At 40.1% G+C, this 60,948-nt stretch overlaps 2 protein-coding genes across 2 annotated transcripts; both read right to left on the bottom strand.

The window, feature by feature from the left end:
- Positions 1-12,518: 12,518 nt before the first annotated feature.
- desi2 (desumoylating isopeptidase 2) lies at positions 12,519-47,410 on the bottom strand. Its single transcript, XM_061911259.1, has 5 exons — positions 46,921-47,410; positions 24,779-24,851; positions 24,597-24,690; positions 20,727-20,868; positions 12,519-13,578 (listed from the first exon to the last, which is right to left on the bottom strand). Exons 1-5 carry the CDS (start codon positions 46,966-46,968, stop codon positions 13,312-13,314), a joined length of 624 nt encoding a protein of 207 aa, XP_061767243.1. The 5' UTR covers positions 46,969-47,410; the 3' UTR covers positions 12,519-13,311.
- A 1,878-nt stretch (positions 47,411-49,288) lies between these two features.
- On the bottom strand, positions 49,289-59,421 carry mtrf1l (mitochondrial translational release factor 1-like). The gene is made up of 9 exons (XM_061911260.1): positions 59,348-59,421; positions 58,393-58,828; positions 58,231-58,310; positions 54,718-54,822; positions 54,500-54,578; positions 54,255-54,418; positions 52,904-53,021; positions 50,611-50,747; positions 49,289-50,514 (listed from the first exon to the last, which is right to left on the bottom strand). The coding sequence occupies exons 2-9, from the start codon at positions 58,760-58,762 to the stop codon at positions 50,302-50,304; spliced, it is 1,266 nt and encodes a 421-aa protein (XP_061767244.1). The 5' UTR covers positions 58,763-58,828; positions 59,348-59,421; the 3' UTR covers positions 49,289-50,301.
- Positions 59,422-60,948: the final 1,527 nt, after the last annotated feature.

Raw genomic sequence — 60,948 nt, forward strand, 5'->3', positions numbered from 1 at the left:
GAAAATGTGTGGTGCATTATGAAACGTAAAATACGACAACAAGACCCCGGACTGTTGAACAACTTAAGCTCTACATAAAACAAGAATGGGAAATAATTCCACTTTCAAAGCTTCAACAATTAGTTTCCTCAGTTCCCAAACATATGAATGTTGTTAAAAGAAAAGGTGATGTAACACAGTAGTGAACATGTCATCTCCCAATTACTTTGGCACGTGCTGCTGCCATGAAATTCTAAGTTAATTATTATTTGCAAAAAAAAAAAAAAAAGTTTATGAGTTTGAACATCAAATATCTTGTCTTTGTAGTGCATTCAATTGAATATGGGTTGAAAAGGATTTGCAAAACATTGTATTCTGTTTATATTTACATCTAACACAATTTCCCAACTCATATGGAAACAGGGTTTGAACACAACAGCAGGAACCAAGACGTAAGGAAAGTTGGTTTTGCATAACAGAGCGAAACAAAACGCCAGATAATGTCTCCTAGTAGGTGCCATTTTGGGTTCTTTATACACACGCCAGGCAGGGGTTAGTGCCTGTGCCTCACAATACAAAGGTCATGGGTAGTCTGAGTTCAATCCCGGGCTCGGGATCTTTCTGTGTGGCGTTTGCATGTTCTCCCCGTGACGGCATGGGTCCGGCTTCTTCCCACTTCCAAAGACATGCACCTGGGGATAGGTTGATTGGCAACACTAAATTAGCCCTAGTGTGTTAATGTGAGTGTGAATGTTGTCTGTCTATCTGTGTTGGCCCTGCGATGAGGTGGCTATTTGTCCTGGGTGTACGCCGCCTTCCGCCCAAATGCAGCTGAGATAGGCTCCAGCACCCTCCGCAACCCCAAAAAGGGACAAGCGGCAGTAAATGGATGGATGAATATACACACACCATAATAATAACTACGTTGAAGCACAGTATGTCTGACTATGGTAGCCCTAATGTTCCCGACAATCTCTCAAGCTTACCAAAGTCGTATTAAAACAATTTCACAGATATTTGAGCGTTGTGTGTAATGTTATATATCAGGGGTCCCTAAACAATTAGACTCGAGGGGCCGCATTGGGTTGGAAAAATTTGACCATGGGCTGGGCTGTGTGTGTATGTGTGTGTGTGGTGTGTGTGTGTGTGTATATATATATATATATATATATATATATATATATATGTGTATATACACACATATATATGTGTGTGTATATATATACATATATACCTCGCGCACTAATTGACTGAAAGAGGGCGCACTTGTTCGCCCGACACTGCGGTGCAAGTGCGATGTCACGATATCGAAGGGAAAATTCATTTTTAGACAATATGATTTGCCTGAGTGGCTCGGATACCCTTAGAGTAACAATCGATAGAAAATGGGTCAGAAAGGACAGATTTAAAAAATTAATAATTACAAAATAATATAGTTTTGTTTTTTTTAAATTAAGACTTCCCGTGGGCCTGATTTTGTAGACCCCTGTTCTATATTCTCAATCAAACATCAAAGTTTTAGTCTTGCTTGCTTACCTGTACTCGCTCGTGTCATTTATTGAACAGGCGTCAACCTGCAGTCCACACGTTTTTCTGATGTGTGACTACCATCTGCTGGTCACACTTCTCATTACACCATGTACCACAACCAGAATTGATACATGTATAAAAAGGCGCTCTGTTGATTTTTAAGAAAGAATAAAGGATTTTAAGTGCGTCTCACAGTCTGAAAAAATATTATTTTGCAAGTCTGACTAGGATCATGCAGTTTTGTGTGCCTGTAGCTTCACTGCTAATAAGCCATGTTGGTTCAGCGTGAAGCCCTACTTTTCTGTACTATAATTACTTTTTACGTATATACTAATTGTGCACTTGACCCATGCAATATACACAATAAATCACATACAACAACGTAACATTAAAGAGTGGATACAAATGTTAGCAGCACTAGCATAGCCATGTTAGCTAAAGTACTAACATTATATTCATGCGAAGTTAGCCTCTGAGTTTAAAGAAAAACAAAAACAAATCAAACTTACAGTTTCCACATCTGTAGCGGACCACTTATTCTTTTCCACATGGCTGTCCTCCGTCACGTAGTGGATGTATTTTGCTGCTCAAAAATAGGTTCTAGGGACACATATTAACTGTTTAGACCAGGGGTCGGCAACCCAAAATGTTGAAAGTTGTTGTTGGATCAAAAATACAAAAACAAATCTGTCTGGAGCCGCAAAATTTTTTAATCCATATTACAAACAGATAGTGTGTCATGAGATATAAATTGAATTAAGAGGACTTAAAGTCAACTAAATGAGCTCAAATGAGGCAAAATTATGCGATATGTACATTTTTAGCTAGCCTAAATAGCATGTTAGCATCGATTAGCTTGCAGTCATGCAGTGACCAAATATATCTGATTAGCACTCCACACAAGTCAATAACATCAACAAAGCTCACCTTTGTGAATTCATGCATGATGTTAAAAGTTTGTTGGACAAAATGAGACAGAAATAGAGGTGGCATAAAATACGTCTTATAAAGTCGGAGAAAGTTATACATGTAAACAAACTACGGTGAGTTCAAGGGCCGTCAAAATTAGGACAAAACGGCGCTCACCAAATACTCGAATCAGTGAAGCATGTTTGATATAAACAGTGAGCTTTATAATAATTAGGGATATGTGTGTCATGTTTGTCCTCCTACAGAAACCATATTAAGACAAAAAATATGTTTTCCGCCCTCATCTTTTTCCATTTTTCATACATTTTTGAAAAAGCTCCAGAGTGCCACTAGGGCGGCGCTAAAGAGCCGCGGGTTGCCGACCCCCGCGTTAGACATTATAAACACATCACTTTAGGCATTGTAGCGCACCCTTAAGATCCATCCTTATTAATCTCAGCTTATTCAAAAATATACTGATTTTGAACATACTGTCTGCACAAAAAGAGATTTCCAAATTTTTTAATAACTTTTAACAACTGGTCGGCACCACTGAAGGCTCGGTGTGAATGACGGCGGTTTCATTCGACGTAAAAACACAAACATGGTTGGTTTAAAACAGTGTTTTTCAACCTTTTTTGAGCCAAGGCACATTTTTTGCATTGGAAAAATGCGGAGGCACACCACCAGCAGAAATCACTAAAAAACAAAACTCAGTTGACGGTAAAAAATCGTTGTCGCGATTGTTGGATATGACTTTAAAGCATAACCAAGCATGCATGACTATAGCTCTTGTCTCAAAGTAGGTGTACTGTCACCACCTGTCACATCACCCCCTGACTTATTTGGACTTTTTTTGCTGTTTTCCTGTGTAGTCTTTGTTCTTGTCTTGCGCTCCAATTTTTGGGGCATTTTCCTGTAGCAGTTTCATGTCTTCCTTTGAGCGATATTTCCCGCATCTACTTTGTTTTAGCCATCAAGAATATTTCAGTTGTTTTTACCCTGTGATGAGGTGGCGACTTGTCCAGGCTGCACCCCGCCTTCCACCCGATTGTAGCTGAGATAGGCTCCAGCGTCCCCCGTGACCCTGGTAGAAAATGGATCGGTTATCCTTCTTTGTGGGGACATTGTTGATTGTCATGTTCGGATGTACTTTGTGGACTTCGTCTTTGCTACACAGTAAGTCTTTGCTGTCGTCCAGCATTCTGGTTTTGTTTACTTTGTAGTTCAGTTTTAGTTTTGTTCCGCATAGCCTTCCTTAAGCTTCAATGCCTTTTCTTAGGGGCACTCACCTTTTGTTTATTTTTTTGTTTAAACATTAAATACCTTTTTTACCTGCACAGTGCTTCCTGCTGTTTCCAAAATCTACAAAGCTGCCACCTACTGATAAGGGAGAGTATTACACCATTATTCTAGACAACACCGACATTCAACAACACATCATTTGCAGACTACAATTACTGGTTTGCAAAAAACATTTTTTTTTACCCCAAATGGGTGAAATTAGATCATCTCCTACGGCACACCAGATTGTATCTCAGGGCACTTTAGTGTGCCGCGGCACAGTGGTTGAAAAACACTGGTTTAAAACATGACATTCATTCCTGTATGAAGACGAGTCGATGACCTTTTTACACTTTCTTTGGCCCCGAAGAAGTGACGTGTCGCTCAAAACGTCTTAAAAAGTGGAAAAACATGTTTGGAAGTGAAGGCAAGAAGGGTGGAAAAATTATTTTTAAATCGGCTGCTTCTGCAGTACGTATTGCTGCCAGCAGAGGGCGCCACTGCATATCTGTGCGAGTGAAATCCATCTCATGTACCAAATCTCACTAAACGAGTCTGACTTGTTTTTCATTATCATTAAACAAAACAAAAACAAAACAAAAAAATATATATATATATATATTATGAAAAAATATATATATATATTTTTTTTTTTACATGAAATACGCAAAAAAATATGAATCAAACCCAAAATAATCCATACTCTGTCCAACTTTGAACTGAAATTGATCTATTTCCAGAGCGGACACTTTTTTTTTTTTATAGTATGCGGGTTTGTTAAGGCGTCATCATCAAGAGCATTTAAATTAATTCCACATTTAGACACCAGTTTTGAGAATTTGGATATTTGTTGGGTCAAAATGCATGCAATTTTTTTTAATACATTTCTGTTAACACACTTTTTGCACTCTTTTGGTGTTGTGGTATTTCAGGCAGAAAAAAACACCCACTAACGCAGTGCTTCTCAAATAGTGGGGGGTAAGGTGTAAGGATCTTTGACTAGGGTTTTAGCCAAAGTTCTTATAACACAGAGCGCTCTTTCATATAGAGGATCTCTGACTAAAATGTTTTAAGGGGCTGAAAAACAAAAGACTCCTCTCATAAGGAGACTATAGTTTACAGTTGGTCCTAAAAACAGAGCGCTATGTCTTATAGAACAACTTTGACTAAGGTTTTTTAGTATCCCAGTGGGCTCTTGTCAAATAGAGGATCTTTGACTGGTGTTTTTTGGATCGATTATTTTTTTTAGGTACTTAAAATCACAGAGGGTTCCTGTCATGTGGAAGATCTTTGACCAGCATGTTTGCCATATATACTAAAAAAACAGGGCACTCTGTCATGTAGAGGATCTTTGACTAGTGTTTTTCCAATCCTTAAAATCACAGGGCTCCTGTCATGTAGAGGATCTTTGACTAAAATGTGTTTAGGTCCTGAAAAACAAAAAACTCCTCTCCTATGTAGGATCTTTGTCTAGTGTTTACAGTTGATCCTAAAAAGAGAGAGCTCTGTCTTAAAGAAGAACTTTGAGTAAGGGGTTTTTTTAGGTCCTTAATATCCCAGTGATCTCGTCATATAGGGGATCTTTGACTGGTGTTTTTTCGATCCTTAAAATCACAGAGGACTCAAGTCATGGAGAACTTCTTTAAATATCGTTTTTGCAGTAGGTCTTAAAAACGCAGAGTGCTCTGTCATATAGGTTATTTTTGATTTGATTTGATTTGTCGGCTGGGCAGGTGTCGGACACCTCAGTCACCTTGGACGTATCCTCGCTCATCCATGCGGACTGGACACTGGCCGAGAGTGGAGTCGGCTGTCTTGGTTGCTTTGTTGGGTCTGCTTTTGTCTCTGGCCATGCTCCCTCCACCCCAGCAGACGATGGCGTGGAACACCACAGAGGCCACCACAGTGGATATGTTTATTTTAGTTTTTATTCATAGCTGTATGTAGAAGTGTCTGCTTGTATCTGCTGCTTTAATGTCTTTAATGTCTGTCCTTTGGGTTCTTTGATGTTTGATGTTTCCCTCTTACACACATGTAAGAGGGATGTGTACTATGGCTATGAGTCTTTCATTTTTTTTTTTCCCTTGGCCTCAGTCTGCACCCCCACTCCAGGGCCTAGGCTAAGACCGATTTTTTAAATTTTATTTTAATCTTCTATTCCCCCCCCCTTGTTTACCTGTATGTCATCTTTTTTGTAAGGGGCGCTGGAAGCCGGCAGACCCGTCAGCGATCCTGTTCTGTCTCCCTGTAATGTTTGTCTGATCTTGAATGGGATTGTGCTGAAAATTGTAATTTTCCTGAAGGAACTCTCCTGACGGAATAAATAAAGTACTATCTATCTATCTATCTATCTATCTAAACGTTTTAGGTCCTTCAAATCACTGCGGGCTAGTGTCATATAGAGGATCTTTGACTAACATTTTTGCAGTAGCTTCTAAAAACAGTAGAATGCTTAGTCATATCGATGGTCTTTGTTTGACGAGTATTTTTGCCATAGGTGCTAAAAACGCAGAGCGTTCCGTCATATAGAGGTTATTTGACTAAGGTTTTTTCAGGTACTTAAAATCACAGAGGGATCCTGTCATATAGAGGATCTTTGACTGGTGTTTTTTTCGATCCTTAAAATCACAGAGGACTCAAGTCATGGAGAACTTCTTTAACTATAGCGTTTTTGCAGTAGGTCTTAAAAACGCAGAGCGCTCTGTCATATAGTTTATTTTTGATTTAACGTTTTTAGGTCCTTCAAATCACAGCGGGCTAGTGTCATATAGAGGATCTTTGACTAGCATTTTTGCAGTAGCTTCTAAAAAACAGTAGATTGCTCAGTCATATTGATGGTCTTTGACGAGTATTCATACCATAGGGGCTAAAAACGCAGAGCGCTCGGTCATACAGAGGATCTTTGACTAAGGTTTTTTCAGGTACTTAAAATCACAGAGGGATCCTGTCATGTGGAGGATCTTTGACCAGCATTTTTTCCATACATACTAAAAACACAGGGCGCTCTCTCATATAGAGAATCTTTGACTAGTGTTTTTCCAATCCTTAAAATAACAGAGGGCTCTTGCCATTTAGAGGATCTTTGACTAACGTTTTTTCAAGTACTTGAAATCACAGTGGGCTTCTGTCATGTGGAGGATCTTTGACCATAATTTTTGCCATGTATATTAAAAATGCAGGGCACTCATGTTATATAGAGGATCTTTGCTAGTGTTTTTCCAATCCTTAAAATCACAGAGGGTTCTTGTCATGTAGAGAATCTTTGACTAAAAAGGTTTTTAGGTCCTGAAAAACTCAAGACTCCTCTCATATGTAGGATTTTTGACTAGTGTTTAAAGTTGGTCCTTAAAAATGAGAGGTCTGTCTCATAGAAGAGCTTTGACTAAGATTTTTTAGGTCCTAAATATCCTAGTGGTCCTTTGTCATATAGAAAATCTTTGACTGGTGTTTTTTCGATCCTTAAAATCACAGAGGACTCTAGTCATGGAGAACTTCTTTAACTAGCGTTTTTGCAGTAAGTCTTAAAAACGCAGAGCGCTCTGTTATATAGATTATTTTTGACTTCAGGTTTTTACGTCCTTCAAATCACAGCGGGCTACGGACACATAGAGGATCTTTGACTAGAATTGTTGCACTAGCTTATAAAAAACAGTTGCATGCTCAGTCATATCGATGGTCTTTTTGCCATAGGTGCTAAAAACAAAGAGGGCTCCTGTCATGTGGAGAATCTTTGACTATCATTTTTGCCATATATACTAAAAACGCAGGGCACTCAGTTATATAGGATCTTTGACTAGTGTATTTTCAATCCTTAAAATCCCAGAGGGCTCCTGTCATATGAAGGATCTTTGGATGTCGATTTTGCAGAACATCTCTGAAAACACTAGAATGCGCAATCCTATGGAGGATCTTTGACAAGTGTTTTTGCCATAGGTCTTACAAATGCAGAACACTCTGTCATCCAGAGGATCTTTGATTAAGGTTTTTTTTTAGGACCGTAAAATCACAGAGGACTCCTGTTATATGAAGGATCTTTGACGAGTGCTTGCCATAGGTCCTAAAAACGCAGAGCGCCCTGTTTTTAGGTCCTTAAAATCACAAAGAAATGCTGTCATGTTGAGGATCTTTGACGTTTTTGCAGTATGTCTCTGAAATCACCAGATTGCTTGGCCATATAGAGGATCTATAGTGTTTGTCATAGGTCCTAAAATCGCGGAGTGCTCTGTCATATAGGGGATCTTGGACTAAGATTTTTTTAATGACCTTAAAATCACAGAGAACTTCTTGTCCATATAACATATATTTGCATAGTGTTTTTAAATTCCTTAACATTTCAGAGTGCTCCTGTCAGGGAGAGGATCTTTGATTAGGTTTTTGCAAGAGGTCGAAAAAACGCAGACCACTCTGACATCAGAGGGTCTTGGACTAAGGTTGTTTTTTTTTAGGTCCTTAAAATCACAGGACACTCCTGTTGTGTGGAGAATCTTTGACTAGTGTTTGCCATAGGTCCTAAAAACGCAGAGCGCTCCGTCTTATAGAGGATCTTTGATTAGTGTTTTTAGGTCCTTAAAATACGAGAAATGCCATCATATAGAGGATCTTTGACATTTTTGAAGTATGTCTCTGAAAACAGCAGAATGCTTGGCCATATAGAGGATCTTTGACTAGTGTTTGCCATAGGTCCTAAAAATGCAGAGAGCTCTGTCTTATAGAGGATCTTTGATTAGTGTTTTTAGGTCCTTAAAATACGAGAAATGCCGTCATATAGAGGATCTTTGACATTTTTGCAGCATGTCTCTGAAAACAGCAGAATGCTTGGCCATATAGAGGATCTTTGACTAGTGTTTGCCATAGGTCCTAAAAACGCAGAGAGCTCTGTCTTATAGAGGATCTTTGATTAGTGTTTTTAGGTCCTTAAAATACGAGAAATGCCGTCATATAGAGGATCTTTGACATTTTTGCAGCATGTCTCTGAAAACAGCAGAATGCTTGGCCATATAGAGGATCTTTGACTAGTGTTTGCCATAGGTCCTAAAAAGGCAGAGCACTCAGTCATCTGGAGAATCTCTGACTAAGATTTTTTTAGGTCCTTAAAATCACAGGGGACTCCTGTTATATGAAGTATCTTTGACTAGGTTTTTGCCAAAGGTCAAAAAAACACAGACCACTCTGTCATCAGAGGATCTTGGACTAAGGTTTTTTTTTTAGGTCCTTAAAATCACAGGAGACTCCTGTTGTGTGGAGAATCTTTGACTAGTGTTTGCCATAGGTCCTAATAACGCAGAGCGCTCTGTCTTATACAGGATCTTTGATTAATGTTTTATGTCCGTAAAATCACAGAGGAATCCTGTCATATAGAGGATCTTTGATATGTTTGCAGTATGTCTCTAAAAACTACAGAATGCTTGGCCATATAGAGGATTGTTTAGTGTTTGCCATAGGTCCAAAAAACGCAGAGCGGTTGGTCATCTAGAAGATCTTTGACTAAGATTTTTTTTAAGGACCTTAAAATCACAGATAACTTCCTTTCTTATAATAGATCTTTGCATAGTGTTTTAAAGATCTTTAAAATCAGAGAGAGCTCCTGTCATGGAAAGGATCTTTGACTAGCTTTTAGCCATAGGTTCTAAAAACACAGAGGGCTTTGCTCTATAGAGAATCTTTGTTTTTTCGATCTTTAAAAATCACATAGGACTCCTGTCATGTAGAGGATTTTGCACTGGGGTTTTACTATGGTAAACCTCCCCTCTAATAAACAATTACACAAGGTAACATCCTCGCTTACGCAAAACACAGAAAATGTAATCCATCCGAGTCAATTTTCCAACACACTCAAGGTCGTACACATTAGTTCCACTTAGTTTATATGAAAATCAGTCTTTAAAAAGGTGCACAAAAATCTAGACGTTGAACTTCCTTCATGCATTCCGCAAACATTTTTTCACATGGCATGTGTGGCGCCCCCTTTTGGTTGTACTAAAACATGTTTGCATACATGAAATACAGATATTTATTTTTTAAGGGAGTCAGTCCTACAACAGTGTCAGTGCCAAATGGGATCAAAGTGGGTGAAGTGTCCTGCCCAAGACAAAACGTGATTAAGATGGCGGAAGCTAGAATAGAACCTACAACTCTCACGTTGCTGACACGGCCGCTCTACCACCCAAGCCATGCCTATCTCAAAGCAGGGATTCTCAAACTGTGGTACAGAGTCCTCTCAAATATTGTTCACAAATCTGTCTAAAAGCGGTGTTAGTGAGCATTTCTTCTTTACTAAGATAAACAATCCCACCTCACAGGTGTGGCATATCAAGATGCTGATTAAACAGCATGATTATTGCACAGGTGTGCTTTAGGCAGCCTACAATAAAAGGCCACTCTTAACGGTGCAGTTTTATCACACAGATGTCGCAGGTTTTGAGAGAACGTGCAGTTGGCAGGCTGACTGCAGGAATGTCCACCAGAGCTGTTGCCTGTGATTTAAATTTTCATTTCTCTCCAATAAGCTGTCTCCAAAGGCGTTTTAGAGAATTTGGCAGTACATCCAACCGGCCTCACAACCGCACACCACGTGTAATTACACCAGCCACCTCCATGATCGTCTGAGACCAGCCACCCGGACAGCTGCTGCAGCAATTGGTTTGCATAACCAAAGAATATCCGCACAAACTGTGAGAACCCATCTCAGGGGAAACTCATCTGCATGCTACCGTCCTCATTGGCGTCTCTACCTGACTGCAGTTCATTGTCGTAACTGACTTGGGTGGGCAAACGCTCACGTTCGATGGCATCTGGCACAATGGAGAGGTGTTCTCTTCACGGATGCATCCCGGTTTTCACTGTTCAGGGCAGTTCGCAGACAGTGTGTGGCGTCGCGTGGGAGAGCTGTTTTGTGATGTCAACCTTGTGAATAGAGTGGCCCATGGTGGTGGTGATGGGGTTATGGTATGGGGAGGCGAATGTTATGGACAACGAATGCAAGTACATTTTATTGACAGCATTTTGAAAGCACAGAGATACCTTGACGAGATCCTGAGGCCCATTGTTGTGCCATTCACTCGAGACCATCACTTCATGTTGCAGCATGACAAGGCACAGCCCCATGTTGCAAGGATCTGTACACAATACCTGAAAGATGAAAACATCCAAGTTCTTGCATGGTCAGCATACTCACCAGACATGTCACACATCGAGCCTATTTGGGATGCCGTGGATCGGCGTATACGACAGCGTGTTCCACTTCCTGCCAATATCCAGCAACTTGGCACAGCCATTGAAGAGTGGACCAACATTCCACAGGCCACGATCAACAGCCTCATCCACACAATGCCCAGAAGATGTGTTGCATTACGCGAGTCACACCAGATACTAAATGTGTTTTTGATCCCCCAGAGCCCCGAATAAGCAAAACTGCACATTTCAGAGTGGCCTTTTATTGTGGGCTGCCTAAGGCACACCTGTGCAATAATCATGCCGTTTAATCAGCATCTTGATATGCCACACCTGTGAGGTGGGATGGATTATCTTGGTAAAGAAGAAATGCTCACTAACACAGATTTTAGTCAGATTCGTGAACAATATTTGAGAGGAATAGGTCTTTTGTGTATGTAGTAAAAGTTTTAGATATTTAGTTCAACTCAAAAGTGTTGTGTTCAAATTTTTGCTCAGTATAAAAACCGTGGTTTATTTGAAAATGTTTTTTTACGACAGCCCTTGTTCAAACTGCGTGTAATGTTACAGTGGCCACAAATAATACATCGACTAATAAAACTTCTGCCTTGTTTTTAATTATGATTTAGGCCTACTACGCTACTGTATTTTAATGTTTGTCATTACAGTGGTGCATGGAGAGCCATGTTTTTCCTGAGGTGGTATTTGGTGCAAAAAGTTTGAGAACCGCTGCTTTTAAAGTTTTGTAATCATTAGACCAGAACATCTTATATAGTGGAGTGGGCATGGATGATACAGCAGAGGATTGGGAGAATGTCATGTGGTCAGATGAAACCAAAATATAACTTTTTGGTATAAACTCAACTTGTTGTGTTTGGAGGAAGAAGAATACTGAGTTGCATCCCAAGAACACCTTAACTACTGTGAAGCATGGGGGTGGAAACATCATGCTTTGGGGCTGTTTTTCTGCTAAGGGGACATAAAGATTGATCCGTGTTAAGGAAAGAATGAATGGGGCCATGTATCGTGAAATTTTGAGCCAAAACCTCCTTCCATCAGTGAGAGCTTTGAATGGTTGACCAAATACTTATTTTCCACCATAATTTCCAAATAAATTCTTTAAAATTCCAACAATGTGAATTTCTGGATTTTTTTTTCACATTCTGTCTCTCACAGTTGAAGTGTACCTATGATGAAAATTACAGACCTCTCATCATTTTAAGTGGGAGAACTTGCACAATCGGTTGCTGACTAAATACTTTTTTTGCCCCACTGTGTGTGTGTGTGTATATATATATACATATACATATATAGGTGTGGGAAAAATCACAAGACTACTTCATCTCTACAGAACTGCTTCATGAGGGGTTCCCTCAAACATCAGGAGATTTACTGATGATTGAGGGATATAGTATACAGTATATAGTATATATACTGTATTTATTATGTGTGTGTGTGTGTGTGTGTGTGTGTGCGTGTGCTTGTGCTAGCAACTCATAGAGTGGTTTTGGACTGATAAATAAATATTATCAGGTTCTCAATTGTATAAAATTTAGGGAGGGAGTGAAAAAAGTGACGTCCCCAAGGGGGAGCATGACAAGAAATAATTGAGAAGCACTGCATTCCACCAATACAAAAAACTTGAGTGAGTGTATGAATACTTTGGGCTTTAATGTAAAGAGAAGTGGACCATATTGGACTCTAGGTTGTTTTCTTTTAATCAAAGAGTATAAAAAGTGCCAGGCTGCATTACAAAACGACTAAACAGTCAAATGAAAAAGTCTGGAAAAGACCTTTGGAGGACCTGAGTTTTGTCAACAAAAATGGAACAAAAAATAGTCAACATTAGAGAAATAGAATTTGAAAAAAAAAGATTGAATTGAAAAGTCCTGCTTTGCATGGCGGCACAAAAATATTTCCATGAAAGGAGGATTCGATTGTGCGCTCATCATCTGCTGATGTTGACAAACGTGAGAAAAAGTTGTTGCCGTGCTCAGAAAAAAAAACACACATAAAGAATGGATGCGCTCTTCCAGGCTTTACTCAAGGCCAAACAGGTGACCTGGGACTTGTGGGAGGTCCAGGTAACACACTGGGAGTAAAAAGCGTGCTCGAAGGCACCACGGAGCTCGCTACTAAGAAAGAAGTCAATTCTCCTTCAGCCGCTAAAGAATAATAAAAACTAACCTGCATGAGGTTCTGTTAGCCAAAGTCGTTAAAAAACAGGTTGATCTTGAGGTCCGGTCCCAGCCCAAAAAAACAGGACGGCATTTGGCTCGGAAAACCTGGAACACAACGTAGGAGGAAAACCTAAAAAGGCCCAGTGGGGTCAGAAGTGAGAGGAGTAGCACCATTCAACCAGTGACAACTGGTCCGATCCAAATGTGGCTGGTGATTGTTTGGATTCCAAAAGTATCGGACCTGCACGTGTCCTCGCTCCTACCGGCGTGGCTGGTGGCGGGACTGCAGCGGCATGGAGGTGGGCCCCGAGGAGGAGGAAGGCGACACGGACGCCAAGGAGGCGCTGGCGGCGGCGTCCTCGGCCTCCTCCAGATCGCCCGCGGCGTGGAGCTCCTGGCTGACGCTGGACTGCAAGGCGGCCGGGGTGAGCCACTCTTTGGGCAGGCAGCTCTGCAGGAAGGGCACGCACGAGCTGAAGTAGGCCAGGCGGTTGACCCAGCGTGGGATTTCGCGGCCGCACAGGATCTGCGCGCAAAAAAAGGAGAAGAGACGGGGTGAAATATTCCGTCCTAGAGTCAAACTCCGGTTTCTGATACTTTATTGTGATGCATTTGGACCGCCACAAATAGATTTGACGTGACACGTTTCCCCATACTTTCCAACCCTCCCGGATTTTCCGGGAGACTCCCGAAATTCAGCGCCTCTCCCGAAAACTTCCCGGAAGAAATTTTCTACCGAAAATCTCCCGAAATTCAGCTGGAACTGGAGGCCACGCCCCCTCCAGCTCAAACATGCACAGTTCAAAGCTTGATAAAGGAGGATTGCAGGCGGATCTGACGGCATTTAAAGTCATTTTTAAAAACGACTGCTAGTCCTCCTCCTTTTCGACCGGACGACCGCGAAGAATTAATGTAGGAACACTCCGGAGGCAGAAGTTCATTAAGTGGGGCAGACTCACCGGCTCTCAGCCATGTTTCCGTCACACAGAGGAAGTCAAGTCCGCCGCCCGCGGGAAGTGAAGATATCCTTCAGGATAAACGATATGTTTGTCAAAGATCTTGCGTTCACAAGACCGAACCTGGCGGGGGCCAGCACGTCCCAGGGCGCAGCTAATCCAGGTCGGGCCCGACACAGAGCTGACAGCGAGAGACGGCAGGGCAAAGCACATACTGGCGCCATCTTCTGGAAACTCGGAAGTGACGTTACTCAAATAGTGAAAGGTAAATATTGTTGTTTTTTTAGTACCCAGCAAGCACAGTACAGTTAGTAGAACAACTTAGTTTTTATTACTGTGTATTTGATAAGTGCCGTCTGAAATTCAACTATTTATTTTATTTATTTATATATATATATATATATATATATATATATATATATATATATATACATATATATATATATATAGCTAGAATTCCTGACTTTGCAAACAATAACAAAAATATTTTGTACTAATAAAGAGAAGAAAATATTGATCTAATCACTTTTGTATCATTTATATACTGATACTGTACTAAGTATTGATAGCATCGAAATCTGGATCGATCACTCTTACTTTACATTGAAGCTTTAGCGGTTAGCTTCTTGTGTCTTCTTCAATGTCAATCAATCAATCAATGTTTATTTATAAAACCCTAAATCATAGTGTCTCAAAGGGCTGCACAAGCCACGACATACTGGTTCTTCTACTCGGTGCCTTTTCCTCTAGTCCTCCAGTGAAAATGGTACTAAAAAAATCTGTTTATTTTAAGCCATGTTGGTGAGGATTAGTCCTATAGAGTTGTACATTTCCTTGTGATGTGTGATTCAATACATGTCTAGGGACGTGGTAATGATGCGATTCAAAGACGATACATTTTAAAAACAGAATGATACGATAAGATTTTATACGGTGTACAAACAATTTGGTTCTATAGATAGCATTTGTTGATCCGAACATTCTTTTTTTCACCACAAAAGAACAAAAAGCATGCATTCCTCTGCATATGTTAGGACCTTGGCACCAAGCAGTCCGACTAGATTTGTCCAAGCTAATTTTATAAGCATGAACTGATGAAAACTACTCGGATAAGAGGCCAAATGTCTTCTAAGACAAACTGAACAGTCAACTTATCAGTTAAATCCTGATGAATGAGAAATAACAATGTACTGTATAAAAGTGACCTGCTTCCAGTATTTTGAAAATGTGTAAAACACAACATATACATCACCAAAGATCAAATAAAAATAAATAAAGTAAAAAGATAACAGAATCACCTGTCAAGTATATTTATCTTCAGATACGGACCAAAAAAAACTTGCTTAATAAACATATTTTTGTTTGATGATGGTATGGGAATTATGAAATTAAATGTATAAATAACAATGAACTTGGCCTTTCAGGTGTAATGTCACCCTGTTGGCACGATGCATAAGGACATGCTGATTTTGGAAGTCCAAAATCAAGGAATCATATTACAGGCATCTCCTTCCCAGCTATTTGGGGACCCCACAGTGGCGGGGGAAGCAGAGGAAAGGTTAATAGGAGTTGAATGAAAAGTGGGTGTGCTCAAAGCTTGCAAGGGATGTTGTTATTGCCGTGTTTAGGGACGTGTGGATCCATACTGAAATATCGAAGCTGCCGATACCTGCTTTTTTTTGGTATAATATTGATCCCAAAAAAGTAGAGTCCAAAATTTTTCCACCTAGGGCTGCTTACTGAAAAGTCAAAGTATGTGGCGGCTGTATTGATATCTTTTTGTAAAAAATGCTATAAAACATGTATTACTCAGTAATGTGTTATTGGTGACTAAGTATATTATTATATTACTAATTATTAGTTAGAACCTTTCAGCTTTTTCTCATTACATACTGATTGTTTTGCTCTTTTTTCTCACATTTTTACTATAGTTAGGAAAAATATTATTAATATGATTGTGTAACTGCATAACCTATTCTGCCTGTTCGCAAATATTAATATTCAGTTACACATTTAACAGTGTTTCTTATGGTTGTTGTAATTTTTCTAATAAATTCAAAAGTTAGTGCATTTTATTTTTTTAATAAACTAACTAAACTGTGTTTATATTTTAAATACATTTTATTTTTATTTTGAGACCTTGTAATATTTTAGATCAGGGGGCGTCTAAACTTTTTCCGCCAAGGGCCGCAAACTGAAAAGTCAAGTATAGGGGGGCATTTTGTATTCAACAAATAGTTTTCCTAAAACACCAAAAAGCTGCGTTATTGTTTGTGCTATCGTGCAATATTTTGGACGCGTTCGCTCACTGCAGGTGCTGGGGTGTGACCGTCAACAGTATTTCCTTCTGTTTAGTGCCTTGAACTGGAAGTACAAGTGTCGTTCGGTCTACTAGTCGTCCATAGCGTTTCTACTTGTATGGTTTCTTCATTCATTACTCCAAGCAACATAACTTAAACAGTTGATACTTACTAAACCATCACGTTTAATAGTGGTGTTTTCATGCATAATTTTACGTGCTATCGTAATGTAATCAAGCTTGCGTTGAAAGCTAATATGCAAATACGTTTACAAGTGTCTGTGTTAGTACTATTAACTTACAATTGTATTCCATTTTTATTGTTCCTAGAGTTCACAAGTTCCTTAGTAAATTTACCAAAACATCACCATGGAGTTATTGAGTTGGTATAGCTAATTGGAGAGCTAGTGTCCGCAGCTTGTGGGTCCATGACGGTGACTTCTGTTTTGTTTGTTGTACTTGTATAGCGCTTTTCTACCTTTTTTAAGGAACTCAAAGCGCTTTGACACTATTTCCCCATTCACACACATATTCACACACTGATGGCGGGAGCTGCCATGTATGTCGCTAACCAGGACCCATCAGGAGCAAGGGTGAAGTGTCTTGCTCAAGGACACAACAGACATGACTGAAATGGTAAAAGGTGGGGATTGAACAGGAACCCTCAGGTTGCTGGAACTGCCACTCTCCCAACTGCGCCACGCCGTTCATAACATGTATTTACGTGGCTTATAGCATGGTGCAGCTAATATGTGGAAAAATATTTTTACCTTCTAAAATTTAGTGGGTGCAGCTTATATATCGGTGCGCACTATAGTTTGGAAAATACGGTATGTCTTTCTGTGCGTGCATCACTTTTGAAGGAACCTTTTAGGTGATTATAATCTTTAGCATGTAAATACAGCTGTGGTAAAGATTGTTTGAGCTCAGTTAAAAAAGATTTGACTGTTCAATTTTGGTCATTTCTAAACCAATATTCTACAACACAAATAAAAAGTTGAAACAACATGCTTTTTGATGACATCTAATCAGTGTCAGGTTGCGACGTTGATTTGACCATTGAATTTTGGTCATTTCCCGATCAATATTCGACAACACAAATACAACTTTGAAACAAAATACTTTTTGATAGCATTTATTCAATGTTTAGTTCTGACGATGATTTAACCATTGAATTTTGGTATTTTCCGAACCAATATTCTAAACACAAAAACAATGTTGAAACAACATACCTTTTGACAACGTTTAAACAATATTGTGTTCTGACATTGATTTGACCATTGAATTTTGATAATTTCCCGATCAATATTCGACAACACAAATACAACTTTGAAACAACATACTTTTTGATAACATTTATTCAATGTTGGGTTCTGACGATGATTTAACCATTGAATTTTGGTATTTTTCGAACCAATATTCTAAAAACAAAAACAACGTTGAAACTACATACCTTTTGACAACGTTTCAACAATACTGTGTTCTGACATTGATTTGACCATTGAATTTTGGTCATTTCCCGATCAATATTCTACAACACAAATACAATGTTGAAACAACATGCTTTTTGACCATGAATATTCAATGTCTTTTTCTGACGTTGTTTTGAACATTGAATTTTGGTCATTTTCCAACCAATCGTCATGTTCTGCGGTCTGGATTCTGTTTAGTTATGTTCCGTTTTGTTTTTGACTCCATTAGTTCCTGTTTTTGCGCACCCTGGTTTGTTTTAGTTTCCATGACAACCACTAGTTTCACCTGCCTCATTTGTTTGAACTTACGCACCTGTTTTTAATCATGTCACTATTTAAGCCTGTCATTTTCTGTTGGTCGTTCTGGTGTTATCACTCTTGTGTTTGCTCTGTCCATGACATAGTTCGTACTGATGTTCATAGTTCATGCTGCTTTGCTCATGTCACAGTAAGTGTTGTTTGTTTTATGGTAATAGTTTGTTAAAGTATTATTTTTGTTCCCTGCGTTAAGTTTTGTGCCTCCACTGTGAGCGCCTTTTGTTTGTAGCTTTTGAGTTAAAATTAAAATCATGTTTTTACCTTCAAACCGGTCTAGTCTGTTTGCATCACAGAAGAAAAAATCTTGCAGCAAGCTGCAACCCCCCCGTCTTGACACCAATAATCTACAACACAAATACAACGTTGAAACAACATGCTTTTTGACGACGTTTAATCAATGTTGTGTTCTGACGTTGATTTGACCATTGAATTTTGGTCATTTCCCAACAACCAACTATTGGCCCCCGACGGGCACATCTCTACTCTAAAATGTAAATGCTGGTCCCTGCTTGGCACTCAGCATTAAGGGTTCGAATTGGGGGTTAAATCCCCATAAATGATTCCCGGGCGCGGCACCGCTGCTGACCACTGCTCCCCTCACTTCCAAGGGGGTGATCAAGAGAATGGGTCATATACAGAGGACAGATTTCACTACACCTAGTGTGTTTGTGACAATCATTGGTACTTTTATTTTAACTAAATAAGACAAGAAAAAAAAGACATTTGCAGCTCGTGTGAGAATTTACATCACGGTGCTTTTAAACAGCGCAGGAAAAGAACAATGATTGCCTCACTTCTTCAAAACGACAACACAAGCGTTAGTGTGTTAGCGTGTGTGAGTGCGCACACCAGCTGGCTGTGCAAGACTGGGTTTGTATCGTTGTGTTTTAATCCGCATTTCGGCGCTGGGACTAACTCTAAGACTCCCTGCTCGTTAGTCAGAGCGGGATAAGCCGATTTAGACCACACATTCACGCTGTGATGCAAGTGTGCCCACTCAGTGTGCAGGAAAAACCCTATTCATGCATCGTTTACACACACGCACACACGCACACACACACATTCTTTGCACTGTACTGTTTATCACGTAAACAGTTTCCTCCCAAGAAAAGAAAGCACTGCTGTGAAGGCTGAGCTGGAACGCGACACTTTAACCTTCATTTAACATGAGCTCATCTCCTCATCAATAATGAAACACTTTGCGCCTTTCACCCTGCTCACCAAATGTTAACATCTGCTACTCGTGGCCAGCACTGTTAGCTGGCCACAACTAGCAGCAGCTGCTTATTGTAGGAGCCACCTAACGCATTGCAACAGAGATTTTCAAAACGGATCAATAACCCAACGCAGCGTTTCGCTGACCACATATTCAGACGCAATGTGTTTTTGAGCATAATATAATGTACAAACAAGCTGTTCACTTTATTCACACCTGCATGACAGTAAATCCTGTAAAAAACATTTCCTGTTCAGTTGATTAAGGTTTTGGGAAGGTCGTTGGAACAGATTATTTTCCTATTTCCATGACTTCCTATAGTGATTTTATATCCATGACAGTACTAGTGTTCTGGCAATGCTTACTTAATGGGAACATTGCTCTGTTTACACAGTCACCTTCAGGGGACCTCTGACGGTATGGGGACAAAAAAAAAAGGGTCCCCTAAAGGGAAACCTTTGTAAAGGGGAACATTATCACAATTTCAGAAGGGTTAAAACCAATAAAAATGTGTTTGTTTGGCATTAAATGTGGGTGGAGGGAAAGGCTGGATGCAAATATAGCTACAAATGAGGCATAATGATGCAATGTGTACATACAGCTAGCCTAAATAGCATGTTAGCATCCATTAGCAAGCCGTGACCATTGATATGTCTGATTAGCACACTCCACGTAATTCAACTTGAATCCGTCCCTGTTAGTGTTGTTACACCCTCCGACAACACACCGACGAGGCATGATGTCTCCAAGGTACGGAAAACAGTCGAAAAAACGGAAAATAACAGAGCTGATTTGTCTTGGTGTGTGTATTTGGTTTGAGAAAATGGCGGATTGCTTCCCGTTGTGACGTCACAGCTGAAAGGTCATTGCTCCGACAGCGAACAATTGAAAGGCGTTTCAATCGCCAAATTCACCCTTTTTAGAGTTCGGAAATCGGTTAAAAAACATATGGTCTTTTTTCTGCAACATCAAGGTATATATTGACGCTTACATAGGTCTGGTGATAATGTTCCCCTTTAAATGATAGTCAGATCCATTTTGAAGATGCCCAAGTGATTTTTAAGCTTGATCATGTTATATTTAAGTTGAACTTTTTTTCTTTTTTTTTTAATTGGTCCTCAGTAGTCACGTACAAATTTGTGTGAATTATGCAAAATTATTTAAATTTGGTTCCCATGAACCATATTAATTATTTTTCCCCAGGGTCCCCAGTAAGAATGATCGGCACATTACTTCATCAATCCAGAGATTTAAAGACGTATATGAGCTAACTGGGCAGTGGCCATTTTACCTAATTTTTTTTATGCTTCCACAATCTGTAGAAAGGGTGGTCCCCACAAGTGATGATCATAAACTTGGTCCCCATTTCAAATGATAACCAGTATATGTGTGTTTATGCGTGTGTGTGTGTACCTCTGACAGTGCTGAGGAGAAGTGGTTGCAGTTCTTGTGCATGAGGTGATAAGCGTTGCCTTTGTACTCTTTCCCCATTTCCTCGATGACCTGCTCCACGTCGTCCTCGGTGAAGTCGGTGCTGCCAAGGACGATGGCTTCCCTGCGTGCACACGTGTGCACACACACACACACACACACACACACACACACACACACACACACACACACACACACACACACACGCGCGCGCGTCTATAAACAAGTGTGTAAACACATCACAAACATAATGCCACAATTCTTATACAGTGCATCCTCCAAGGTTAAAGTTATAAAACTGTTCTTCCCAATAGAAACTAGGTTGTGCCGATACCAATATTTTGGTACTGGTGCCGTTACAAAAATGTATTTTGATACTTTTACAAAATAGAGGGGACATAAAGAAAATATAATTATTGGCTTTGTTTTAACAAAAAAATCGAATATAAAAGACATGCACCTGGGGATAGGTTGATTGGCAACACTAAATTGGCCCTAGTGTGTGAATGAATGTTGTCTGTCAATCTGTGTTGGCCCTGCGATGAGGGGGCGACTGGTCCAGGGTGTACCCCGCCTTCCGCCCGATTGTAGCTGAGATAGGCGCCAGCGCCCCCCGCGACCCCAAAAGGGAATAAGCGGTAGAAAATGGATGGATGGATAATAAATATATGTTTCTTATTGCAATCAAAAAACTATTTTTGCATTAAATAACATAGTGAACACAGGAGACAACTTGTCTTTTTGTAGTAAGTAATCAAACAAAATCTCTTAATTGGCTGCTGGCGTATACAGTAACATATTGTGTCATTTTACATTGTATTATTTTGAAAAAATTATGAAGGACAACCTGTATAAAATTGATTATTTATCTACTTGTTCATTTAATTTTAATATCTTCTTACTTTCTCTTTTAACCTGTTTTATCTACACTTCTGTTAAAATGATCGCTTATTCTTCTGTTGTTTGGATACTTTACATATGTTCTGGGTGATACTACAAATTCTGGTATCAGTTCAATACCAAGTAGTTACAGAATCATACATGGGTCTAAATAAAAGTCCTCATGTGTCCAGAGATCTATTTCCTGAGATAATAAACAATAAATATGAGAAAAGATTTTGCGATAATAAAAAATATCAACGTAATCATTGTCGGGCTGGGCGATATGGCCTTTTATTAATATCTCGATATTTTTAGGCCAAGGCACGATACACGATATATATCTCGATATTTTGCCTTAGCTTTGAATGAACACTTGATGCATATAATCACAGCAGTATGATGATTCTGTGTGTCTACATTAAAACATTCTTGTTCATACTGCATTAATATATGTTCATTTGAAACTTTCATGCAGAGAGGGAAATCACAAGTTGAGTCCATCCATCCATCCATTTGCTACCGCTTATTCCCTTTCGGGGTCGCGGGGGGCGCTGGCGCCTATCTCAGCTACAATCGGGCGGAAGGCAGGGTACACCCTGGACAAGTCGCCACCTCATCGCAGGGCCAACACAGATAGACAGACAACATTCACACTCACACTCACACACTAGGGCCAATTTAGTGTTGCCAATCAACCTATCCCCAGGTGCATGTCTTTGGAAGTGGGAGGAAGCCGGAGTACCCGGAGGGAACCCACGCATTCACGGGGAGAACATGCAAACTCCACACAGAAAGATCCCGAGCCTGGATTTGAACCCAGGACTGCAGGAACTTCGTATTGTGAGGCAGACGCACTAACCCCTCTGCCACCGTGAAGCCAAGTCAAGTCAAATTTACCAAAACCATGTTAATTAAACAGTTATTAAGCAGTGGCACAAACATTCATGTCATTTCCAAAACAGAAAGTGCACGATTGTTCGAGACATTTTAAAAGAAGTTATTAGTGCACTTTTGTGCATGATGTCACTAAAAAGTCATATCAAAACAACACTAAATTAAAGTGCACTTTTTGTACAGAACGCCACTACAATAGTTGAAAACAAAGTGCACTTTTTTGCATGGTGTCAGACAAGATATTTCAATAACTGTCATATAAAAATGATATCCATCATAGGAAATCAAACACTGTATGTCCTTCGCTATGTTGTAGTTTCCTGCGGACTTTATCTCCTTCTGTTTTTGACTATTTTTTTCATACGGTGTTGATGTGGAAATGGTTGCTTGGGCATTTTGTGGGTGTGGCACGGAACGGAGATGTTGACATGCGGTGTTTCAAGCACTCTTCAAGCACTTTTCAAATGACGCTACAAATTAGTAGTACTGCTACTTTTTGTAGCAACGCATTTGCCGCATACATGACATATTACTCTTGTCTGTTCGACAACTTTCCGCTTGAAGCCAAACCACCGCCAGACGATGGAACCCGTGCTTTTTTTCTTGGAATTAATTTTTCCTTCATTTGTTACCAGATTCGCATCTTCTTTCTCTTGTATTACCACTCGCATCACTGTGCTAGCATCACAGCTAACTTTACCCATGCCGCTACCTCTCTGCTCCGCGAGGGCGTATGACGTTGCAGTATGGGACGTATGTAAGAAGGTGCGCTTGTTTTATGTCTCTGTGAGAAGGAGAGACAATAAAGACTGAGAAAAGCCTGTAGTGTAATGCCCGCAGCTAAAAGCAACTGCGTGAGAACATATACTCGAATATCACGATAGTCATTTTGTATATCGCACAGAGACAAACCCGCAATATATCGAGTATATAGATATATCGCCCAGCCCTAAATCATTGTAGTTTTGACTATATATGGCCCTTGTACTTGGTATCATTACAGCCGTTGTCTGTGTAGATGCACCCATTGCATTTCCATTCAGGAGTGCTAACTTGCTGTTAGCGGTTAGCTACTGTATCTTGTTACAGTGTGTAGTGACCAATGTTTAGCTCTTCCTCGTCTTGCAAAAATCATACTTTTAAGAAACATGGTTTATTTGTTGCCGTGGAGGTGATGATTAGTGATTTAGAAGAAGCTAAAACACTGCCGACTGTGGAAGGACGTTAGCCGCTATAGCTAGCGAGCCATGTTTAAAACACCTCTTCAAGAGCGGCGCTTCAGTGTGAAAATCTTCACCGTTATTTGTTTTTAAGCCAAAATACATCATTCTCCCCTTTCATGTCTCCACGGTTTGTCTGCTTGTAAGTACACCGGACGTATGCGCTGCCTAACATGCGCCGCTTGCTCATCCTACCAGCAGTATAACGACGTGACGACGGCACGACTTCATGTCCGGAAAACCATAAGTACCGGTATTTTTCAAAAGTAGCATAGTACTGTTTTTAGTTCATTATAACGCAGTGCTTTATTAGTACCGGTATACCGTAGAACAGAAGAAACAGTGGGATCGTTCTATGCCACAATGGAGGAATTCATGCAAAACCTACAATACAATATTTTTATATTAATATTTTAATATGTGTAAAAATAAGTTACCCAATGTATTATTACAATGTAATATTCAATTTCTACAACAAATACAAAAATAATAAAAAACAGTTATATTTTGTTGTTTTTTGCACAGCATTTACCTCTATTTTGTATTTATATTTTATTTAATTACTATCATTAATAGTAGCAGTATTTTTTGTATTTTAAACTCAAGGACGTTAACCACTTTGAAACATAAAGACAAAACAAAAGAGACACTGTACTATCCTATTTTTCCTGAAAAAGATGCTATATTTATGTATTAGTTATTGCTGTGATTCCGTAGGCAGTAGAGATGTGTGTGTTGTGTGTTTGTATGTCAGTCTAACACTGCAGGGCACATTAATCAGAGCAGAAGTAACAGACAGCACGCAAACACAAATAATCATAAAAATACTTTGAAAATTGCTTCACAATCTGCTTACTTGAATTTAAAGGTGTCGCCCAGTTCTGTTGCATCACCGGGCGTGATCTCAAAGATTCCTGAGAAGGGGTAAGGATGTCCCCCGTAGGCAAACTCTAATTCACAAACACAAATACACACACAGAGTCATTTAAAAATGCTTTGAGTTGAGTAAGGTGGCGCCAGTGGGGTTGTTAGGTTCACCTCGGCCATAGATCTCGATCCCTGAGTGGAAGACGCCGATGCCGAGGGAGCTGGTGAACTCATTGATCCAGTACTGCGGACGTGGAGTCACACCGTGCGAGACAAACACAAGAACACAAGAAAAGTGCATTTTAGTCCATTGAAACACTACGCAGGTGCAGGAATTTAAATAATGCTTAGCTGTTCAGTCCGCAAATCCCATGAAACGCAACACAAAATCAAAGATAAATGTTGACGTTTTCCAACTGTTCTAATAAGGGTACACACTACGGATGGGTACCGTTCACACATTTTAGATTTGGATAACAATCAGACAATTTTGGATGTACAGTGGGGCAAAATAGTATTTAGTCAGCCACCGATTGTGCAAGTTCTCCCACTTAAAACGATGACAGAGGTCTGTAATTTTCATCATAGGGACACTTCAACTGTGAGAGACAGAATGTGAAAAAAAATCCAGGAATTCACATTGTCGGAATTTTAAAGAATTTATTTGTAAATTATGGTGGAAAATAAGTATTTGGTCAACCATTCAAAGCTCTCACTGATGGACGGAGGTTTTGGCTAAAAATCTCACGATACATGGCCCCGTTCATTCTTTCCTTAACACGGATCAATCGTCCTGTCCCCTTAGCAGAAAAACAGCCCCAAAGCATGATGTTTCCACCCCTATGCTTCACAGTAGGTATGGTGTTCTTGGGATTCAACTCAGTATTCTTCTTCCTCCAAACACGAGTTGAGTTTATACCAAAATGGATACATGGATGATACAGCACAGCAGGGGTCAGGAACCTTTTTGGCTGGGGGAGCCATGAAAGCCAAACATTTTAAAATGTATTTCCGTGAGAGCCATATATTTTTTAACACTGAATACAACTAAATGCATGGAAGACCAAAATTTTTACAGTATAATAGGTCTCTAATTCTTTTTAATAACATTGTTATTTCTTGAACAGGTGCGGTAGGAAATGGATGGATGGATTAAAATGCATGAGGATGTTTTATATTTTGAACGTTATTTTTAACATCGTGATTACCAGCGGAATTATTCATTACTTATCGTGTTAAGCAATGTCAGCTAAGATTTATCTGAGAGCCATATGCAGTCATCAAAAGAGCCACATCTGGCTCTAGAGCCATAGGTTCCCTACCCCTGCAGCAGAGGATTGGGAGAATGTCATGTGGTCAGATGAAACCAAAATACAACTTTTTGGTATAAACTCAACTCGTCGTGTTTGGAGGAAGAAGAATACTGAGTTGCATCCCAAGAACACCATACCTACTGTGAAGCCTGGGGGTGGAAACATCATGCTTTGGGGCTGTTTTTCTGCTAAGGGGACAGGACGATTAACCCGTGTTAAGGAAAGAATGAATGGGGCCATGTATCGTGAGATTTTGAGCCAAAACCTTCTTCCATCAGTGAGAGCTTTGAATGGTTGACCAAATACTTATTTTCCACCATAATTTACAAATAAATTCTTTAAAATTCCTACAATGTGAATTCCTGGATTTTTTTCCCCACATTCTGTCTCTCACAGTTGAAGTGTACCTATGATGAAAATTACAGACCTCTGCCATCATTTTAAGTGGGAAAACTTGCCCAATTGGTGGCTGACTAAATACTTTTTTGCCCCACTGTATGTTTTGTTTATAGAGTTTGGAATGAGCTTGCCCCTCCACCACAAAAGGTGGAATCAAGTCAACACCAGAGCCCTAGCCAGGGGTGCTTGTAACATTCAACGACGTCCGACTAAGTTTAGTCAAATGGTTTTCTCAATGAGAGGCACACATGCATGGAACACACTACCAGCTCATATTAGGAACAAGGGCTGGTCGATATATCGATATACTGGATATATCACGGGTTTGTCTCTGTGCGATATAGAAAATGACTATATCGTGATATTCGAGTACACGTTTTCACGCAGTTGCTTTTAGCTGCGGGCATTACACTACAGGCTCTTCCCACTCTTTGTTGTCTCTCCTTCTCACAGACAACAAGCGCGCCTTTTTACATTGTCACATACATATACGCCCTCGCGGAGCAGAGAGGTAGCAGCATGGGTAACGTTAGCTGTGGTGCGAGTGGTAATACGAGGGAAAGAAGATGCGAATCTGGTAAAAAATGAAGGAAGGATTAATTCCCAAGAAAAACAGCAGGGGGTCCATCGTCTGGCGGTGGTTTGGCTTCAAGTGGGAATATGTCGAACAGACAACCGCAGCAAAAGCGTTGCTACAAAAAGTAGCATTACGTCTAATACGTAGCATCATTTGAAAAGTCACCTGCTGGAGAATGAAGAGTTCTTACTCCGCATGTCAACATCTCCATTCGGTGCCACACACCCAGACCATCAAAATGCAGAGGCAAATATTTCCAGATCAACACCGTATGACAAAAATTGTCAACAACAAAAGGAGATAATGTCCGCAGTAACCTACCACATATCGAAGGACGAACACTATTTGTGTGGGGCGGCGTAGCTCGGTTGGTAGAGTGGCCGTGCCAGCAATTTGAGGGTTGCAGGTTCGATTCCCGCTTCCGCTATCCTAGTCACTGCCGTTGTGTTCTTGGGCAAGACACTTTACCCACCTGCTCCCAGTGCCACCCACACTGGTTTAAATGTAACTTAGATATTGGGTTTCACTATGTGAAGCGCTTTGAGTCACTCGAGAAAAGCGCTTTATAAATATAATTCACTTCACTATTTGATTTCCTATTATGCAGCTAATTTTTATTTGACAGTTATTGATACATCTTGTGTGACATCATGCATAAAAGTGCACTTTATTTGTTTTAAACTATTGTAGTGGCGTGCTGTACAAAAATTGCACTTTAATTTAGTGTTGTTTTGATATGTCATCTTAGTGACATCATGCACAAAAGTGCACTCATAGCTTGTTTCAAAATGTCTTGGTTTTGAAATGACATGAATGTTTGTGCTACTGCTCAATAACTGTTTAATGAATACAGTTTTGGTCAATTTACTTAGTTGGGATTTCCCTCTCTGCATGAAAGTTTAAAATGAGCATATATTAATGCAGTATGAAGAAGAATGTTTTAATGTTGACACATAGAATCATCAAAATTCTGTGATTATATGCACCAAGAGTTCATTCAAGGCTAAGGCAAAATATCGAGATATATATCGTGTATCGTGACATGGCCTAAAAATATCGAGATATTAAAAAAAAACGCAAAGTTCAAAAGCCAGCATCTGTGATGGTATGGGGGTGCATTAGTGCCCAAGGCATGGGTAACTTACACATCTGTGAAGGCACCATTAATACTGAAAGGTACATACAGGTTTTGGAACAATATATGCTGCCATCTAAGCGCCGTCTTTTTCATGGACGCCCCTGCTTATTTCAGTAAGACAACGCCAAGCCGCATTCAGCACGTGTTACGACAACGTGGCTTTGTAAAAAAAAAAGAGAGCGCGTACTTTCCTGGCCCACCAGTCCATACATGTGTCCCGTCGAAAATGTGTGGCACATTATGAAGCGTAAAATAAGACAGCGGAGACCTCAGACTGAAGCTCTACATAAAAAAAGAATGGGAAAGAATTCCACTTTCAAAGCTTCAACATTAGTTTTTCCTCAGTTTCCAAACGTTTATTGGGTGTTGTTACAAGAAAAGGTGATGTAACACAGTGGTGAACATGTCCTTTCCCAACTACTTTGGCACGTGTTGCAGCCATGAAATTCTAAGTTAATTATTATTTGCAAAAAAAAAAAGTTTATGAGTTTGAACATCAAATATCTTCTCTTTGTAGTGCATTCAATTGAATATGGATTGAACAGGATTTGCAAATCATTTTATTTAGTTTATATTTACAACTAACACAATTTCCCAACTCATATGGAAATGGGGTTTGTAAAAAAGGCATCTTATTTTTGCATTTAGCAAACCTATCCCGCGGGACGGATTAAAACCGTTCAAGGGCCTGATCAGGCCTTTGGCCCATATATTTTACATCCCTCTCCTACACACCGCTTGTTTATTTCTACTTTTCAATGTGCACCTTTGCACAAAGGACAAAACAGCCAGCTTTTGCTGTGATTTTCCAAATCATCTTGAATGGCTGACCACGTGTGGGTTCAAGGACCAGTGAGAGTATATTATGCTGACTCATCGTGGTCCGGGAAAAGCATATTTGTATCCTTGACGACTCACTGACAAAAGAACTGGTCTTGCGCGTGCACTCTCTTCCTTCGCATCACCCAGCGGTGACATTAGAGTCTTATCACAGAGCTTGTTAAAAAGCTGCTACCTGCATTAACAAAAAATAACGAAAAAAAACAAGATATATTCCACAGCACAATATTTTTTAAGCGCTGTGTTAAAAAAAATACAAATATTTCCTGTTCTAACCCTCAGTTGTCGTCGTAACCATGACAACACTTCTAAGCGGGGAAGGGCATTTCTTTAACTACACTTCCTTGATGCACTATGATTACTTTAAGCTGGTCATATTGTCTGAACATGGCTGCCCACTGATGCACTCTGAGACAAACAGGAAATGCACTTAATGGAGACAGGGGCAGCAGGCCAGGGGCCAGAGACGGGCAGAATGGGAATAATAGAGGAATAAGAATAAAAGGGGTTTGTCGGTCTGAGCTTCCCGAAAGTCATGTAACATAGTATTGGTTTTCAAATGGAAAGGGAATTCAAAAGTTTTTTTTAACACATATACAGTGGGGCACAAAATTATTTAGTCAGCCACCGATTGTGCAAGTTCTCCCACTTAAAATGATGACAGAGGTCTGTAATTTTCATCATAAGTACACTTCAACTGTGAGAGACAGAATGTGAAAAAAAAATCCAGGAATTCACATTGTAGGAATTTCAAAGAATTTCCTTCTAAATTATGGCGGAAAATAAGTATTTGGTCAATCATCCAAAGATCTCACTGATGGAAGTAGATTTTGGTTCAAAATCTCATGATACATGGCCCCATTTATTCTTTCCTTAACACGGATCAATCGTCCTGTCTACTTAGCAGAAAAACAGCCCCAAAGCATGATGTTTCCACCCCCACAGCAACTGTTTGAGTCAAACGTTCACATTAGTTGTAGTTTTCATTACCAAATTTGTAGGTGTTGAAATCCATCCAACCTTCCATTTTCTACCACTTGTCCCTTTTTTGGGGTCGCTGGAGCCTATCCCAGCTGCATTCGAGTGGAAGGCGGGGTACACCCTGGACAAGTCGCCACCTCATCGCAGGGCCAACACGGCTAGACAGACAACATTCACACACTAGGGCCAATTTTAGTGTTGCTAATCAACCTATCCCCAGTTGCATGTCTTTGGAGGTGGGAGGAAGCCGGAGTACCCGGAGGTAACCCACTCAGTCATGGGGAGAACATGCAAACTCCACACAGAAAGATCCCGAGCCCGGGATTGAACCCAGGACTACTCAGGACCTTCGTATTGTGAGGCAGATGCACTAACCCCTGTTCCACCATGCTCTGTTGAAATCGCCATGTAAAATTGGTAATGCCAATCAGTAGCATGTATATGGCATGACCAGTGCAAATTAGCAGTGAGTTAGAAAGCTGAGCCTTACTTTTGAGCGCTTTCTATCAGGCAAGCTTGCTTTGTTGGACTGGAAAATTGCAACATTACCGGGTTTGCTATGAGTGCTTGTCTGCTCACAAAGTCGTTGAGTTGGTGCTGATTTAGCAAAAAGACGTGCTGTCACGTGTAACAAAAAGTATCAATATATATTACTATTTTGTTTGATGTAAATCGGAGCTTGGTACTTATAAAATAACCAAATTCACTTCACATTCCTGCTTGGTAACAGGTGTCTTTTTAATCACACAAAATGTCAGACATTTAAACACATGGCCAGAACGACCCCTGAACTTGAGACTTCCATCAAATGACACAATCCAGTTCACAACGCTACAATTTTTAGAACTTTAAATCTTGATCTTGCATGTGTAACCATTGCAAGGCTTGATAATCAATCAATAATTGTGTGATGAGTCTATTCTAACCTTGCCAGGCTTGATAATCAATCGACAATTGTGTGATGAGTCTATTCTAACCTCATCCTAAATTATGGCAGGCTATAAATCAATTTAGCTTTGTCACTAGATTTTCTGTTGGGATAATGCCAAAAATTTAATTTTTTCTGTTCTGTACTTGCCACAAAGTGTTTCTATTGGGATAATTCTAGTGACAACAAAGGAAGGACACACAGGGGCACAACGTTGGCCATCTTTGTATTTTTGTGTTGTCTTTGTCCTGTTCTGTTTACCAATCAACAAAGTGTAACTCTGCCTCTTTAGGTACCTTACCACTGTGATTGGTAGGATGCTAAACACTAGTATAGTGGCTCGGGCATAGTATAGTGTATACATATTGGGCAGAGTGGTTGGCCCCCAACCCCATGGTTGCGGGTTCGAACTAAAGTTCCCCGTGACCATGTCGAAATATCCTATAGCAAGAAACTGAACCTCCAGTTTCTCCTGATGCTATGTCACCACTGGTCACCATTTGCCATATAGTGAGTGATATAATCCTTTCAGGATTTTTTACATGGTAGATTGAAACATCAAGTCAAACTGAAAGAAACCAGATGAGCAGCAGTCAATCAGACCCTAGGGCAGTTCCGTTCATCCATTCATCCATACATCTTCTTCCGTTTATCCGAGGTCGAGTCGTGGGGTTCAGCAGCCTAAGCAGGGAAGCTCAGACTTCCCTCTCCCCAGTGTCTTTGTTCAACTCCTCCTGGGGGATCCCGAAGGGTTACCAGGCCAGACGGGAGACATAGTCTTCCCAACGTGTCCTGGGTCTTCCCCGTGGCCTCCTACCGATCGGAGGTGCCCTAAACACCACCCTAGGGAGGCGTTGGGGTGGCATCCTGACCAGATGCCTGAAACACCTCATCTGGCTCCTCTCAATGTGGAGGAGCGGTGGGTTGACTTTGATCTCCTCCCGGGTAGCAGAGCATCTCACCCTATCTCCAAGTTAGAGCCCCGCCACCCGTCGGAGGAAAGACATTTAGGCCGTTAGTACCCGTGATCTTGTCCTTTCAGTCATATCCCAAAGCTCATGACCATAGGTGAGGATGCGAACGTAGATCGACCGGTAAATTGAGAGCTTTGCCTTGCGGCTCAGCACCTTCTTCACCACAACTGATCGATACAGCGTCCGCATTACTGAAGACGCTGCACCAATCCGCCTGTCGATCTCACGATCCACTCTTCCCTCACTCGTGAACAAGACTCCAAGGTACTTAAACTCCTCCACATGGGACAGGGTCTCCTCCCCAACCCGGAGATGGCACTCCACCCTTTTCCGGGCGAGAACCATGAACTCAGACTTGGAGGTGCTGATTCTCATGCTGAGGCCAGTTATCCGACTCAGATCATTTCTCATTTTCCAGATCAGGACAGACAATGTGTGAAGAAATGGACCGCAGCCGGCTGTCTAAGCGAGGACAGTGGCTTACTGCCAAAAACGCTTTCCCACACAGAAATACACTACACATGTGTGCGTTTAGAAGTGCACAAGTAGCTTTTGCAAACTGTTGCGTGTAAAAGTCGATCGAGGCTAGTGCAGTCACTGGAGCGACATATAAAAGCTCTTCAGCAAATGACGACTGAAGCAAAACGCAAGAGGAAGTGAAAGAAAAGGAAGGAGAGGGAGGGTGAAATAAATTCTTTAGAACATATTTAGAGAACAAATAGATGTTCTCCTCCAGGACCAGGAGGCGTGTGGGTCGGATCGCAGCTGACTCGTCTCACCCTAAACACAAACTATTCTCCCCTCAGGCAGGAGACTACGGTCCATCCATAACCACACCTATCGCCACCTGAACAGTTTCGGCGATCAGACACATGAACAATAACAAGATCTGAAAGAATAGATAATAAAATGAGTTGTAACTGAGCTGTGTTATATGGGTTTAATGTTGCACAATAGCACCAAGAAAAATTCATAGTTCTTGAACCCGTTCTCAAACAATGGCAATTAAAACAATTCGGATTGTATTCGAAGAAAGAAGAAAAGGAAGTAATGAAGGAACAAGGTTCTGGAGTAGTCCTATCCAAGTCTGTGAACTTGAACTTTTGAGCGGTAAAGCGTCTTTTGAGACAATCTGAACGTTTCAGTTGGGATTGATTCAATGCCCTGAGACTACAATGACCTGGGTGAATGAGAATATTCACAGGCACGTGGCACAAAGGCCTGTGAGGGCTAATTGCGATAGAGCTGTGTAGAATTAAAATGTCACACAGCTTTCTTGTGAGAGAAAGTCTCTACCCGCATGATAATAAACCATGTGAACGGTCCTGAACACGCCAATGGTGACACAAAACAACATCTTACATTTAATCAATTGGGTCCTGACTGGAAAAATACAAGGAATGGAATCTGCGATCAATACACACGAGGGCTGCAGCTAGGGAAGTAACAATAAACTGTAATGATGTTAACCGTGGTAAACATTTTGACAGTTATTATTACAGTTTTATACTAACATCTTTGAAAACCCATGAATGATAACTGTACTTTGATAAACTACCGGATTTGCTAGCGCCAGCTCGCTAGCTTAGATGCTGACATGAACAAAATACCCCAATCCAAACTTACGGAAACATATTACTGTCTGAGCAACTCTGCTTTTCAATTGTGCTCTCTTGGAACAGAGTCATCGTTCTATATGATGTGAGACAGAGGTGTTTTTAGGTGCGTTAAAAGGACTGCTGAACAGAGTAGGACGCCACAGCACCCTCCAGAAATAATAAATAATATTAATAGAGTTTTTTTGTTGGCAGCACGGTGGACCAGGGGTTAGTTCATGTGCCTCCCAATACCAAGGTGGTGAGTTCAATCCCGTGCCCAGGATCGAACCCAGGACCTTTGTATTGTGAGGCACACACACTAACCCCTGTACCGCTGTGCTGCCACAGTACAAACCAATATTAAAAACAATAAAAGCTTAGCCATTAAAACAGATAAAATAGTAAGACTAAGACACTATTAGTGAAGCATAGGAGACATATGTATATATTTTTACAGTGTTTATTTGTTCTTGTTATTAAAAAAATATCGTGGTCAAAGAATAATAATATTGATAATGTGATAATTTTGGTCACGATAACTGTGATATAAAATTTTCATATTGTTCTATCCTTGGCTGCAGCTATCGGTTATTTTAGTAATCGAGTAATCTATCGGTGGCGACTTGTCCAGGGTACACACCGCCTTCCGCCCGATTGTAGCTGAGATAGGCTCCAGCGCCCCCCAGCGACCCTGAAGGAAATCAGCGGTAGAAAATGGATGGATGAATGGAGTAATCTATCGATTATTTTCTTTGATTCATCGAGTTATCAGACAAAACACATTTAATAGCCCCCATGCAATTTTTTTTTGATTTTTATAATCTTTTTTTTTATTTAAATAAATGCAGATAATATTAAAATTGCACTTTTAACATGTGTGCATTAAAAAAAATGGAATAAAAACTTTCCACTGTTCACCGTCACACAGATCACGACATCCACAAACCACCGCTCTAATGTGCGCTCTAATACAGCAGCCGTGCAGAAACTATGTCCCCCTATTTAAAATTTTGGGCACTCCAGTCGTATTTTATAAATTTTTATTAGTTAGACTTAAATAATTAATCGAAGCAACATAATGTAAATCGAAGCTTTATCTAATCAAATAAGGGTTGTACAGAATACCGGTACTAATGAATTAAAAAAGGTACTATATGGTCGTTTAAAAATACAGATACTTTTGTTTCATTCGCCTGACGGTGTGACATTGCAGGTATTATAAGCCGAGGCACATGTGAATCAACACACATAGAGCACGTGGAGACAAAAATTGGGGAAATTGACATATTTTTGGCTTCAAAACTATTGATAAAAGGTGCAACAATGCACTGTAGAATCTTCGTTAGCTATAGCGGACAACGTCCCTCCAAAGTGTTTTAGCTACTTTTACAGCACTAATCCTCGCCTCCATGGCGACAACTAAATTATGTTTCTTTCAAGTACCATACCAGCGGGATGAGGAATAGCTACGCATGCTTTAGTACACACCGTTGTAGAGTACAATAGCGAACTGCGAACAGCAAGCTAGCACTCCTGAATGTAAACAAATGGGTGGATCTATACAATTATCGATACTACAATGATTAGTTCGATATCTTTTTTATAACCACAATATCTTCTGACATTTTTGTTATTTTTATGGATTCAAGAAACAAATCCCTGGACACAAGAGGACTTTAATAATGACCAATATATGACCCTCTAACAACTTGGTATTGGATCCATACCCAAATAAGTAGTATCAAACCCAAAACTTGTGTAAAGTGTCAAACAAGAGAAGAAAAAGTGCTTACTACATTTTAACAGAAGTGGAGGTAGAACATGCCAAAACAAAGTAACCAGACATTAAGAATAAATGGACAAGTACAATCCATCTGTCCATTTTATACCGCTTGTCCCTCATACTTTTGACAAAATATGTGAAACAAAATAAAAAATATCAATATTGCCAATAATGACATTTTATTTTGAAAAGTATCCAAAAACATTTTGGTATCACTACAGATACCAAAATATTGGTATCGAAACAAGACTTAATCAAATGAATAGGTTAATCCTCACATCCCAGGTACACACGTATGATTCCCTTTTTCTCGATTTAATAATATTGCAATTGGGCCTTTTTCAGCTACAAAGTCCCACATTGGCTGTAATGGCTGGTAGTTTAAGCCCCACCTGTGGTAAAGTTAAAGTTAAAGTACCAACGACTGTCACACACACTAGGTGTGGTGAAATGTGTTCTCTGTGTTTGACCCAATCCCTTGATCACCCCCTGGGAGGTGAGGAGAGAAGTGGGCAGCAGCAGTGCCGCGCCCGGGTATCATTTTTGGTGATTTAACCCCCAATTCCAACCCTTGATGCTGAGTGCCAAGCAGGGAGATAACGGGTCCCATTTTTATAGTCATTGGTATGACTATAAAAACTCACAACTCACAACCTGCTGATCTCAAGGCGGACACACTAAGTCAGGGGTCGGCAACCCAAAATGTCGAAAGAGCCATATTGGACCAAAAATACAAAAACAAATACGTCTAGAACCGCAAAAAGTTAAAAGCCATATTACATACAGATAGTGTGTCATGAGATATCAATTGAAATATGAGCACTTAAAATGAAACTAAATGAGCTCAAATATAGCTACAAATGAGGCATAATGATGCAATATGTACTACAGCTAGCCTAGATAGCATGTTAGCATCGATTAGCTTGCAGTTATGCAGTGACCAAATATGTCTGATTAGCACTCCACACAAGTCAATAACATCAACAAAACTCACCTTTGTGCATTCATGCACAACGTTAAAAGTTTGGTGGACAAAATGAGACTGAAAAACAAGTGGCATAAAACACGTCTTACAAAGTCGGAGAAAGTTATACGTGTAAACAAACTACAGTGAGTTCAATTACCGCCAAAATTAGTAGGACAAAACGAAGCTCGCCAAATACTCGAAATCAGTGAAGCATGTTTAAGATAAACAGTATGCTTTATGACAATTAGGGAGGTTTGTGTCATGTTTGTCCTCCTACAGAAACCATATTAAAACAAATAATATATATGTTTTTTTCCCCTCATTTTCCATTTTCATATCCTTTTGAAAAAGCTCCAGAGAGCCACTAGGGCGGCGCTAAAGAGCCGCATGCGGCTCCAGAGCCACGGGTTGCCGACCCCCGCATTAAGTAATGTAAGTTAACTGGTTAGGAAAGAGATTTCATGAAACACGAAGGGAATTAAAGGCCTACTGAAACCCACTACTACCGACCACGCAGTCTGATAGTTTATATATCAATGAAGAAATATTAACATTGCAACACATGCCAATACGGCCGGTTTAGTTTACTAAATTACAATTTTAAATTTCCCGCAGAATTTCTTGTTGAAAACGTTGCGGAATGATGACACGTGCGTGTGACTTCTCGAGTTGGAGGGGACATATTAGCGCAGCACCACTAGCGGCTAAAAGTCGTCTCTTTTCATCGCATAATTGCACAGTATTCTGGAAATCTGTGTTGCTGAATCTTTTGCAATTTGTTCAATTAATAATGGAGAAGTCAAAGTAGAAAGATGGAGGTGGGAAGCCTTAGCCTTTAGCCACAAAAACACACAGTGTTTCCTTGTTTAAAATTGAAGCTTTACTATGGATCAGAGCAGTCAAGTGAACATGGATCCCGACCACTTGTCAACCGGCAGGTTTCGGTGAGAAAATTGTGGTAACAGGTCGCCTCTTACCGGAGCTCAGCGGAACTTCTGTCGTGCTGCTGCAGCCGTGACTAATTCCCTCAGAGATTGGCGTCAAGACACCCGTGGACACACCCCTCCGACTATCAGGTACTATATAATCTCACTAAAACACTAGCAACACAATAGAAAGATAAGGGATTTCCCAGAATTATCCTAGTAAATGTGTCTAAAAACATCTGAACCACTCACAATGCAATCACCTTTTTTTTTTCTAGTCTTTCGCTATCAATATCCTCAGCCACGATCTTTCATCCTCGCTCAAATAAATGGGGAAATTGTCGTTTTTTCGGTCCAAATAGCTCTTTTTGTTGGAGGCTCCCATTATAAACAATATGAGGATGTGAGGAGCCCTCACACGGGTGACGTCATTGTCTGCGACTTCCGGTAAAGGCAAGGCTTTTTATTAGCGACCAAAAGTTGCGAACTTTATCGTCGATGTTCTCTACTAAATCCTTTCAGCAAAAAAATGGCAATATCGCGAAATGATCAAGTATGACACATAGAATGGACCTGCTATCCCCGTTTAAATAAGAAAATCTCATTTCAGTAGGCCTTTAAATGCAGCGCCTGGTAGTTTGTGTTTACACGCCGACAACAACCTTGTTAGCCGATAAACAGGACACAAGGGCGACCATTGAAGGACTCCAAGACAATAACCTTACATGCAGATGCACCACGGGGAATCCATATCAATCAATGATTCATCAATACCCCCTACTGACTCATCCCCCTGCATGGTGACAACATAGCGACTCGGTCAGCCTCACACATGAGGAAATGCACTGTGGCTTACTGACACAGTGGTTTGGGGGCCCCTTGTCTTCTGCTTTGTTTCGCCCTGAAGAGAACTGCAATGCTGATTCGCTACACGTCAGACGCAGGAAGACGACGCAAGAACAGCACATGATGATCATGCTCTGTTTTGGACACAGCAGCTTAAAAAAAAAAAGTGGGTCGAGGAGCAATTATTGCTCCACACCTTACGTGGTAATGAAATACGGCAGCAATAAGACTAACAGGTTGTTTTAACGTGTTTAGCTATCTTGAACCTTATATGAACGTATTGTGAAATGCGGGTTTGAATCTGTTCGACGTTTGCTCCCACCCACACCTGAAAAACATGGCTAACTTGAGACTAGTCTACATTGTTCACAGGTGTGAATATGAGTGTGCGTATCGTCTAATCTAGGGCACGTTTCTAATCTTTTGGACCCCTGGGCCCAATTCATCCACTAGAAAGAGGCCTTTGGCCCAGTCAATTATTATTACACTGATTATGAACCGTATCTTCCGGACTATCCAGCGCACTGGTATATAAGCAGCACTCACCGAATTTTCGAAGACAAAAATATTTTCCCATATATTAGCAGCACCGGACTGACTATAAGCCGCAGATGTTAGACATCACATGGACAAAGATAAGATCGTCTGGAGGAAAGTTCTGTAGTCAGATGAAACAAAAAATTAGCTGTTTGGCCACAATACCAAGCAATATGTTTGGAGGAGAAAAGATTAAGTCTTTAATCCCAGGAACACCATAACTACCGGCAAGCATGGTGGTGGTAATATTATGCTCTGGGCCTGTTTTGTTGCCAATGCAACTGGTGCTTTACAGAGAGTAAATGGGACAGTGAAAAAGGAGGATTACCTCCAAATTCTTTAGGATAATGACCACCAAACACCCGACAAAAGTGGTAAAGGAATGGCTAAATCAGGCTAGAATTAAGGTTTTACAATGGCCTTCCCGAAGTCCTGACTTAAACGTCTGGACATGGCTGAAGAAACAAGTCCATGTCAGAAAACCAACACATTCAGCTGAACTGCAAACATTTTGTCAAGAGGAGTGGTCAAAAACTCAACCAGAAGCTTGTGGATGGCAACCAAAAGTGCCTTATTGCAGTGGAACTTGCCAAGGGACATGTAACCAAATATTAACATTGCTGTATTTTAGGGGTGTAACGGTACCCAAAAATTTCGGTTCGGTACATACCTCGGTTTGGAGGTCATGGTGCGATTCATTTTCGGTACAGTAAGAAATCAACAAAATATACATTTTTTGGTTATTCCTTTACCAAATTTGTAAACAATGGCATAACATACATATACACACAGGGTCCATTGCCAGGGTAATTGTGGTAAACGTATATAAAATAAAAACTAAATAAAATAAGGCTCAGAATGGTTCCTTAACAAAACCTTTCTACATATAAAGTGCTTTTTTTGATTGATTGAAACTTTTATTAGTAGATTGCACAGTACAGTACATATTCCGTACCACTAAATGGTAACACCCCAATAAGTTTTTCAACTTGTTTAAATCGGGGTCCACGTTTATCAACATTAAACTGCCTCAAGTTGTTGCTCAGATTAAATAAAATGACAAAACTTTTATTTTACATATAAAAAGTGCAACATTAAACAGTCTCAAGTCAACTCAGCCTCAGATTAACTTTTATTCCCCCCCCCCCCCCCCCCCCCCCCCAGCCTGGCTAACTTGGCAGTAAGAGGATATATGGGCTCATTGTTCTTCCACCATAGAAGTGGGTCAAAATCTAGTTTTAATGCAATATGGACTAAAATCTGCTGCCATAAAACATTTGCTATTGCTTTAGCCCTGCCTGACTCGCCGACAAGAGGCTGCTTGAATGCGGTGGTGACGCTTCAAATGGGTTAAACTTAGCATGAGCTATGAGAGTAGCGTATATGTGTGTGTGGCCCTTTAATATGTGACAGCATGTGAGGTGAGTGTGTGGGCGAGCGAGGTGAGGGAGCGGTAGCTTGAGTGCGGGAGTGGCTAGTGTTTTGTTGGATTGGCTGTGTGCAAGGCCTCAATAAAGCCACGATTTGCAACTAATCGCCTGACTCTTCATTTACCCTGGAGTCTGGAGCTGTGGAAAGGGTGAAGGGTGTTGCCCCCAAGAATACATCTGCCCTTGAGGAGTGTCTCCCCTGCGCTCCTCGACTACGGTCTGGGAGCCGGAAGCAGGAAAGGTGCAACACATGTTTGATGTGTTGTCACAAGCAGCTGCTGAACAATGTCGGCAAACCTCTGTCCTCCATTTTTGTATCGCGCAGCCAAAGTGTTCCCACACGGGAGATCTTAACGAAGCAGGAGGATATTCCAGCTCTGGCTTTTACATGTTGTCCTAACCCGGTCGCGGCTAGCATGTGTACTCGTTCGGTACACCTCCGAACCGAACCGAACCGAAACCCCCGTATCGAAACGGTTCAATACAAATACACGTACCGTTACACCCGTATACGTATGTATACTTTTGACCCAGCAGATTTGGTCACATTTTTCAGTAGACCCATAATAAATTCATAAAAGAACCAAACTTCATGAATGTTTTTTTTTTTTGACCAACAAGTATGTGCTCCAATCACTCTGTCACAAAAGATAAGAGTTGTAGAAATGATTGGAAACTCAAGACAGCCATGACATTATGTTCTTTACAAGTGTATGTAAACTTTTAACCACGACTGTTTTTACGTTGTCCAATTAAATCGACTTTTGTCAAAATTTGTAAATGTTTACTTACATATCTTAATTATTTCCACACATTGCCTGTAACATAGTAGTAAAACGGTTGATCAAACAAAAGAGAAGTCATCGTCATGGACCCACTAAGTGCGGAGGCTAGCTCTCCAATGAGCTAAACAGACTCAATAACTCCATGGTGATGTTTTGGTTTGTTCAAACAACTAGAACAATACAAAAAGAATGCCATTGTAAGTTAATAATATTAACACAGATACTCTTGAATGTGTTAACATATTCGCTAATGCTAACAACGCTAGCTTAATTACATCACACATGGGGCCGTTTCGTAAATATGGATTGTTTTAGGTATATTGTAAGACTTACAAATGTTGCTTGGAGTGATGAACGTAGAATTCATACGTGTAGAAATGCTGTGTAAGGCTAGAAGACAGAACGGCACTTGCACTTCTGGTCGAATGTACTAAACAGAAGGGCACTGCAGGACAAACAATAACACACCTTTTAGTCTTTGCTTGTTTAGTTTTTTTTTATTATTTGCAGTTTGGCCATCAGCGAAAAAATACATAAATTAGCCGCACCGTTTTATAAACCGCAGGGTCCCAAGCCAGGAAAAATGTAGGAGCATATAGTCTGGAATTTACGGTTATTATATTTAACCTAAAGTTTGCAACCTTGTCAAATGATATGAAAGCATGTGTTAATCACAAAGATTAATATTTATTTAACACCTAAACCTTAGGCTTAGGTCAGGCTGATTAGAAAAATAAGTACTGACCAAATATCCTGCATAAGAAGAGAAAAAAAATAACTAATGTAAAATAAATGAACATACAATTATATTGTGCTAAAATAAACAAAATTAATAATGAATATGTTTTTTTTAACTAAACTGTCAATAACATTGAAGTAACATACAGCTTCACCAACTGAGTACCGCTGTGGTCCCATATGGACCACAGCTGAGAAACAGATTTTTGGCAGCCTAGCTTTTGGTTAAGAAACACTGGTCGAGGGTGTACCTCACCTCTCAAATCTTTATTAATCACGTGAAAGTCAACGATGTGACAAAGAACATTTTACAACAATCAATCTGGGGATCTAGAAATCTGGTCAGGACACTCCTCACTCTTTTGCCTTCACCTTCATTGTCCATTCGTTTTTGGTGACTTTATATTTTTCTCTCTGGCACTCATCGAGGGTGGTCGCTCCCCTTTCCTCTCCTGCTTGCTTCTTTGTTTTGTCTTGTCTTAACTTTCTTATTGCCTCTTATTGCACTGCTCTCCAAATCTAAACATTGGAACTATTTAACTGGCCTCAACAAAATTGACAAGATCTTGGGTTTGGGTGAACCTGCTGTCGTGACGAAGCGGTTGTTGCTGGACACACGACGGACTCTTGGGAGAAGGAGGGCGCGTGCCTGGCGACCCTTTTCTGTCGAGGACGTGAAGATATCCACCTATTCGGAATTATGACAACAGGACATCTGCTGATTGGAGTAAGCGTTGCTCTGGTTTGTCGACAAATTGGAAGTTGCTGGCAGTCTTCAAAATTCCCCAAAGCTGCCACAAATTAATGGAGGATGCGGGAAGAACTGTGGATTACATCAGACTGTCTACCCCGCAGTTTTTGAGGACCAGTCACAGACAATTTTAGAGTGAAAAACTAATTTTATTTTCACTCGCATACAAATCATTTTAACTTGGATTGTTTCCCTGGCTTCGAGACACTCCCAAAGATCACTGCCGCGAAGACACAACAAACTCCCTTCTTGTCTCTCATGGACACACACCTGTTGTTGTGGACTTTGGACTAGGGACGGCAAAATACATCAAGGCCGCGGAACAGAGACACACTATGGGCTTATACACACACACACACACACACACACACACACACACACACATCCACAAAAAAATATACGCCACACATACACCCCCCCTTCCCCCAACCCAACGCCCTCGACGCAAATCCCGTAGGGGTGATGAATGGAGGGTCAGCACCTGAGAGCTCATACCTACCACCATGACCTTGAACTACCTTCCCTCTGCTGCTAGATATCTCGAGATGTATGTTGTAATATGTATATGTGCTTTGCTATAGAGGTTTTTTCTCACTCCGAACTGGGCCCCCTTAGGAACCCAGTCTGGATTATATATTTTTACTCATCCTTCCCCAGCGTTTACCTTTTTCCCATAAGGCGCCCCATCAGCATTCGTGTTCTGTAACCCTGTACACTGTTTGTCTAATCTTGGAACAGGTTTGTGCTGAAAACAAAGTTTTGTTGTACTTGTGCAATGACAATAAAGACCTACCTACATACCTATCTACCTATACTCTAGACCTAGACGTTTAATCCGAGACATACATGGCGGACAATAACTGACACAGTCTGCTTTGCCAGTCCAAAAGCATTCGCCGTTTTCCGTAGCCTTCCCTGGACGGCCAGGTAATACAAAGCACACGCTACCTTTTTTATCACATCCACGGGAGCCTGCATTCTCATTGTCTCTCCTTCGACAAATGGCCAAAGTTTTCCGGTAAGTACAATCACAGCTGACCTCAACATTCGAAAGTTATCTTGCCGTCCGAAAAGTGTTGTATCCCAAATAGCTGCAATCGCTTTCTCTTAAGGTATTCGTGCATGATTTCAACAAGCGTCTGTACAGACGAAAGGAAAAACACGGGCATGTCTGGATGACTCGCCTCCATATTTCCATTAGTTCGCTCCGAGTTAAGAAACCGCTTTATCATGAAGCTGATAGTGGTGCGTTCTTTCTGTCGTCACTTCCTGTGTGCGGTGCGGTCTTTCTGACGTCACTTCCTTTACCAAATTCAGTTTGTAAACCAGGCTTTGGCAATCATTTTGACTCGGGGGCCACATTTTAGAGAAAAAAATGTGTCTGGGAGCCAGTATATCTATTTTAGGAACACTAATAAAAAACTTCACAATAATATCTGATTGAATGCTGAAAACGTTATGACAGACCGCCTTAAAAAACGTAATGGATATTTATTTTTTTCTATGAACGATAAAACACTGAATAATGACAAAATATGGATGTCACACCCCCTTTCGATTGACATATTTTGCAAACAAGAGAAACGCAACAAAAATGCAACAAACAGTGAAATATGAAAGCGAAGGGTACAAAATAAACCCACCTACAATCTGATATATCTGATATATCACTAAGCTTTAGAACTTTGTTGTGAAAAGCTCCTTCCGCGTCTGTGGAAAAGCTTAACGCCCACACTGGTTGTTGCCTTGTCTGAGCTGCTGTGACGTAGATTACCATAGCAATTAATTAGATTACCATAGTAAGTGGTATATCATCCATAAGCACAGATTCCAACCATTGAAAGACTTAGTATAGTTCAAGACTTACGGTCATGAGAGAACATCACTGTACATAATAATGGCAGCTACACTTTCCATTTTAAAGATCTAAAAAAATTATTTGGGAATGTCTGGCAGGCCAGATTGAAAAGCATAACGGGCCTTATGTGGCCCCCGGGCCTTAAGTTGCCCATGTCTGTTGTAAGCGATCAATGAGTCCATGCAAAGCTAAGAGTCGCAGATTCAAGAAATACACCGCGCACTTACCCGTGTAAAAAGTTATCCGAGGGGGTGGACCTTAAACAATAGTTTAGAGTGGCTGAAACGAGGCTTAGGTTAAATAATTATTTGTTTAAGGTGTTATCCGGCTTAGTGTAGACATAGTTTAGGTCTACAGGCGATGGGAACTGACACGTTCACCTGCATGAAAACGGAAAGAGTCCGTTGCTGTGATTGATTGAAACTTTTATTAGTAGATTGCCCAGTACAGTACATATCCCGTACAATTGACCACTAAATGGTAACACCCGAATAAGTTTTTCAACTTGTTTAAGTCGGGGTCCACGTGAATCAATTCATGTGGCAGATCCGTTCCGCTGCCAGGACGCATCCAGTGGAAATCTGGGTTTACAAATGGCGGTATGGAGCCACACTCTTCATTCAGTGCTGATGTTTCCTTAAAATTGCTGCCCATTTGCACATGTTTACGTTGGCCCTTGGAGGCAAATTGTTTGGACACCCTGATGTATTGGAAAGCTTCCCTTTGACGGGGAATAACTTTCAAACAGTTCAAAATGAACAGCTCGCTCGCACTTTCATATGATCAGATAAACTTACCATTGTTTATTAGAGGTTTTACATATTTAAACCACACTATGAACACACAAAGCTTTGTGTTGGTTTGTTGGACAGACTTTTTTGGGCCAACTTACCCTATAATGGAAAATAACCTGCTATAGAACGCAAAGCATAACATGAAATTGCATGAAATTTACAAACCCCGTTTCCATATGAGTTGGGAATATGTGTTAGATGTAAATATAAACGGAATACAATGATTTGCAATTCCTTTTCAACCCATATTCAGTTGAATATGCTAAAAAGACAACATATTGGATGTTCAAACTGATAAACATGTTTTTTTGTTGCAAATAATCATTAACTTAAGAATTTGATGCCAGCAACACGTGACAAAGAAGTTGGGAAAGGTGGCAATAAATACTGATAAAGTTGAGGAATGCTCATCAAACACTTATTTGGAACATCCCACAGGTGTGCAGGCTAATGGGGAACAGGTGGGTGCCATGATTGGCTATAAAAACAGCTTCCCAAAAAATGCTCAGTCTTTCACAAGAAAGGATGGGGCGAGGTACACCCCTTTTTCCATAACTGCGTGAGCAAATAGTCAAACAGTTTAAGAACAACGTTTCTCAAAGTGCAATTGCAAGAAATTTAAGGATCTCAACATCTACGTTCCATAATATCATCAAAAGGTTCAGAGAATCTGGAAAAATCACTCCACGTAAGCGGCATGGTCGGAAACCAACATTGAATGACCGTGGCCATCTATCCCTCAAAAACCAAAATGTCTTTCATGTCCTTTGTTTTCTTTGATGTTTGATGTTTCCCTCTTACACACATGTAAGAGGGATGTGTTCTATGGCTATGAGTTGTTTTTTCCCTTGGCCTCAGTCTGGACCCCCTCTCCAGAGGCCCAGGCTTAGACCGATTTTTTTATTTTATTTTATTTTAACCTGTATCTCACCTTTTTTGTAAGGGGCGCCGGAAGTCGGCAGACCCGTCAGCGATCCTGTTCTGTCTCCCTGTAAAGTTTGTGCTGTAATGATTGTGCTGAAAATTTTAATTTTCCTGAAGGAACTCTCCTGAAAGAATAAACAAACTACTATCTATCTATCTCTAAAGGATATCACCACATGGGCTCAGGAACACTTCAGAAAACCACTGTCACTAAAGACAGTTTGTATTAACTTGCACTTACTTATCTGTAAGTGCAAGTTAAAGCTCTACTACATCCAGAAACGCCGCCGGCTTCTCTGGTCCCGAGATCTAAAATGGACTGATGCAAAGTGGAAAAGTGTTCTGTGGTCTGACGGGTCCACATTTCAAATTATTTTTGGAAATATTCGACATTGTGTCATCCGGACAAAAGGGGAAGCGAACCATCCAGACTGTTATTGACGCAAAGTTCAAAAGCCAGCATCTGTGATGGTATGGGGGCGCATTAGTGCCCAAGGTATGGGTAACTTCCACATCTGTGAAGGCACAATAAATGCTGAAAGGTACATACAGGTTTTGGAACAACATAGGCTGCCATCAAAGCGCCGTCTTTTTCATGGACGCCCCTGCTTGTTTCAGCAAGACAATGCCAAGCCACATTCAGCATGTTACAACAGCGTGGCTTCGTTAAAAAAAAGTGCGCAGGTACTTTCCTGGCCCGCCTGCAGTGCAGACCTGTCTCCCATTGAAAATGTGTGGCGCATTATGAAGGGTAAAATACGACAGCGGAGACCCCGGACTGTTGAACGACTGAAGTTCTACATAAAACAAGAATGGGAAATAATTCCACTTTCATAGCTTCAACAATTCGTTTCCTCAGTTCCCAAACGTTTATTGAGTGTTGTTAAATGAAAAGGTGATGTAACACAGTGGTGAACATGCCCTTTCCCATTTACTTTGACACGTGTTGCAGCCATGAAATTCTAAGTTAATTATTATTTGCAAAAAAAAACACATATGGAAACGGGGTTTGTAAACGAGTTTGCTGGAATTTGAGAGGAGTGGATGACAATCTGTGTGAGGTAAAAATGATGATATAATATTGATTAACTCTCTCCTTTTCTGAACGGGGTTTTGTCCATGGCACTGTCGACGAGGCTCGGTGAACCTCGCTGCTTGGCTAAAGACGTCAAAGTTGGTAATTTAACAATAAAAACACAATAAAGATAAAAAAAAAAAACACGTACCATATCATAGACGTTGAGGATGATCGGCTCGTTGGCCATCACTAGCATCAAGATGTTGTCTTCTTCTCGCCCACCCCCACGCTCCTTCTACCCCCGGAAGCCAGAACCTCCAAAAAATGGCACCGCAGCTTCCAAACGTGAACACTTTCACCGCAGACGGTCAACTGGATGCCGGGGGAAAACGTTCGACGAGCTTTGCGTCGTCCAACATCTGACAAGCTTTTTTTTTTTTTGTCGGCGGAGGCTTTCTGGCTACAATAGACGGCTCGGCCGACAAAAAACCCCAACAACAGCACTTTAAAATGCGATATTTGGAAAATATAGTTTTAGAAGAGCGGGTTTAACGACAAAATTCGGTAAAATGACGTAATGCTCCGGGCAAAAAAAGCGGCGATCTCCGGGTAGCTGTAACGGGAACCGAGCAGGCACAGGCAGGACTGGGGAAGGCAAAATTGGACAGTGAAGAGTGGGCGAGAACATAACTGACTCAGCGATGACTCGGCAATTGATTAATCGACCTTAGTAGTCCACGGAATTCTGGGTAATGTAGTTGAAATTGACAGTAGTACTACTACTTGTACTACTGATTATAGGGCAGGGGTCACCAACGCGGTGCCGGCTGGCACCAGGTAGCCCGTAAGGACTGTTCTAAAAATAGCTGCACTTACCAGTGAGCTGCATCTATTTTTTAAATGTTATTTATTTACTAGCAAGGTGGTCTCGCTTTGCTCGACATTTTTAATTCTAAGAGAGACAAAACTCAAACAGAATTTGAAAATCCAAGAAAATATTTCAAAGACTTGGTCTTCACTTGTTTAAATGAATTCATTTTTTTTTTTTACTTTGCTTCTTATAACTTTCAGAAAGACAATTATAGAGAAAAAATACAACTTTAAAAATGATTTTAGGATTTTTAAACACATATACCTTTTTACCTTTTAAATTCCTTCCTCTTCTTTCCTGACAATTTGAATCAATGTTCAAGTATTTTTTTTATTGTAAAGAATAATAAATACATTTTAATTTAGTCCATCATTATAGCTTCTGTTTTTTCGACGAAGAATATTTGTAAAATATTTCTTCAAACTTATTGTGATTAAAATTAAAAAAAAATATTCTGGCAAATCTAGAAAATCTGTAGAATCAAATTTAAATCTTATTTCAAAGTCTTTTGAATTTCTTTTAAAATTTTTGTTCTGGAAAATCTAGAAGAAATAAAGATTTGTCTTTGTTAGACATATAGCTTGGTCCAATTTGTTATATATTTTAACAAAGTGCAGATTGGATTTTAACCTATTTAAAACATGTCATCAAAATTCTAAAATGAATCTTAATCAGGAAAAATGACTAATTATGTTCCATTAATTCTTTTTTTTAATTTTTTCAAAAAGATTCGAATTAGCTAGTTTTTCTCTTCATTTTTTTCGGTTGAATTTTGAATTTCAAAGAGTCGAAATTGAAGATAAACTATGTTTCAAAATGTGTTTTTCATTTTTTTCGTGTTTTCTCCTCTTTTAAATCGTTCAATTAAGTGTTTTTTTCATCATTTATTCTTTACAAAAAACCTTCCGTAAAAGGAAAATAAATGTACGACGGAATGACAGACAGAAATACCCATTTTTTATATACATATAGATTTATTTATTAAAGGTAAATTGCGCAAATTGGCTATTTCTGGCAATTTAAGTGTGTATCAAACTGGTAGCCCTTTGCATTAATCAGTACCCAAGAAGTAGGTCTTGGTTTCAAACAGGTTGGTGACCCCTGTTATAGGGTGATTCATATTGCAAATTTGATATTGAATTAATGAAATGAGTTAATTTCGGTCCTATAAGGGTTGGTTTTGGGACCTAAATTGTTTAGTTTATATATCAATGATATATGTGAGGTATCAAAGATATTGAAAGTTGTTTTTTTTTGTGGACGATACCAACTTTTATAGTTTGGGACATGACTTAAAAGCATTATCAATCATTATTGAACAGGAAAAAATGTTAAGAGATGGTTTAATGTCAATAATTTATCATTAAATGTAAAAAAAAAAAAAACAAGTTTATGATTTTTTTTGTAAGAGGAAAAGGGAGGAAACGATCAAACTGGCAATAGATGGAATTGATATTGAAAGGGTTTCTGAACTTAAGATTTTTAGGGGTGATACTGGATGATTGACATGGAAATCTCATATTGCACATGTACGGAAAAAGATGTCTAAGAGTATATTTTTATATTAAAAAGGTAAAATATGTGTTAGATTATAGGGCAATGCTTATATTGTGTGTGGAAGTGTGGGGGAACACATAAGAATAACATGAAGGCATTGTATTAACTACAGAAAATAGCTATATGGATTATTCATAAAGTAGATTACTTAGACCACACTAACATATTATTTAATTCTGGTTTGTTGAAATTACAGGAACTAGTAAAGCTACAGACATTGTGTGTCATGTTGAAGGCTAAAAGTAAAACATTACCAGCAAATTTACAAAAAATGTTTGTCATCACTTTTGATAATACAGAGCATAGAAGAAATGGTCATTTCAAACATCAGTATTCAAAGACAACTTTAAAACAAATGTGTGCATCAGTGGTGGGGGTTCAAGTATGGAATTATCTTTACAATGAGATAAAAGACTGTAAAAATATATTCCTATTGAAATATATAAAGACAGAAAAATGAGATCATATGGACAGCCATAAGTGTTTACATTTAGCTTTTTATTTATTATTTTACTTATTTTTTTGTCTGGTTTTGTACTTCATGAAGTTTTGCACTTGTGTGTTTTTTGTTTGTTTTCATTACATTTGGATGTATTTGTTGGTTTGTATAATATCCATGAAGTAAGACTACGTATTATGTTGAAGAGGGCAGGAAAATATAAGATTTTTCTTCATCCTGCTCCTTCTAAGGCATTGGTGTGTAAATGTAAAATTGTATAATTGAAGTATAATTGTCTATCGATCAAAGATGCACATCAATGAAGGAGATAAAAAAAAAAAAAGATTAATGAAAACAAAAAAATCAACCATTTTGTGTGATAAATTTAACGGTATTAACAATGATACAAATGCACACACAAAAAGAAAAATAATGACCGAAAAAGGAAATAGGCTGAAGCCAAAGCTTATATTTGCCTAACCTATACATCAGACCTGGGCAAATTAGACTGTCGTTGAAAAGTAAATGAATGTCAAAAAAATGTTTTCAGAAAAGTGTAACACTCAGGGGAAATATTTCAAGTATATATTTCTTAATGATTTGATGATTGCAATGTAGTTACAGTTATGTGGTATTAAAATTGGTGAATGATATCATAATATGGGACTTCTATCTGTGATGTAGAAGCATGTCATTATTAGGTATAAGTATTAGTATAAGTATCATGATCCGTCCATTTTGTTTTCTCCCAGCAGTTCCATTAACACCTCCTGGTTGGAGAACTCCTGCAGAGAGGAGTTCATCTTGTCCAGCAGATCCTTTCCCAGCAGGAAACTCTTGACGTCGTGCAGCGTCATGCCAATGCGATGGTCCGTTATACGATCTTGAGGGAAGTTGTAGGTGCGGATCTTCTCTGATCTGCCCCTGGTGCCAATCTACAGAAGCAGTGACAATATGTTGTCATTAACATTAATATTTTTAACTATACTCAGGCTCTTACTGCAAACATCTGGACTACCTATGCGTCCTACCTGCACTTTACGCTGATTGTAGCGTTTGCTGGTCGCCTCCTCCAGCTTTATGTTGAAGAGTTTGGCTCTCAGGGCCTTCATGGCCATCTCCTTGTTCTTCAGCTGGGACCGCCCCTCCTGGCACTCAGCCACCACACCTTCGAACACATGGAAACTAGGTCATTACACAGTAAAAGCAGCCCTGAATTTCAGGAGCAGACTCATAAAAAAGGAACCTGTTGAATATCAACCTGTTTGATTACAAACCCCGTTTCCATATGAGTTGGGAAATTGTGTTAGATGTAAATATAAACGGAATACAATGATTTGCAAACCCTTTTCAAACCATATTCAATAGAATGCACTACAAAGACAAGATATTTGATGTTCAAACTCATGAACTTTATTTATTTTTTTTGCAAATAATAATTAACTTGGGTTTCATGGTGGAAGAGGGGTTACTGCGTCTGCCTCACAATACGAAGGTCCTGCAGTCCTGGGTTCAATTCCAGGCTCTGGATCTTTCTGTGTGGAGTTTGCATGTTCTTCCCGTGAATGCGTGAGTTCCCTCCGGGTACTCCGGCTTCGTCCCACCTCCAAAGACATGCACCTGGGGATAGGTTGATTGGCAACACTAAATTGGCCCTAGTGTGTGAATGTGAGTGTGAATGTTGTCTGTCTCTTTGTGTTGGCCCTGCAATGAGGTGGCGACTTGTCCAGGGTGTACGCCGCCGTCCGCCCGATTGAAGCTGAGATAGGCGCCAGCACCCCCCGCGACCCCAAAAGAGAATAAGCGGTAGAAAATGGATGGAAAAAATGGATAATTATCTTAGAATTTCATGGCTGCAACACGTGCCAAAGTAGTTGGGAAAGGGCATGTTCACCACTGTGTTACATCACCTTTTATTTTAACAACACTCAATAAACGTTTGGGAACTGAGGAAACTAATTGTTGAAGCATTGAAAGCGTATTTATTTCTCATTCTTATTTTATGTAGAGCTTCAGTCGTTCAACAGTCCGGCGTCTCCGCTGTTGTATTTTATGCTTCATAACGCGCCACACATTTTCGATGGGAGACAGGTCTGGACTGCAGGCAGGCCAGGAAGGTACCCGCACTCTTTTTTTTAACGACACTTTGTAACATGTGCTGAATGTGGCTTGGCATTGTCTTGCTGAAACAAGCAGGGGCGTCCATGAAAAAGACGGTGCTTAGATGGCAGCATATGTTTTTCCAAAACCTGTATTTACCTTTCAGCATTATTGGTGCCTTCACAGATGTGTAAGTTACCCATGCCTTGGGCACTAATGCACCCCCGTACCATCACAGATGCTGGCTTTTGAACTTTGCGTCGATAACAGTCTGGATGGTTCGTTTCCCCTTTTGTCCGGATGACACGATGTCGAATATCTCCAAAAAAAATTTCAAATGTGGACTCGTCAAACCACAGAACACTTTTCCACTTTGCATCAGTCCATCTTAGATGATCTCGGGCCCAGAGAAGCCGGCAGCGTTTCTGGATGTTGTTGATAAATGGCTATTGCTTTGCATAGTAGAGCTTTAACTTGCACTCATAGATGTAGCGACAAACTGTATTTAGTGACAGTGGTTTTCTGAAGTGTTCCTGAGCCCATGTGGTGATATCCTTTACAAATTGATGTCGGTTTTTGATACAGTGCCGTCTGAAGGATCGAAGGTCATGGTCATTCAATGTTGGTTTCAGGCCATGCCGCTTATGTGGAGTGATTTCTCCAGATTCTCTGAACCTTTTGATGATATCATGGACCGTAGATGTGGAAATCCCTGAATTTCTTGCAATTGCACTTTGAGACACGTTGTTCTTAAACTGTTTAACTATTTGCTCACGCAGTTGTGGACAAAGGGGTGTACCTCGCCCCATCCTTTCTTGTGAAAGACTGAGCATTTTTTGGGAAGCTGTTTTTATACCCAATCATGGCACCCACCCTTTGCCAATTAGCCTGCACACCTGTGGGTTGTTGCAAATAAGTGTTTGATGAGCATTCCTCAACTTTGTCAGTATTTATTGCCACCTTTCCCAACTTGTTTGTCATGTGTTGCTGGCATCAAATTTTAAAGTTAATGATTATTTGCACCAAAACATTTTTTATCAGTTTGAACAGCAAATATGTTCTCTTTGTAGCATATTCAACTGAATATGGGTTGAAAATTGTTTGCAAATCATTGTGTTCCGTTTATATTTACATCTAACACAATTTCCCAACTCAAATGGAAACGGGGTTTGTACAAACAGCATAAAGAAAAGTGAAAAATATTAACAGTAATGTGTAATGTACCACTAGGGAGATGAACTATTCTGACGGCGCTGTCTGTGGTGTTGACGTGTTGACCTCCTGCCCCACTTGCCCGCGTAGTTTCGATCCTGAGGTCCTTCGAGTTTATCGTGAAAGAGATCTAAAGAGAGCACAACACAATTTAAATGAATAAGCTGTCATATTTACACACAAAAAAACCAAGTTGATGCATGAATACCGGGATTTTTTTTCTCAAAAATCTTTATATTACCCGATTCACCTAATGTACGTCTTAATTCTGGTTGTGCTTACCAATTTTATAGCAATTTTACTTGGTACATGGTGTAATGATAAATGCAACCAGGAGATGGCAGTCACACATAATTGATACACGCGGACTGCAAGTTGATGCATGTTCAATAAATGACACTAGCAAGTCGGGTAAGCAAACAGGCCCTAATCATTTTCATTGAAATTTTGAACATTACACACAAACGTTTGATATGTGTTAAATTGTATTTCTGGACAGTTTATGACAAAAATTCAATTAAAAAAATAGAAAAAAAGACCCCAGTATTTGGATAAAAATGCAATTTTATTGTTAGAAATATTAAAAAGGTACAGGAACAAAATAAATTCCTTGATTAATCTGCATATATCTATAATTAATAGGGCTGCGAATCTTTGATCACTTAACAATTCAATCCGATTCGATTCTTGGGGGTAACGATTCGATCCAGAATCGATTCTCCATTCAAAACGATTCTCACCACTACTATGATTCACTACATTCCTCCATAAAAATGGATACACAGCTATAATATATTTCTATATAACTTAAAGGAAAACTGGTTTTGTTTGCACCCCAACATTTAATAGAGGCAAATACAAATAAGGCAAGAGAAGGATCAAACACTTCTCTTTTCTAAAGTAAATCTGTACAGCAGATATGGCCATCTACAGTATATCTACAATGTGATTTGCATGACTGGCTGGACAGGATACATTGAAAAAAATAAATTATACCAAAAGTAAACATTTTTTGTTTTTAAATTAATTTTTGATTTTTTTTAACCGATTAAGTATCGTTACAAATAAGAGTCACGATTAATTGGAAATTATATTTTGACACTCCTGATGATTAATAAAACATTTTTTTGGTGATTAATCACATGAGTTTACTCGTTATTTTTGACAGCCTAAGTTGTATCGCAGTAATTTCCTGTGGTCACCTATAACATAAAGCTAACGTAGATGTTTTTAGCACCTTTATTGTAAAAAATGTATCAACGCGGCCCCCTTCTATTTTTCTGAATTCGGCTCTCGCTGGAAAAATTTTGGACACCCCGGTTGTAGTCTATTTTCTACATAGTCATAAAAAGCAAAACGGTACCTCAGTGGGTTGGGGCAGCACGGCCACAGTTATGGTGCTGGTGTGCACCCGGCCCTGTCTTTCCGTCCTCGGGACCCGCTGGACGCGGTGAACCCCACCTTCGAACTTCATCCTCTTGTAGCTCTGAGGGCCACTGATGCTCACCGAGGCATGGCGTAGTCCTCCTAAGCACGGGTGAACAACAAGGTCAACTCATTTCTTTCCTCCACTCTCACACGAAGCATTGTTTGTCTCCATTTACTCACCGATGTCACTGGTCATGTGCTCCAGGACGTCAAAAGACCAGCCGTTGTGGTAAGCGAAGCCCTCGTACATGTTAAGAATCTTCAAATGAAGGAAAAACAATATTTAGGAAAGGTGTGCTCTTCGTTTTCATTTTCGACTCAATGCCTGTCAATCCCCAGCTCTCACAACACAGCTACACTTTTAAAAAACTATTTAAAATCCTCACTTTCACACCCACCTCAGCAGTGAACAGCATTGACTCCTGTCCGCCCACACCTGCAGTGACCTCCAGCACCAGGTCGCTCAGTTCGGCCTCTTCCTCTGGTATCAGAAGATCTAAAATCTGGATTTGGGATTCAACACAATAAAACATTTGAACTTTTTGTTCTCTTGGATTCGGGAGAAAATCTAGATGTTGACAACACTTTGCCTCCTTTTACTTGTTAGAGTGCTAAATAAGCATTAAAAATTCACTTGATTTGGCGACTTGTCCAGGGTGTACACCGCCTTCCGCCCGAATGCAGCTGAGATAGGCTCCAGCAACCCTCCGCGACCCCGAATGGATGGATTGATGATTAAATTTGACAATGACCTGTCTTGTAAACATGTACAGTAGATCCATCCATCCATTTTCTACCGCTTATTCCCTTTTTGGGGTCGCGGGGGGCGCTGGCGCCTATCTCAGCTACAATCGGGCGGAAGGCGGGGTACACCCTTGACAAGTCGCCACCTCATCGCAGGGCCAACACAGATAGACAGACAACATTCATACTCACATTCACACACTAGGGCCAATTTAGTGTTGCCAATCAACCTATCCCCAGGTGCATGTCTTTGGAAGTGGGAGGAAGCCGGAGTACACGGAGGGAACCCACGCATTCACGGGGAGAACATGCAAACTCCACACAGAAAGATCCCAAGCCTGGGATTGAACCCTGACTACTCAGGACCTTCGTATTGTGAGGCAGACGCTCTAACCCTTCTTCCACCATGAAGCCCATTGACAGTTTTGTTAAACATATTAATTAAAACCCCTGAATGAAATGAACATTACTTCCAAACATATTACCTTGAATACCAACCTAATGTAAAAAAAATGGTTTATTAAAATATATTTAGTTATCAGTTTATCCATCAAAATTTTAATTTTACTTCAAATTACATTTAGATTAGTTCTGGCCCAATCCAGATCACACTAAGATTATAGTCCAGAGGTGTCCAAACGTCTTCCACTGAGGGTTACACACTGAAAAATTAAAGTATGTGGGGGTGATTTTGATATTTTTCATTTTCAAAACCAACACGATACATAATGTAACCCTTAGGGATCCCCTCAGTTTTGGTGAATGTTAAAGGTCCCGTGGACCCAAAGGGGTCTCACTCATTAAAGTGTTAAAAATCCATCCATCCATCCATCCATTGATTTTCTACCACTTGTCCCTCATATATATATATATATATATATATATATATATATATATATATATATATATATTTTTTTTTTTTTTTTTTTACTTTCAATGTTTAAATATATATAGATCAACTTCCGATCCATCTGTTCCAATAAAGTTATTTATTTTCTAATGTCTTTTGCCCTTTTTTTCCCCCTGAAGGAAATATTGCAAAAACACAAAATATTTCCCCCCAAAAAGGTTTAAAATTTTATATTTAATGTGAAGTAATTGGAGCCTAAAATAAGCAAATCATACATTGCTTTTGATTAGTTTATTTTTTTTTTTAAATAGCTGTTGAAAAAAAAAATCAGACAAAAGGTGTCAGGGATGCAAAAGTCCCGCCACTCATAAAAGTGTTAAATTTTTTTGTCATCCATCCATTTTCTACCGCTTATTCCCTTTGGTGTCACGGGGGGCGCTGGTGCCTATCTCAGCTACAATCGGGCGGAAGACGGGGTACACCCTGGACAAGTCGCCACCTCATCGCAGAAAATTTGGTCATATAACAAAAATATTTTCTTTTTACTTTTAACGCTTAAATTTTTAGATCAATATAATAAAAATAATATGATATAATAATAATCTATCCATCCATTTTCTACCGCTTGTCCCTTTCGGGGTCGCGGGGGTTACAGGAGCCTATCTCAGCTTGATTCGGGCGGAAGGCGGGGTACACCCAGTACAAGTCACCACCTCATCGCAGGGCCAACTCAGATAGACAGACAACATTCAACCAGTCATCATATGCGTAATCATTCCGCGACGTTTTCAACAAGAAACTCCGCGGGAAATTTAAAATGTGAATTTAGTAAACTAAACCGGCCGTATTGGCATGTGTTGCAATGTTAAGATTTAATCATTGATATATAAACTGCGTGGTCGGTAGTAGTGGGTTTCAGTAGGCCTTTAAGCAGAAAGAATTCCACCTGAAAAGCTTCAAAAATCGGTCTTCTCAGTTCCCAAACGTTTACCGAGTGTCGTTAAAGGGAAAGGCCATGTAACACAGTGGTAAAAATGCCCCTGTGCCAACGTGTTTGTAATGTGTTGCTGCCTTTAAATTCTAAGTTAATGATCATTTGCAAAAAAAAATTAAGTTTCTCAGTTCGAACATTAAAGGCCTACTGAAACCCACTACTACCGACCACACAGTCTGATAGTTTGTATATCAATGATGAAATATTAACATTGCAACACATGCCAATACGGCCTTTTTAGTTTACTAAATTGCAATTATAAATTTCCCGGGAGTTTCTTGGTGAAATCCTCGCGGAATGATGACGTATACGTGGGACGTCACGGACTGTAAGGAAATATTAGCAAACAGCTAAAAGTTGTCTGCTTTAACCGCATTATTACACAGTATTTTGGACATCTGTGTAGCTGAATCTTTTACATTTTCTTCAATTAATAATGGAGAAGTCAAAGTAGAAAGATGGAGTTGGGAAGCTTTAGCCTTTAGCCACACAAACACACGGTGATTCCTTGTTTAAAATTCCCAGAGGTGAAGCGTTCCTATGGATCAGAGTGGTCAAGCGAACATGGATCCCGACCAAATGTCAACCAGCAGTTTTTGGTGAGAAAATTGTGGCAAAATTTCGCTACTTACCGGAGATCAGCTGAGCTTGTGCCGTCCATACAGCTGCCGTCGACTTCCCTCAAGACACCCGTGAACAAACCCCTCCGACTATCAGGTACTATTAAACTCACTAAAATACTAGCAACACAATAGAAAAACAAGGGATTTTCCAGAATTATCCTAGTAAATGTGTCTAAAATCATCTGAATCCGCAATCGCATTTTTTTTTAACTTGATTTTTTTTTCTTTTTTTCTAGCCCTTCGCTATCAATATCCTCAAACACGAATCATTCATCCTCGCTTAAGTTAATGGGGAAATTGTCGTTTTCTCGGTCCGAATAGCTTTTTTTGTTGGAAGCTCCCTTTAAAAACAATGTGAGGACGTGAGCAGCCCTCATACGGGTGATGTCATCGTCTGCGACTTCCGGTAAAGGCAAGGCTTTTCTATTAGCGACCAAAAGTTGCAAACTTTATCGTCGATGTTCTCTACTAAATCCTTTCAGCAAAAACATGTCAATATCGCAAAATGATCAAGTATGACACATAGATTGTACCTGCTATTCCCGTTTAAATAAGAACATTTCATTTCAGTAGGCCTTTAAATATATAGTCGTTGCAGTGTATTCAATTGAATATTAGTTGAAAAGGATTTGCAAGTCATTGTATTGTGTTTTTATTTACCATTTACACAACATGTCAACTTCACTGGTTCTGGATTTACCTTTTGCCTCAGTTCCTGCATGTCTTGCAAACACGCTTCCCTTTCCTGCTCAGCCAGTTCCCGCAGAGCATGGTCGTCATCTGCAGGAAGATCCCACACACTATCATTATTATTACACGCCAGCCTGGAATCCATACCTTTCCGGCAGAAAGTCCGCCTCACCCTTCAAAAGCGCCTCGGTCTCAGACACCTCTTCCTGTTTGTTGTCCAGCTCCCTGATGGCCTGGACGAGGGGAGTCATCAGCGACACTTTGGTCCTCTTCTCCTTTAGCTCGTCCACACTGTCTGTCAGTGCGTTGCTGTTGACCACTTTTAAACAATCCACATATTCCGAGTGCGTCCTTTTCAGGTAGTCCTGCAGGGACCTCCTGGCGAAGAGTTCATCTAGGGATAGTAACTTGGCCACCATCAGCGGGCTCCCGGTGTGAAATGTTCTTGTGGTGTTCTTGTAAGTTTTGCAACGGCATGAAAGTAAGATTGAGGCACACTCTTTACCTTTAGGTAGGAGCTTAATAACTCTTCTAGAAAACATCTTGTTGATGGTTTGGCGGATCCTCTATTTTCTCTCCACCTGAAGGATTAGTTGCATTCTCTGTCTCTGACATGACAAGAATAACTCCATTGCAGTGAATTATATTTATATAGCGCTTTTCTCGAGTGACTCAAAGCTCTTTACATAGTGAAACCAATATCTTAGTTACATTTAAAGCAACGTGGGTGGCACTGGGAGCAGGTGAGTAAAGTGTCTTGCCCAAGGACACAACGGCAGTGACTAGGATAGCGGAAGCAGGAATCGAACCTGGAACCCTCAAGTTTCTGGCACGGCCACTCTAAAAAACGAGCTATGCCGCCCCATTCTAAAACAATTCATAGAAAAAGGCCTGAGAATTATACTTTAATGCGGATATACATTCAAATTGCACTAATTTAGCGAAAGAAACAGCGGGGAAAAAAATGAACAAGGAACTAAAACTATTGATAAAAAAAACACCGAACAGTGGTTGGAATAACATGTCACTATGACTGTAAATAATTATAATGACCGTTAAAGCATTTTTCTCTGTCACACACGTTTTAAAAAAGGAACAAGTATTGTTAGAAAATTAAAAAACACCACCTTGCAAGAGGACGCCGACATCTTGAATAACATGCGCATGCGCAGTGGCCAGCCTGTCTCAGCCTGTCTCAGCCTGTCCGTTTGAAAGCAAAGTGGGCGTACCCCAATTCGTGTTTGTTTCCGCCCCCCAAAAAACTGAAAATGATTTGAAATTATTATTGACGGTTTATGCGTGCTCAGCAGGACGTTCCCAGGTAGTAAATAATACAACAATTCTCATTTAAACATTTTATTTTTTTCAAAAATACACTCTTATTTTTTCTAAACTGTATAGTACTAAACTGACAAGCAAAGACCAAATCGTCTTTCGAATGACCGGCTGAGATCACTTATTTTTCTTCAAAAAATACAGTCTAATTTTTACTAAACTGTAGAGTATTTTTTTTTTTCAAAAAATACACTCATTTTTACTAGACTATACAGTACTAAACTGTGACAGACTGACTGAGGTATTTCACGCCAGGGCGTGTAATTACCTAATGGTCTTGCGAATGACCGGTTTCGATCACTTCATTTGCATGGCATTTAAATTCCAATGGGACTACACTAAAGTTTCAGACTTGTCTTCCTTTAAAGTATGCAAGAAACTGGTCTTTCTTGCTCAATCTGCATTTGTTTAGGACACGAATTGATAGGGGGAAAACATATTACAACCTCTACTTTGCATTTCAATTATAAAATTGTATTGTTTTAAAGATACCTAAAGGGTGAAAAAACATCCATCCATCTTCTTCCGCTTATCCGAGGTCGGGTCGCGGGGGCAGCAGCCTAAGCACGGAAGCCCAGACTTCCCTGTCCCCAGCCACTTTGTCCAGCTCTTACCGGGGGGTCCCGAGGTGTTCCCAGGCCAGCTGGGAGACATAGTCTTCCCAACGTGTCCTGGGTCTTCCCCGTGGTCTCCTACCGGTCGGACGTGCCCGAAACACCTCCCTAGATGCCCGAACCACCTCATCTGGCTCATCTCGATGTGGAGGAGCAGCGGCTTTACTTTGAGCTCCTCCCGGATGACAGAGCTTCTCACCTTATCTCTAAGGGAGCTAATTTCGGTCGCTTGTACCCACGATCTTGTCCTTTCGGTCATAACCCAAACTCATGACCATAGGTGAGGATGGGAACGTAGCTCGGAAGGAGCTGAGCCGGAAGGCAAAACGAAAAAACATCCAGCGTCATAAAGTCAGGTAAAGTGAAACGTTTCCAAACATTACATATTATTATAATATTTTCCTTTTTTTTAAATTACTTTATTGCAATGATTTCACAAACAATATCTTGTCCTTTAACATTGGCCTACATTGTTAAAATGAACAATAACAGTGAATGACGTATATTTAAAAATGAACTAAAAAATACGACTGGCGATGGATGAGATTTAGCACCTCCAAGTCCGAGTTCATGGTTCTCGCCAGGAAAAGGGTAGAGTGCCATCCCCGGGTTGGGGAGAAGATCCTGCCCCAAGTGGAGGAGTTCAAATACCTCGGACTCTTATTCACGAGTGAGGGAAGAGTGGCTTCTTCAGTAATGCGGACGCTGTATCGATCCGTTGTGGTGAAGAAAGAGCTGAGCCGGAAGGCAAAGCTCTCAATTTACCGGTCGATCTACGT

This window comes from Nerophis ophidion, linkage group LG09, assembly GCF_033978795.1.
Source record: "Nerophis ophidion isolate RoL-2023_Sa linkage group LG09, RoL_Noph_v1.0, whole genome shotgun sequence".
In the NCBI taxonomy this organism is placed as follows: Eukaryota; Metazoa; Chordata; class Actinopteri; order Syngnathiformes; family Syngnathidae; genus Nerophis; species Nerophis ophidion.

What these genes read in the sequence shown, in the direction of transcription:
- desi2 (XM_061911259.1), bottom strand. Translation starts at nt 46,968, where the DNA reads ATGCTAGTGATGGCCAACGAGCCGATCATCCTCAACGTCTATGATATG. An exon ending in TCCTCAACGTCTATGATATG is followed by an intron (nt 24,852 to 46,920) that starts GTACGTGTTTTT and finishes CCACGTCCGCAG; the next exon opens with TACTGGATCAATGAGTTCAC. An exon ending in GATCGAGATCTATGGCCGAG is followed by an intron (nt 24,691 to 24,778) that starts GTGAACCTAACA and finishes TTTGTGAATTAG; the next exon opens with AGTTTGCCTACGGGGGACAT.
- mtrf1l (XM_061911260.1), bottom strand. Translation starts at nt 58,762, where the DNA reads ATGTTTTCTAGAAGAGTTATTAAGCTCCTACCTAAAGGTAAAGAGTGT. An exon ending in TGCAGGAACTGAGGCAAAAG is followed by an intron (nt 54,823 to 58,230) that starts GTAAATCCAGAA and finishes TCCCAAATCCAG; the next exon opens with ATTTTAGATCTTCTGATACC. An exon ending in ACAATCAGCGTAAAGTGCAG is followed by an intron (nt 50,515 to 50,610) that starts GTAGGACGCATA and finishes CTGCTTCTGTAG; the next exon opens with ATTGGCACCAGGGGCAGATC.